Raw genomic sequence first — 61,113 nt, forward strand, 5'->3', positions numbered from 1 at the left:
GGATCCAGCTCTGGGCTCTAGAAGGCGCTTGAAAGTTATTTCCTAATTGACAACTGGTGGCAACAAAGAGATGGGGGGGGGGGGGGGGGAAAGCACTGGGGCAGGGCAAGAGTGATTCAAGAGTTGTTTTGGCCACTACAGGACTGGGAGGCTGGGTGACTTCTGAAGAGCCCACTTCTCAACAACCTTTGTCCCAGGACCCTGCTCCCAACTGATTGCCAGCAGCACTTCTCTTAGGAGAATCCAGCCTCTCATTTCCACTTCCCTCCTGGGCTCCCAGGGAACTTGACTGCAGAAGGGCTGGGGACACAGGAAGAAGGGCCTACCTGCCCACCTGCTTTGTGGGACCAGGGCCTGAAGGTGGTGGGTGGGGGGACTAGATAGCTGAGAGCTCCACCAGGTCCTGGCTGCCTCAGGGAGATGGGAAGGGGATCATCAGGCCAGCAGCTCAGGACTTGCCTGGGACAGATCTAGTCAAGGGAGGGGGGCTCAGGCCCCACTGAGCTCAGGGCTATTCTCGGAGCCTGAGTCAGCGGCAAATCGAGGCAAAGGATTCTTGCCCTGCCTGTCCAGGCAACAGTTAGAAATCAAATAGGAACACTATGCCCCAGGCTATATCCTCCTCCCAGAATCCAGAGTAGACCTATGAAGGAGGCTTCCTCAGGGACAGTCCTTAGCCCTTCCTGGTCCATCCAGGGAACCAGGGACTGCCAGAAGGCGATTGCGCAAGGCCCACATCAAAGCGCTTCCCTCCTGAGCCACCAGAGTTCCCAAGCTGGGACCTCTACCAGGGCAAAAGCATGGGTTCCCACACCCTACTCTTGGGACAGACTAGTCAGGAGCATACCCCATGTGGCTAAGTGGAAACATCTGGCTTCAACTCCTGCAGGCATCAAAGACTTCCGGCTTCTGTGCTGTGGCCCCCACGCTTGCCTCTGGCTGAGGACACATCAGCATGTGGGAAGATGGAAGGATCTGGGGGATACACAACTGGAGGGAAGTCCATGCTCCCCCATCCACTGCCCAGTGGACTCCATGGCAATGTGAAGAGAAGAACAACGCAGTTCTCAACACAGGCTTTTATTGGAGGTAAGGTAATCCGCACACAGGTCTGAAGAGCTGAGGTGGTATGTTAGGGGGCGGGAGGTAGACCATGAACCCCGGCCCCGCCCTCTTGCCAGCACAGCCTTCCAGCCTAGAAACGCAGCCAGAACATGCCGCTACGGATCCGGTTGTAGTCTGGGAGCTGCTCAATGGGGCCTGTGGGGATAGGGTGGGGCGTCAGGGTGGGGTGCCTGGCCTGCACAGGGACACCTGGCCCTGCGCCACACCCGATCCAGGGCTGCCCGGAGCAGCACAAGACAGGCTCTGAGTGGAAAAAAGGAAAAGCACATTCCCCCAGGGGTGCTGAGCCTGTCCCTTCATGCTCCCTGGCTCTTGGAGCCCCACCCCATACATGGAGGTGTCCGTTACCTGGCGGGTGTGGGGTATTGATGGAGGCACCTTGGCAGGGAGTCAGGGAGCTGCTGGGACAGGTTTTCTGAGCAAGAACTCCCTGGCAGCCAGGCTATTGGGCAGAGCCTCTCAGGGGCCTCAGTTTGCTGCTGCCAGGCTAGGCTGGGGGGTGGGGGAGCAGAGGCAGAAGGGGAGCCTAAGAGGAGACCTGAGAAGGATAAAGAACAAGCCCCCTAGGCCACTCACCAAATCCAGCCACTGCTGGACACTGATCATAGAAGTACTTGGAGCAGACCTCACGTACCACACTGGCATCCACTTCCTGCAGGGTGAGACAGAGCACGGCAACTGACAGGCAGGCTCCTGGGACCACCTCAGACAGTCAACACTACCCAGCCGACCAAGATCTTCCATATGAACCATGGCACAGCCCCCTTACCCAAAGGGGAAAGGCGGCAGGGCCCTCCTCCTGTAGACCGCCACAGGCCCCACCCATCTCCTCAGCCATCAGTGCCTCTGCCCTGCCCTCCACTTATGCCACCCCTGCTGGTGACGCGGCCTAGGACATCAGGGAAGCCTACGGGAGCAATCTGCACCGTCAGGCCTCAACTCCCCGCCCTTTGGGGAGCCTGCCAGGTCTAGACTCCAGAACATCTCCCAGGGGCCCTCATTACCGCAATCCGGCTTTCCCACTCGGCCAGGGGAATGCGGCGGCCATAGGTCAGGAGACTACGTCCGATGTCCTCACACACAGGAGTGGTGCCTGCAAGGTCAGGGGAGGCTTCCAGGTCCACCCGGTCCAGTCCCGGACCACAGGCACACAGTGAAGCTCTGGCTCCAGGCTGACACTGGGACTGTGCTCAGACTCCAGATCCCAACCTTCACTTCTACAACCATCTGCTACCGTAGCGATGGGCTGTTGTTGACCTGGCCCACCCACACCTGTATCTGACATGCCAAGCCCCTGGGGGTGGGAGTGGGGTATGGCATGGCCTTCAAAGTTTGCCTTTCCCATCTTGGTTGGGAATGGTGGCTACACTGGGGCTGTCCCTGCCAGGATGCGCTCCACCCCCTCCCCACAGGGCTGCTGCACTCACCGTCCAGATGAGACACCAGGGCATTTCGGAGGATGTTTTTGCCCCGGAGCACCTCACTCTCTGTGGCACTGGTGCACAGGCGCATCCTAAAAGGGCAGGGGATGGGATGGTCATCCCAAGAGACCGTGCTGTCTCCTAGCCCCTCACTGTCCTCAAAGGCCCCTAATGCACCCAGCAGTACTAGGCTGCCACTCACCACTGGCCTTGCAGGAAGAACATCATGTCATCGATTTTCATGCGATCGCAGACAAAGTGTGCACCCAGCAACCCAGTGTCTGCGTAGCAGATATTGAAGGTCTGGAAACTCTGGCACAGCTTGTTGGCCACGGCGACTGCAGCCAGTGGGCTGGACAGGTGCTACCGGGACAAGGACCATCAGCACCCACCCTCCTGCCTGTGGTCCACACCCTGAACCCCAGTACAGGAGCCCACGGCCTGACACCCTCTGTTCCTTGAGGACAAAGTCCTGTGCCCGCCCTGGCACCTACCGTGCCACCACCGTAAGTGCAGTCATAGTGGCCAATGATGGCATTGGCTACTTGGAGGGCCACGTTGTCCGGGTTGGCCCAGCCAGGCCCCTCTACCGCAATAGCCACATGGGCCAACGGCAGAGCATCGTCGCGGTGGCGGATCTGAAACAGTACATGGCGAGACTGAGGGACGGCCACAATGTCCGGACGACGAGAAAAGGTACAGGGTGTGGGTGAAGCATGCCCATGCGCGCGTGAACGTGTGTGCTTGTGAGGCAGCAGCCACAGGACCCGTTCACAATTCCTGAGGCACCTTTGGAGTCATGAAGATAACCTTGTATGCAAGCATCCTTCCAGAGGCCCCAGCTGAGAACACTACCCCTGCCCACAAGGCCACCTACCTCGCTGCCAGTGAAGCGGCATGGAGCGAGAGTGGGCACAGCGTCCTCTGTGTATGTCTCAGAGACGCCGCTGAAGTGCTTCTGGGCGAGATCTACCAGCTGCCGGTGCTCCACCCCTGCCGAGACAGAGAGCATGGTTACCAGTCAGGGGACTCACGCACAGGGGGAGGACCCCACGTCCCATCTTGCTGGGAGACGGCAGAAGGAAAACAGGACATCAGGACAGGGTGAGGGAAGAGAATCCGCCAGACGGACTCCGCCTCACGGGCAGGGCAAGCACCTCAGGATCGAACAGCATCCGTCCCCTCAACCACAGGGAAGCAGCTGCATGCTGCGCCTGAAGGTGGGTCCTCATGTGATGCGTTCTCACCCACATCAAGGACGAGATGGGGGCTCCCTGGGCACAAGGCCACCTGTCCTGCTTTGCCCCTCTGGCCCTTCCTCAAGCCGATGGGGGCTGCTGCCCTGTGGGTGGTGGCAAATGAGAGGACACAAAGAGGTGCTACTGCAGGGCCGTGACCAGCTCCGGGTACGTTTATAAACAACATTGTAATTTCAGGCCCTCAGGACCCCTGCAGACTTCACATCCTCGCCTTGACAAGAGGAGGCCTCTGCTGCTCTAGCATCTCGACCAGTAGGTGCCCGGACCCCACTGGACTCAACACAATCTCACATGTCACTAGCTTACACTGCTCTTGGTTCCCAGGTTCCCAGGCCCTGAAGCCACCAATCATGCTCTTTTCATCAGTCCTTTTCACCCATCCAGCTGCCAAGACCACAAGCTAGAGAAACATCCTTAATCCCACCCTCCCCACCACGGCCAGACCTCCTGCAGATTTCCATCTATAGAACCATCCTGAGTCCATCCACCTCCCTCCCTTGCTCCTGCTGCCTCCCACCAGAAACATGCCACAGCCCCTCCTTGGCTGGCCTGCCTCTGCTTTGGCCCTCCATGTGGCAGCCAAGCGTCAGGCCATGACACCGCCCTGCCCCTCTGCTCGGGCTCCCCACTCCTCACCTGAATGACCCCCCTATTCTTTAGACCTCAGTTCCAACAATAATGTGTTCCAAGAGCACCCCCTAACCTCCAACTCTGGGTCCTCCATTTCAGTCCCCCTGCCACTGGGTGCCTCCCCTTGAAAGCACTTCCCGGTTTGTCACTGAATGTGTGTTGTCACACCCCAGTGTCTGGCCTGCCCACCAGCAAAGCTACAAGGAACAAACCTGGGGCTAGTATCTCCCACCAGCCTGCAAACTGGATCTCCTAACAAAGGTGGGGCTGAGAAAGGCCTGTACTAATGAGGGGGAGCAGCATCCCTATGTGGCAGGTCCCAGTGGTGGTGGTAGGGCAGAATGCCCTCCCACCTCAGAGAGCATGGGAGAGAGATCACTCTCCACAAGAACAAGACAGGAACAGGGTGCCCAGGAGTGGAAGATCCCTTGTGGTCAGAACCAAGAGACCTGGGCTCCAGTAAGCAAGGCTGGTGCCCATGCACCCATTACCACAGGGCTTCAGGGAGCCCATCACTCACCTCCGGCTGCTGCGAGCACCATGCGAGGGGCCTTGTAATGCCTGCTGACATACTCGGTCAGGTCTGCACGAGATAGCTTCCTGCAAGACATATGGCCAATGGCTTAATGCCTCTCCCAAACCACAGCAGTCTGGGCCTCACAAAACAGTGCTGAGGAGACAGACAAGGGAAGACATGGCTTCTCCAGGGAGCAAGCCCTAGCACAGCCCTCAATCCCCTTTCTCATCTCTGTCGCCCAGTCCTCTGGGGCCCCGCTTCACGTCTGCCTTTAGGTCAGGCTCAGTCCTTCCTCTCTGAGGGGGTGAGCTGATGCTGTGAGGTTCTCAAGGGGCGGTATCAGTGCTTATCCCACCCGGGAACAAGGAGCCACACAGATTCCCAACGCTCCCTCCCTCAGGATTTCAGGACACGCACAGAATCATACCCTACAAAGAAGCCCGCAATGTGAGTGAAGACCGTACAGGTATTTAAAAAGCCCTGCAAGGACCACAGGGCACAGAGAAAACATTTCCAGTTGTGCAAATTAAGAACGTATAATAGCAAAGGGCAACTAAAACCAAACTCGTGTGGACGGGGCTTGAACACATTCCAGCACAGGCCCAGCCAACCCTCACCTGACATTCCCGCTGGGCCCCTCCACAGCCTGGGCTAGAGGTGTGCCCTGGAATGCTGTGGCGTGCAGGTAGTCAAAGACCACGTCCCGCATACATGCATCATTCTCCTGCAGCTCCTGTAGGATCACATCACGCTCCTTCTCAATCTGGGAGTCTTCTAGGGCACAGTTCTGCACAATGTCGGCCAGGAGCTCCACAGCTGGACGTGAGAAGGGCAGGTTTGGGAACCAAAGGGCAGGTGGGGCCACTGCAGGCCGGTAACAGCACAAAACCCCCAGGCCTGGCATGCCTGCCTGCCCTGCGGCAAGGATCTGCTGTCATGGTAACCCCACTCTTCAGCCAGGCCAAGTTCCTGGGGGCCTGTCCTCTGTACCCCTGAAGTCCTATCCCCGTCCCTGCCCCATCCTCCAGATGTTACCTTTTGGCAGGTCCTTGGATAGCGCCTTGATGTAGTATGCTGTGTGCTCCCGGGTGCTGTAGGCATTGAGATGGGCCCCCATGCTCTCCACCTCCTTCTCCAAGGCGTTGCCAGGCCGATTTTTTGTTCCCTGGAACCAGATATCAACACGACCATCAGGAGCCACATGGGAACTGAGGACCCCTATCTTCAAAGGCTAAAGTCCCAGCAGGACCAGTGGTCTACAGGCACCTTCCTCATCAAAGACTATGGGGATGTACAGTCTACAGTCTGTCCTCACCAAGTGCCGAGCAGGCCACAGTATCATGGGCTAACAGAATGGAGACAGCCAGGGGCCAGGAGAGAAGGGCACGGTCAGTGCAAGTGCTGCCTGAAATCCAGATCCCCATAGCAGCCTGATCTTACCAATCACCTTACTGACAGTCATAGCCAGATTATGTCACATCAATGTTTAGATGACACTGTCATTACCCACTCTACCCCCATGCCATTCATATGACTGTGTATGTGCTAGTGGACACCTCTGTGGGACTCGACCCCAGTCCCCTATGTATGTGTGGGTGTTGCTGTCCACGGGCACACACACACGCATGTTGAGATCTACATACACATCTGTGATGCTGCTGCTGGCTAAGCTACCTACCCGGTCCTGCTCCACACCCCTACCGATCCATATCTCCTTCTCCATTTTTTCATTCATTCAAAAAACTCAGACTCCATACCAACATGGGCTGGCTTAGGGGCTGAGGGTGGTGACTGTCCCCACCTTCAAGAAAGCTCAGTATTTACTTCTACAAACAAGAGATGTCCGGATATTCTGCCAGAGCAGAACATTTCACAAGAACACAACTTGCCTGTGTCTGTGAATTTGTTAAAATGCCCGTTATCTATCTACGTGTTCGATTCCACACCAGCGTGCGCACATAACAAAGGCCTGGCCTCTCTGTGAGGAGTGGGGTTCCCGCAGCTCCCTGGGTTTTTTTCTGGCTCTAGGAGCCTTGTGCAGGGGCTGACCAGGTAAGTGCTCACTCAGGAGAGGCCAAGCCCTCATGGTTCCTCCCAGAAAGGCCAGCCAGAGATCGCCCCCCTAGCTGAAGCCCATAATTGAAGAGGTTGGCTTTGCTGACCTGCATCCTCAGGAGGGACAACAGGCAGCTGTAAGCCCAGGGGTGATGCAGGACTTCAGGAGCCTCACCTTGAAAGCCAGATGCTCCAGAAAGTAACCTGCCCCGTTGTTCTTCTCAGTCTCGTAACGGCTGCCAACATCAATCCATACCCCGACCTGGACGAGAAGCCACCAACAAAGGTAACACACAAACCACCCCAGACTCCACTCACACCCTACTCTGGGTGACTCAGCAGAAGCCCCAGGATGGGGCTCATGGTCCCAGAGTGGGGGAGAGCTGTCTCAGTAGGCCCCCTGTGCTTGGAGATACAGCTATGCCCTGGGCACAGGCACTGGCTGAAAAAGGACCTACTCCAAGGAAGTTTCTAACTGTGCACATTCACTCGGCTCCATTACCAATATGAACTTTTTATATTCTGTCTTGCTTTTCAGTTGATTTTTTAATTTTTTCTAGGCAAGCAACACATCATTTGCAAACAACAATTTATTTTCTCTTTTCTAAAAATTATACCCTACCTTTGTTCTGGTGATTCTTTCATTTCCCCATTAAGGAAGGAAGCTGTTGGTTTAGACGCTGAATGTTTTATCCTATTAAGCAAGTAGACTTCGCTCACAATTATTTTTTTTTTTTTCAACGTTTTTTTTTTTTTTTTTTTTTTTTATTTTTGGGACAGAGAGAGACAGAGCATGAACGGGGGAGGGGCAGAGAGAGAGGGAGACACAGAATCGGAAACAGGCTCCAGGCTCCGAGCCATCAGCCCAGAGCCTGACGCGGGGCTCGAACCCACGGACCGCGAGATTGTGACCTGGCTGAAGTCGGACGCTTAACCGACTGCGCCACCCAGGCGCCCCTCACTCACAATTATTAAAAAAAAGTTTTAATCAGACCTGGATACCTAACATTGCACAGTGTCTCCTTGGCACCCAATGAGAGAATCCCATAATTAAGAAAAAAAAAATTTTTTGTTAATGCTTATTTATTTTTGAGAGAAAGAGAGACAGGGTGTGAGCGGGGGAGGAGCTGAGAGAGGGAAACACAGAATCCAAAGCAGGCTCCAGGCTCTGCGCTGTGAGCACAGAGTCCGACACGGGGCTCAAATTCGCGAACCTCAAGATCATCACCTGAGCAGAAGTTGGACGCTTATCCGACTGAGCCACCCAGGGGCCCCTCGCATGATTTTCTTAATAGTCTCCTGGTGTGCTATGAAACACACACCACACCATGCACCTCACATAGGTCACATAGTTCTAGTCTTTTAATTTTCCTTCACAGTTGATTTAAAAATTTCACATTTACTTTCCTAAGAGATGCTGATACACATATGTTGTAAATTCTTACACTGACATCTATTTCATAACTAACATCTTAGGAAGTAGAGTTCGCCTAACAACCTGTTATCTTTGGATTATAACTGACAGCGATCTTTCTCTGGCATTTGGAGCACAGTGGTGCCCCTTACAATCTAGAGCGTCTCAGAGTCCATGAAATACAGCATTCTCTCCCAAACTTTTTTTTTTTTTTTTAAGTTTATTTACTTATTTTGAGAGAGGGAGAGAGTGTGAACAGAGGAGGGACAGAGAGAGAGAATCCCAAACAGATTCTGCGTGGTCAGTGCAGGGCCCAATGGCAGGACTTGAATGCCCAAACCTTGAGATCCTGACCTGAGCCAAAAACCAAGAGTCAGACACTTAACCAACTGAGCCATCCAGGTGCCCCATCTCCCAAACTGTCTTAACAGATCAGTTCATAGCAGTGTCATATAAGGAAGCTGCCCATGATCTTTTACTGTATTTAGTAACAACTTATAACAAAAGACATTATCTGTTCCTGAAAAACCAGAAGAATTTACCAATAAAACAACTTAACCCTGGAGTGTGGGGTCCAGAGAAGAGGATTACATCTTGAGAATCTTCTCACCTATTCATATACTGTATCTAGCCAAGATTTCTCTCCTTAAGTCAATTTTGAAAATTTGTATTTTTTGGAAAGTCATCCATTTCTTTGGAATCTTCAAATGCATTCCTTTCGCAAGTGCGTGAGTGGTCTAGCCAGGAGATCATGACTTTGGGCCATGAGTTTAGCAGTCACCTTAGGTCTCTGAAACCCATTTTCCTCACTGTAAAATGAAAACAGGATCACTTCTCTCGTATGCGCTGCTTAAGGAAAGGAAAACGCTGGAAAGGAACTTGGCCTCCTGCTTGGCAGGCATCATCTGCTAAATGAGTGTTATAGTAAGGAATGGCCCAAGAAGTCAAGCCTAGCTGGGGTCGGGATTAAGGTAGCAGAATCAATCCAGCGGCGGAGAGAAGTCTGACCCAAACCACAGAAGCCTCGAGCCCAAGGTCACACCCTGTCCTGAGAAAAGACGCCAGGAGCAGTATGGAGGCGACCTCCCAAGAGGGGGCCCCGCTCACCGTGCAGGTAGGCTGGGAGGACTGCTCGGAGGCCACTCTCAGCCCGTTGTCCAGCAAGCTGACCTGTGTCTCTGGCACGCTCTGGAGAGCTTGAGCGAAGGTGGCGGTGGTCCTCAAGGCAGGCGACCTCAGCAGGGCCGGCTGCTGGAAAGGGACAACCGAGACTTAGGGCTGGGTTGCGGGATCGCTCCTCGGCTCCCAGGCCAGCAGTGGGAACCCCGTCCCCGGACCTCCGGTCAGCCGCGAGACTCCTATCCCCGCTCAGCGCCGTGACCTTCCCATGGCCCTGACCCCGGAACCTCCCCAATCTCGACCCGTCGCCGCTAACAGTCCACTCCCCGTTCGGGTTCCGAAGCCCCGCGCTCCGCGGCCTTGTGCTCTCGCTGTCGCCTCACCGAGCGGTGGGTGCGAAGCAGCACTCGAGTCCCGGCGCTAGCCGCCCGGCAAACTGCGGAAGCCGCCATCTTCGAGCTCCAGTCAGCGCCAGGTCGCGCCACGCTTGCGTAGAGTGGACGCAGCGGCGTCCGAGGCGCAGGCGCACTACCGCAAATATGGCGCTCGGCCGCCTCCTAGCGGAGACCATGGATATTCACAGGCGGCTAGTCGGTGACTCTGTCCGGGTGTCCACCGGTACCTGCACACATCAACCCACCTGGCCTCCGCGGGTCCGTTCGCAGTCCAGTTCCTCTTCCCCTTTCACCCGTGGGAGGCAGGATGCGCGATATTTCTCACGAACCGCGGGCGTCCCGAATCCACTGTGTACTCGGAGTTGCAGCGCTGTGTAGGGCTGCAGCCGCCGCGTGTCTGAGAATGGGAGCCCCCGCCCCGGGTAAAGCACCAGCGAGGGCTCCTGGGACTATGAGATAGCTTCTGATTGCGGTTTTCTCTTTAAAGGGTGAAGCAGATTCAGATGCCTGACATCGAAGGAAGTTAACAAGATGTTGCTAAGGGGCGCATGGGTGGTGGCTCAGTCGGTTGGCCGTCCGACTTTGGCTCAGGTAATGATCTCCTGGTTCACGAATTCGAGCCCCGCGTAGGGCTCTATGCTGACAGCTCAGAGCCTGGAGCGTGAATTGTGTCTCCCCCTTCCTCTGCCCCTCCCCGGCTCTTGCTCTCTCTCTCTCTCTCTCCCAAAAATAAATAAAAAACATTTTTAAAGAATCCCTTCTCTCTAAAAAACAAAACAAAAACCCAATATATTGCTAAGAAAAAGGAACAGTATAGAGACCAATTTGTGAAATAGGATTCCTTGTTTGAAAAAACACACATACGAAGCGATGTGCCTTTTCTAGTAGACCTCATAGAAAAAATTCTGGAGGAACTCCCTCGAAACTTTTAGCCGAATGACTTCTGGAAAATGGATTGAGGGGAAGGAGAATACACTTCTGTTATTTTAATGCAGAATTTTTAGTTTCTACAAAAAAAGTTACTTTTGAAAGAGCATAATTCTGAACTCTACATGATTGATACGTGCTTTATTGTTTTGTCTTTGCGATCTTTCAAAAAATGTCAAATGTAAATTATAACTGTCTTTTACAAAAAGCAGACAAAAGATGCTTCAGTGTGTGAAGCACTGATTTAGACGTGAAAAATAAAATGAAATAGAATCTTCTAATTAGTACATCTTTCCACTTTTTTAAAACTTCAGTTTTAAGTTTTATATTTACAGAAAAGTTGAGCAGATAGTTGAGAATTCCCATATGTATCCCCCTTATACACATGTGCACAGTTTCCTATATTATTAACATCTGACATTATTAAGGTACATTGATTGTGATTAATGAACCAATATCAGTACACTATTACTAACTAAAGTCTATAGTTTATTCAATTTACCTTAGTTTCTACCTCCCACCCCCGCCTCATTCTAGGATTCCATCCAGGATACCACATCACATTTAGTTACCACATCTCCTTAGGCTTCTCTTGCCTATGACAACCTCCTCCAGTGACCACCACATCCTATACCCTTCTGGCAGAGCTCCCCCAAAGAGTTCCCTGCATGCAATTCTTCTCCTCCCATTCTCTCCCAAATCCACTCCAGTCCAATGCCCACATCACTCCTCAAAAACCACATCTGTCCTGGCAACCAGGGAGCTCTAGTGGCCTCCTTCAATGTAATTGGACACTTTTTCCTCATGAGACCCTCATCCTTTCTCCACCTTCAGGTTCCCATACTCCGCTGTTCTTGTCCTACCTCCCTGGACACTCCTCCCTGGACAATCCAAGAACCTTGGCTGGTTCTTCCTCACCTCCCAATCTAACAGAGTGAGAGCCCAGGGCTCAGGTCTGGCTACCTCTTCCCGTCCTGATCAAGACTGCTTTCTGGTCATCTCATCCAGCCTCATGGCTTCAGTGCTGTCTGTACATACAATGGCTCCTATATTCCCATAATTCACTATCTCCCCTAGAGAATTAAACATGGCTAACACTGAACTCTTCACTGTCCCTCCCAAACCTATTCCTCCTATAATTGCTTTCATCTCTGTAAATGACACCTCCATTAACCCAGTTGCTCAGGTTAAAAATCTTGGAGCCACTGGGGTGCCTGGGTGACTCCGTTGGTTGAGCATCTATCTGATTTGGGCTCAGGTCATGATCCAAGGGTCATGGGATCAAGCCCTATATTGGGCTCCATGCTCAGCATGGAGCCTGCTTAAGATTCTCTCTCTCCCAGAGTACCTGGGTGGCTCAGTAGGTTAAGCGTCCAACTTTGGCTCAGGTCATGATCTCACGGTTCACGGATTTGAGCCCCAAGTCAGGCTCTGTGCTGCCAGCTCAGAGCCTGGAGCCTGCTTCAGATTCTGTGTTTCCCTCTCTCTTTGCCCCTCCCCTACTTGCACTCTGCCTCTGTCTCTCAAAAATAAATAAATGTTAAAAAAAAAAAAAGATGCTCTTTCTCCTGCCCCTCTTCCCTGCTGTCTCTCTCTTAAAACAACAACAACAACAACAACAACCAGGAGCCACTGCACTGATAGCACAGAGCCTGCTTGAGATTCTCTCTCCTTTGTTCTCTATCAAAATAAGTAAATAAACTTTTAAAAAAATCTAGGAGCCATCTTGATTCCTCTCTCAAATTTCCCACTTAATCCTTTAGTAAATTCTGTTCCAAATAATTTCTATATCCAGTCTTCTACATCCCCGTCCCCCATCCCCACTGCTACCCTAGCGTGAGAAGGGAAAGGCAATGATACAACCAGGAAGTGTGATGTAGGAGTCTGGGGAAGGATGTGTTTCAAGATGTTGGTCAAAAAGGAAATGTTTACTGAAAAGTCAAGTACAAGCAGCAGCCATTGCAATAACTTGGCAAGAGTCTTTGATGATTCACTGTTCTTTGGAATTTACTTGGTATATGGAATGAGGTGAAGTCAAAATATCCTTTTTCTCCCTAAGTTGCAAACTGAACTTTCTAACAGCATTTCTATTATTACTAAGTGATCTCTATGCTCAACGTGGGGCTTGAACTCATGACCCTGAGATCAAGAGTCACATGCTTTACCAACTGAGCCAACCAGGTGCCCCTCTAACAACATTTCTTGACCAGACCTTCTTTTTCTATCCATCTCTATCCATATCTCCTTTATTACCCACCCCAGAAATTCTCAAACACGTAACCAGGTCTGTGTGGGCTGCCTGAGAAGGCTCTGGCACTCAACTTACTCTTCTCACTCAATATTTGTTTGATATACTCACCAGTTTATTCTGGATTTTTTCCTATTTAAAAAATTTTTTTTAGATTTACATTGTCCTAACATATACATAAAATTTAGTATCTTAACTACTAAGTATACAACTCAGTGGCATTAATTACATCCAAAATGTTGTGCAATCGTCACCACTATTTCCAGAACTTTTTCAGCATCCTAAACAGAAAATAACTGACCATTTCCTTCTTCTTCCAGCCCCTGATAATCTCGATTCTACTTTTTTTCTGTATAAACTTGCCTATTTTAAGTATCTCATATTGGTGGGATTGTACAACATATGTTGTTAAAAACAAGAGATCCAAAATAGTCATTTATGCTAAGCCCCATACCACCAGACCAAACTTTTTGGATGTGCCTTTCATCAGATATGAGGGGAAAGGGGTGGCCATTATTCAAAAATTTTTTTCTGCCCCTTTCTCTCTTTCTACTCTGCCTGAAACTTCCGCAATGCATATATTTTTCTGCTTGATAGTGTCCTACAGGTTCCTCAAGAGCTGCACATTTTTTCTCTATCCTTTTTCTTTCCGATTCTCAGACTGGATAATTTCAGTCATCTTACTTTTAAGCTCACTGACCCTTTCTTCTGTCTGCTCCAATCTGTTGCTGAACCCTTCTCGTGAGTTTTCCATTTTGGTTATTCTAGTCTTCAGCTCCAGAATTTTTAGATCCACTTAAAATTTTGTGGGTTTTTTTCCTATTTAATTTTTTTAATGTTTATTTATTTTTGAAGGAGAGAGAGAGAGACAGAGCATGAGCAGGGGAGGGGCAGAGAGAGAGAGGGAGCCACAGAATCCTAAGCAGCCTCCAGGCTCTGAGCTGTCAGCACAGAACCCGACATGGGGCTCAAACCCACGAGCCATGAGATCATGACCTGAGCTGAAGTTGGACACCCAACCGACTGAGCCACCCAGGTGCCCCTTAAAATTTTCGTTTTTGCTGATATTCTAATTTTAGGCAGATATTATTTTTCTGGTTTTCTTTAGCTATTTGTCTATAGTGTCCTTTCACTAACAATTCCATTGCCTGGGCGTACTTAGGGATGTTTCCTGTCAGGTTTCTTTTTTTTCTCTGCAAATGGGCCTCACTTTCCCATTTCTTAGCATATTTTGTAATGTTTGTTGAGAACTGGACGTTCTGAGTGTTACATATCGAATTCTCTCTTTAGGGATTGCTGATTTCAGCTTGTTGAGGAGTGGAACCATCATGACCATTCCATACTACTTTCACAAAGTGTATATTCCTTGTTGTGTGTAGTAATTGAAGTTTCTAATTTATTATTTCTGCAATCAGCCAGTGACCTGACAAAGATTTCCTTAAACGTCTTGCTCCCAAAGGAAAGGTGGGGATGGGGGTGGGGGGTGAGGTCTACTTAAATTCCCTGCAGCTGGGAAGCTGCTTCAGCCGGTGGGGGTTGAAACAGGGAAATTCATTGAATTCTTCATCAAGTTCTCCCTTGGATGCTGCAAGTGTTCAACTAGACTTCTGAGTTCCAAAAATAGCTGCTGCAGTTTCTGCTAGCTTGATAGTTATTTTGGTGGCGGAAAGGATTCCTGGAGAGTCCTACTCTGCCATCTTTTGTGATGTCACACCCTGTTCTAAATGATTTGTAAAAAGAATATTCCATCTAAAAGAAAAGCCTAATTTGATTAGAATTATATAGGGGTGCCTGGGTGGCTCAGTCGGTTGAGAATCTGACTTTGGCTCAGGTCATGATCTCGCATTTGTGGGTTCGAGCCCCGCATGGGGCTCTGTGCTGATAGCTCAGAGCCTGGAGCCCACTTTAGATTCTATGTCTCCCTCTTTCTCTGCCACTCTCCTGCCCTCACTGTGTCTCTTTCTGTCTCTCAAAAAATAAAACATTAAAAAAAATTTTATTACAAAAAAAGAATTATATCAACTCCAATAATTTGGGGGAAAGTGTTTTTTTGGACAGTTGGCTGAGAATTTCCAGTATCAGGTCCTGGTTCTGTTTTGACCATTTTTCTCTCAATCTTTCTCCCTCCTCTTGCATTTTACCATAAATAGCAAAAAGAGCAGAGGCTGAATTTTCAACAGTTTCCTTGGAAATCTCCTCTACTTAATGTCCACTTTCATCATTCACAAGTTCTGCCTTTCACCAAACTGCTGGACACAACTCCACTAAGCTTTCCTCCTGGAAAGGAGAGAAGGAGGAAAGGAAACCTCCTGGTTTCCAATAACATGTTCCTCATTTCCTTCTGAACCCTCGCTGGCAGCATTCTCAAAGTCAAGATTTCTGCTAACGGTTTAAGGCTGTCTTGGCTTTTTCCATTATGCTCCTTGACATTCTTCCAACTTTTGTTCACTGCTCAATTCCAAAGCCATTTCCATGTTTCTGGACTTTGTTACAGTAGTACCTTGCTCTCGATATCAACATCTGTATTAGTTTTCTATTGCCAGCATGACAAATTACCTCAGACTCAATGGCTCAGAACACAAATTTATTACCTCACCATTCTATAGGCTCAAAGTCCAACATGTATCTCATTTGGCTGAAATTAAGGCATCAGCAGGGCTATGTTCATTTCTGGAGGTTCTAGGAGAGAATTTGTGTCCTTGATCATTTGGGTTGTTGGTAGAATTTAGATCCTAGTGGTTGTAGGTCTGAGGTTCCTGTTTTCTTGCTGGCTGTCACCAGAGAGTTATCTCCAGCTTCCAGAGCTCGCCTGAATTCCTTGGATTTTTAGATGGTGGGAGATCCCTTCCCCCATCTTCAAAACCAGAAACAGAGGATCAAGTACCTCTGACAATTTAAATCTAACCAACTCTCCTGCCCTCTTCATCACTTTTAAGGGCTCATGTGATTCCATTGAGCCTAGCAAAATAATCCAGAAAGATCTTTAATTCCATCTACCAAGTTCTTTTTGCCAGGTACTATAACATATCCACAGATTCCATGGGCATCTTGAGGGGCCACTATTCTGCCCACCATATCCTCACCAGGAGGTACCAAACCCTGTCCCTCCCCAGCCTGCCCCTTCCTCCTCTCCAGGGCTCCTTCTTTCCACTGAAATTCTGACCATCTTATAGTTCCTGGACCAGGCCAAGGTCCACCCCCACACCCTCCACAAGGACCTGTCATTCTGACTGGAGCACTGTCCCCTACTTTAGTCACCTCACTTTTCAAGTGTCAGCAGTCAGCCCACCTTTGCTCCATGCCCCCACCCACCTGCCGCCCACTGCCCTGACTAGGCCAGCACATCTCTGCAGAGTCATGGCTTTTATTGAGTTGGTTTCACCACCGCCACCACCGCCACCACCACCACCACCACCACCCTCCCATTTGAGTAAGAGAGGAGCCGGTTCTGTTCTGTACATCAATGGATCCTGGTATCCACAATAGACTAGCAAATGGTAGGTGCTTACTGAACCTTGTAGAATGTAGAAGTGGGCCTAACAAGAGGCTGATGAATCTCAAGCTTCAATGCCCTTCTCTTCCAGGCCTTGGGAGGAGCCCCAGGAGTGTGTCCATAGAGGCAAGTCTTTTTTAAACTCGCGGAATGAAGATATTCTAACTGCATGTAGTTAGAACCTCTGTCCTTTTCTAGTCAATCCCTCCATACTACCTCACCTCTTACGGGGATACTGGAGAAGTTATAACATTTGGGGGGTTCAGCCAAGAGGAAGGTGGGTTGGGGATTGTCCCAGGTTGGGTTCTCTAGGAAGCGGACTCCCCAGAGGGAGATTAGGACATTTACCAGGGAGTCGAGATCAGCATCTGAGGGAGAGAGAGAAAGGGTTGCGCCAAGGGCAAAAACTAGCTGTGACGAGGCCGCCTGCAGCTGAGACCCTTCTTGATGACTGGCAGCAGCGGGCTTCCCTGAAAGGGGACCACCTCCAAGTCTACTAAGGGGACACACTTGGCCGGGGTTTAGAGGGACCTAATGTGGTTGCTCCACTCGGGTGTGCATTCACCTTGTCATTTCTGTCCTGGTACATGAGGCCTCCAGGAACCTCCTGCCAGGTCAGACAGAGCTTCTGGTCAGGACAGAAATGCAGGATCCTATTGCATTTAGCACGTGCCCCAGAGTGCCCGGTGCTAGAAAAATTGTGAGCCATGGAGAGAAAACAAGTTTTGAAATGTATGTGGAGCCAGAGCCTACCTTTGGGAAATTCTTCCAAAATATAGAGCTTCTGTATGAAAGCAAGTTGATGACAGTTTTCCAAATTTGAAAAACATCCAATTTATGTGACATCATCAATAATAGTTTAGGAGAGGGATTTTCTAAACTATCAATAATTAAAACACAAATTTCAACAATCAACCATGTTAGAAGGAAGACTGAATTCATCTATTTTCTGTGTATAGAGGATATGTCCCCTCTGTACTACAAAATCTTCATCCTATATAGAGGTTATCAGAGTCAGCAGCCAGAAAGTATAGGGGTACAAGTATTAATGTGTTAGGAAGTCGCCACAAACACATTATTGGTCTGGATTTTGCATTGTAGCATCACTTTTTTTTTTCTTAAGTAGGCTTCATGCCCATTGTGGAGCCCAAAGTGGGGCTTGAACTCACAACCCTGAGATCAAGACCTGAGCTGAGATCAAGAGTCGGACGCTTAACAGGATAAGCCACCCAGGAGCCCCTGTAGTGTCAGCTTTTTAACATTTATAATCTCTCACCATTTTTTCCTCATTTTAATGCACTTATTTCTATTTTTGAATTCGTAATTTTATATTCTTTTTCTAAAACAGATAAACATGCATAGGCCTCAGTACCCACTCAACCTGGATTGTCCTCAGTAGAAGGAAGAGAAGGGGTGAAGTTCAGCCCTCACTCCACTTTCAGGGGCCTTAGAGCAAGGACCACTCAGGTGCCAGAGCATGGTTGAGCCCGCCATAAAGATGAAGGTGGCCAAGGCTCACCCTCCACCTCCCGACCCCCCCCATCCCCAACCGGGTGCCCTCACTGACTCATTCAGGTTGTTACCTCCTCTGGGCAGCCCTCCATGGACCAGCCAAGTCTTCCCTGATGGTCAAGTCTTGTCCCACCACACCAGGGCCCCTAAGGAGCCCTGGAGAAGGAGCTGTATTTATGAGTGAGACCTTAAGGAAGAGGGGGCTGTCAGTGGGGGCAATGGAGCAGTGTGAGTCAGCCCCACATGCCCACCCATCCTGGGCACAGAGGCCTCAAATCTGCCGACTGCAAAAATAAAAAGGAGACACAGGGTCCAGGCGAGCTTGGAGACGACACACACACAGGCCTGAGCCTGGCCCAGAGCCTCAGGCCACCCCCACCCCGACTGACCACCAGGCAAAGAGAGGCATATGTTGGGTCACCCACTCTGGGTGGGAGACCCCTTTATTGGGGTTTTCTGTTTGGTGGTTATATGCCGCAGGTGGCAGTCAATATGGACCAGGAGGGCATCCAGCATGTGCAGGACCCCAATGAGCAGGGCGCGGTCTGAGATCGGATTCCGCCGTTTCCAGGGTCCGGAGGGGCTAGTGGTCACCTGCGGGTGCTGAGGATAGGACCAAGAGGCAAGAGTGAGAGCAGAGGGATGGGATCAGGGTGCGGTGAGGGGCAGCGATGGGGCCAGGGAGAAGGGCATAGGAAGGCAGATGGTGGTGGAGGGTCACCGAGGGTCTGCCATGGGCTGGGGTGGTCGTGGGGGCCAAGGGGGCTGGATGAGGAATAAGGATATTAAGGGGCGGAGGGACAGATGGGGACAGAGTACTGGGAGTGGTCAGGGGTTGATGGGTGTGGACAGATGTAGGGACCAGAGAGTGTGAGCGGTGCGGGGGGCGGGGGGGCACAGGCATGGGTAGGTTGACTGGGGGAGGGTTGGGTAGAGGACGTGATCTCACTGGGTCTGAGTGGAGGCAGGAGGCTGGGGGAACAGAGCAGTGCTGTGCTCACCTCAGACTTAGTGCCCTGGGAGCGCCACCGCTGTAGCACCGCACGGCTGACCATCAGCATCATGGTGGTGGTGAGTGTGACCCCAGCCACAGGATAGATGCGGTTCATCCCCAGGCCCATCCAGTGGCCAGGACAGCCCAGACTGCCCCCACAGCCTTCCAAGGTGTTCGGATGACACCCCCAGGGCTGTAGGTCCAGCCCCACCTGGTACCACAGGGGCCGTGACCAGGCATGGGAGGGGGCTGGCATCGCCAGCAGGGGCAGCAGTAGCAGGATGAACGGTGTGGGCAGCATGGCTGTGCCAAGTCCCCGGGTGGAACCTGGGTGCCTGGCAACAGACAAACACCCCTCCCCCAGGGGCAGGCAGCAGGTTCCAGCTGGGTCCGTGGCCTTTCCTGAGGGGCAGACTGGCCAGAAAACACAGCAGGGTGGGGAAGGGGGGCTTCCAGGGCCAAGATAGGCGGTACGCTTGAGGCCTGGGTGCCAATCTCTTAGCCAGCCCAGGACTGAAGAACAACTCCTTCCCCCAGCCTCCTCCCTGCTTCCTTCCTCACCTAACATTCAGTCCCTCAAATTCTAACACCCCATGGTCCCTAAGGCTGCTGTCTGGCACAGAGCCGCTTGCTGGTCCCCAAAGCCCAGCCTACCCCACAGTCCAAATCACAGCAGGGTGAGCGCTCAAAACTGTGGGGCCCCCACAGGCTCTGAACAAAGCCTGAAGGTTCTCTCTGGCCTGTGAGGTCCTGTGTGCTGTGGCCTCCCTCCAGACTCACGCAGGCCTCTCCGGTGTTCCCCAAAACAAGTGCTGTTCCCTATGCCAGGACACGGTCCTCCATTTCTCATGGCTGGTGTTTCAGTCTGTGTCACCTTCTCCCTTAGCTTCCCTCCCATGAGCATACTGGGCAACACAGTCCCTTCTCTGTCGTGTGACCCTGTTTTATTTTCTTCAAAGAAGTTCTAACTCTCTGCAGTTTCTTATTTGAGGTCTGCCCTCCACTCAGACACATAAGCTTCACTCACCCAATATTTGCCAAGCACGCCAGGCACCATTCCTGGTGCTGGGATACGTGTGACAAAGCAGATAAAAAGCTCTGACTTCCTGGGCTGTGATTCTGGGGGCTGGGGCAGGGAGGAGGATTCATGAACACAGAACAGGGTGCTGATGCAGAACATGATAAAAACTGAGCTGGACAAGGGGCGCTTCAGTGACTTGAAGGATAGGTCAGCCTCCGTCCGCTTGTCCAGCACAGAGCTGAGCACCTGGTCAGTACCTGGGGGACAGCAGTGTTCATGTGCTTTTGAGCAGGTGGCTCGAGCCCAGCATTGCTGTCAGCATTTTGTGGCACTGACTCATTTAATATTCACTGAGCAACCCAGGAAGCGGGTATAATCATCATTTCACTATACTGCCGAGACACAGGACCAGAAAGATTTTAGCCGCACCGCCCCGCCATCACTCAGAGCATCAGCTGGCCTAAAGGCCCACTGCTGCCCACTAGGGAACATGCCTAGATGCTGGCATTTTATGGTAGAAATGAGCACATTTCTTGGTTGACCATGACCTGCAGAGCCCAGGTGATGTAATGATTATGAACAGGCATTTTCCCAAGTAGACAATCCTGCACATTCTTCTAAACACAGACCAGCAGCACCTGTGAACACCATGCTTCCTCGCCCCCCCCCCCCCCGGTTCACTCACACCCTCCGGGGGCTGCACCTCATTGGGATCATTCCTGAGAAGAAGCTCTGATTCCAACTATCTTCCAGATGAAGACATAGGTGCCAAGGGTTGAGAGCAGCTGGGTAACTTGGACCTGGGGTACCCCCACCCTGGGCCCCATAACTTTCCCTCTGGTGGCTGTCTGCTGTCTCACCTGACTCTGCCCTCCCCAAACCTTCCCCCCAACTTCTGACTCCAGTCCCCACTTTGGGGCATAAGAAAGGTCAGGAGCCAGGGCTGTAGATGGCTGCCCACCCCACCAAGCCCCCACCAAGCCCCCACCAAGGCACAGCAGAGCCTGGTGTTAGGCAAATAAATCTTTATTTCTGGGGCTAAAATCATACATCTTCCCCCAACCCAGCCAGTGCCAGTCTGACTCCAGTGCCCCATCCCTGGCCTATAGCACTGAACTTGGAGTCCCAGAACCTCCAGCCCTGAGTTGTGTGTATGTGTGTGTGTGTTTATACGGAGGGGACTCCTGGGGGACATCTGGAGGCAGCCCAGGGTTGGGGGGGGGTGTCGTTCTCACAAGTTACAACATTCAGAGGGGAGCAGTCTCAGGCAGGGTGGCAGCATGGTCAGAGTTTGGTCATCTGAGGAGGCAGAGGAGGGGAGGCTCTGGTCAGTTTCCAAAGGACACATATCAGCCCCTTCCCCCAGGACAGCAACCCCTGCTCCCAGGAGCAGCTTCAGCTAAAGGCAGGAAGGGGCAGCAATGGGTCCACCAGGGACAGATCCATCCAGGAAGGGTGAACTTCCTGAAGCTGGGGGTCAGGGTAGGGACAACCAGTAGACAGACAAAGAGCTCAGCAAGACAGAGGCCAGCTCACCAAAACAGGGCTGGCAGGGCTGGACCTCGGGTGTTGGAGGGCAAAGAGGACAGCGTCGTGGACAGAGGCAAAGAGATGCTGCTTAGTGATTGATGCATCGAAGAAGTGCCCAGCCTCAAGCTGGGCAACCACAGGGGCTGTAGGCAAGGAATAGGTCTCCCCTGACTCATAGAACCACCAGGAACCCCAACCCCAGTCCCCCGAATACCCTGACCCATTTCGTCCCTGACCTCTACCCCTGAGGCTACATCTAAACCTCCAGTCACTCTTGATCCTTGACCCCTGCCCCCTCAAGACACCTCTGACCTCCAGTTTCAGAGACCTTAACTCCTTGGCTGGAAGAGCCCACTCCCCTCCCAGACCGCTCATGTCCCCATCCCACGCACTGTGGCAGGCGGCCATGTACACCTCCACCTCGATCTCTCGGAAGTCACGGAAAATCTGCAGCAGAAAAGGGGGCCAGACTCAGAGGGAGCCTTGTGGGTCCCGAAGAGGGAGGCTGGGGTGGGAGGGAGTTTTGAGGGGGAGCTCAGAGGGCTCTTGGATCTAGTTATAGGGTCAGGAGGCTTGAGGGGGCCTTGTCCTCTCCCAGGGCTCTTCTTAGGGGTGTCCCCAGCCCCCAGCCCCTTACATTCTTCAGGCTCTTGAGGCACACAGTGTCCACAAAAGAGAGGGCTCCCAGATCCAGGACGAGGCTGTGGAAGTGCGGCTGAGGCAGGCCCAGGGCTTTCAGTGTGGTCACATCTGGGGCCTTAGCACCTTCTTGACCGCTGGCTGCCATATCTTCTAGCTCATTCCCTGTGCTCACCTGCTGGCAAACCAGACACACTGCAAAGGCTGCCCATGAAGGGGTGATGTCAAGGAGCACACAGACATACAAGGACACATAGGGTCAGATGTGGGAGCATGCACGTAAACACCCACATATATTGGGACATTCAGGGGACACTGGAGAACCAGGATGTGGGGAGTCTCTTGTATGCAAAGGCAAGAGGGACACATGAGGAAACACAGGAGAGGACGCCCAGACTCAGGAGCACATACAGACTTGCATATACTGCTCTGTTACCTCCTGCACCCAGGCTTACTAGGGAGGCTTAAGAAGGGAGGGCGCTGGGCAATTGTAGCCTACCCTCAGTCAGCCAGGGCGGAGCAGGGAGGGGGCCCAGGGACACATGTGCAAACGCAGACACCCTGGCATACCATCTGGGTCTCTAGTTGAGCCTGGCATCCCTTTTGATCCCATATTTCCCCCCCACTCCCAATCCTTTCCCTTTACCCATGAGCACAGACTGTGGGGTCTTGTGAACTCTACAAATTCAAGGTCTTCCGATGGCAGACAAGAGAGCCACAAGCAGAATCTATGGCAGATCACTAGACCTCTCCCCATAGGGCATCTGATCCATCACCCACCCCCCTGCCACTGGCACCACCACTTAAAACCCACAGCTGGTAGGTCCGTGGCCTTCCTCTCAGGACATGCATGGGCACCCCCATCTCTGCAGCTCATGGCTGACCCCTCTCCCTCGGCCTTGGAGTCCTCCATGTTGTTGCTCTCCATGTCTCTGGTGCTGGAGTTGACTTCGATAGAAACAGAAGTGTCCTTGGAGGCGGCAGTCTAGGTCAGGGGAAGAGAGGGGCCGTAAAAAGCTGTCCCAGCTGTCACCTGACAGCCAAGCCAGGCAAGTCTGGTACCACCCCCAGGCTTTGGGCAGGTAGGCAGGCCAGGAACTGAAGCTTGGGACCCAGGGCTGCCAGACTGAAGGTGGTGGGGTTCTGACCAGCTCCAGGAACAGCCAGATTGGAAAAGGATCGTGGTGGTTGTTACTGTGTAACGCTTGTTACTGGCTTAGGATGTGGGAGAAAACAAAACTCCACCCAGAGCACTGACCCACCAGGGGAGCAAAGCAGGGGTCCTGGGGGCATCAGGGAGAAGAGGGGAATGAATGAGGTTAAGAAGTCAGGAGGCCAGGAGTCCCTGGCTCAGAGAGGCCCCTGCCTGTTTCTGGAGCTTCTTCAGTCGCTTCAGCTTTTGCTCCTGCTTCTTGACCAGCTTCTTCTTCCGGGAGATGAGGTGGTCAACATCCACACCGCACTAGAGAGAAATGTCAGAAGGGATGCAGACATTCTGGGGAGGTAAGGGACCCTATGACACTCACCCTGGGGACCCCAGGCCTCACCCTCTGCTTCAGCGCGTCGCTGTAGAGCTCGGCATTAGCAAAGTACATGGTGGCTGAGGAGCGGAAGATCTTCACACCTGGGACCTCCCTGGCCTAGGGATGGGTCAGGGTTGGGGGTGGCTGAGCCCTCTGCTCTCCTGGTTGTATCTTGCTCTCCTGCTTTCCTCTCCTGTATGGCCCAAGGGCCCCCCATCACCAAGCCACTGCCCTCCCAGACCTTGGGCCACAGGTTTGGCTACATAACCCTAACACCTCGTCCTGCTCCCTACCCCTCACCCCCACCACCCAGACCCTCAGCCAAGCCCGTCAAAGCTTCCTCCAGGGCACCCTGAACCTTCCCTTCCCATCTCCCCTCCCTTCTGTTAAAACCCAGGCTAGGCTCTTAGGCCTCCTCTTGGGTCTCCACCCCCCACTCTGTGGTCTGTTTTCTGCATGTACACAGAAACACCCTCCCCAGCTCCCATTCCACCCAGGACACAGTCCAGGTCTCTGCTCAGCACTTGGGCCTGCACAATGTGCCCCCACCTCCCTTTCCATCCAGCTGAGCTGCTCCCCCTCCTGACCACTCCTCCCTCTGCCTGATTATACTGTACTCAGACTCCAAGTCTCCAAGTCAGCAGGAATGGGCTTGTTTTATTCCACTGCCCCTACTATTAAGCATGAAACTTCTCAGGAGGTAAACGAATGATAGAGATGTAGGAACTCTGCTGATCAGATCACAAACAGCCTCTCCTTCACCCTGGTGTCCCAAGCTCCTGCCCCAGAGCTGCTCCACAGGATAAGACAGACCCCTCCCCTCAGGCTCCCATGGCCCCTGTATCCACTCCTCCTCTGTCCCCTCCTAGCTCTGAGGAGGGTGGCAGACTAGAACTCCTCCCCTGAAGCTCCAAGGACCAAAGCACCCTCAATCCCCAGGGTCTTTGCCAGGTGCAGACAAGACTAACAAAGGCCCATTCAGCCTCTGTCCCACCCCCAGGCCTCCTGCTCAGCCCCTGCCACCCACCTCTGAGTACTCAGCCACATCTCGGTAAATATCCGTGTCTGGCACCTGCCCCAAGACAGAGTAGCGGGGCCTGTGAAGGAGACCATGTGAGGAAGGGGCAGCGAGGGGGTACGAGGGAGCCTGGGTGACCCCCGAGATGCAGGAAGGCGGTGGGGAGAAAGTGTGGGCCTCGCTCCCTCACGAGCTGGGATGGGGGGACCCAGAGGGGAGACTCACAGCTGCGTACGGAACACCACAAGCAGCAGGGAGAAGACCACTGCAACGGCCAGGCCAAGGTCCAGGTTCAGCAGGATGGTGGCCACAAAGGTCACCAGCCAGATGAGCTAAAAGCAGAAGGGCAGCGGTCAACAGGCTCTAGAGGGGGCCCTGCTGTAGGTCCCCACCCCCACCCATGGGCTCACAGGCCTCTCACCAGATCCACTCGATTTGCCTTCCAGAGGGAACATATGTCGGTGAACTGCTTCAACATGCCCTTCAGGTTCACGATAATGACGGCTGCCAGGACTGCCTGGGTGAGGGGAGTGTCACCAGGGACTTCCGAGAGGCGCCCAGGTGCTGACAACCCTGACCACCCGGGCATGAGCCCCGCACGACGCTAGCCGCCACCTGCCCCCTGAACTGAACAACTTGGATCTCACTCGGAAGGGTTCCAATCCCTGATCCTTAACTCCAAATCCCACCCCAAAGAGCTCAACCTTGAAAAACAGGGCATGAGCTTGTGTCCCTGCCCCTCACCTAGGACCTGACTGATTTGAGCCCCTGGCCTGGCCAGGTCCCTCAAGCCTGGCTGTGGGGAGGAGGCGGCTCACCTTGGGCAGGTCTTGGAAGAGTTCCCCAAGTTTGACGATGATAATGAGGATGAAGAGGGAGGAGACAGCCCCAGCCACCTGCAGGGTGGGAGTGAGCAGGGGGGTGGGGTGGGGTGGAGGGTAGGGGAGCAGGGTGCAGGGAGGAGCGGGCAGGACCGCCCAGCCAGAGCGGTGTGCGTGCGCACAGATGCACACCCGCACCCGGAGCCCACCTGCGTGTTGCCCCCGGTGCTCTCCTGTACCAGGCTGCGGGACATGGAGCAGCTCACAGGGAAGCACCGGAAGAAGCCCCCGACGAGGTTACTGAGGCCGAGAGCCACCAGCTCCTGGTGGAGGGAAGTGCGGGTGTGTCATGTCTGGTCACCGTACCACTGTATCTAGGCCCAGGTGTCCCCAACCTCCATCCTCATTCAACAGCCTCCAGACTTGGCTACTGTCCCGAATGCCCTGGCTACTGTCCCAGTCCCCTGCGTGGCCCCAGCACATTTGTTTGCTGTTTCTTTTCTTTCTTTTTAACGTTTATTTATTTTTGAGAGACAGAGACAGAGCATGGGCGGGGGAGGGGCAGAGAGAGAAACACAGAATCTGAAGCAGGCTCCAGGCTGTCAGCACAGAGCCCAACATGGGGCTCAAACCCACAAACCGTGTGATCATGACCTGAGCCAAACTCGGATGCTTAACCGACCAACCGATCCACCCAGGCGCCCCTTGTTTGCTATTTCCCCCTGTCCCACCCGCTATACCACACACCGCCCCACCCCCACCCCCCAGGCCCTGGCATCTCTGTTTACCCAGCTGCCCCCATATCCTGCCGCCAGACCTGGTTGCTGTCCACCCGGTAGCCGTGCCTCAGGGCGAAGATCTTCCCCAGTGAGATGGCAATGGCGAAACCAACCACGGCGATGGTGAAGGCGTAGCCCACAAGACTGGCGAACAGCTGGGGGCTGGGGGCCACTGGGGGCACCAGCCTGCAAAGGGCATCTGTGAGGCCAAAGGAGGGTGCTGGTCCTGGCCGCCCACCCCTCCCTAACCCGACAGGGGCCAGAGCTCACCCTGCAGGAATGTTGCCCACGACATCCACCCCAAATCTGTGCTTCAGACCCACGCCATAGGAGATGCCTGTGGCTCCGATGAGCTGGGGGGAGAGGACAGTCAGAGTGTGGAGAAACCACTTTGGCAGGGAAGAAGGGGGCCTGAAGCAAAGCCTTCAGGAGATGGGGAGAAGTGGATGACCGGGTAAGGTGCTGTTTGGGGACTGGAAGGCACCAACATGGGACCTTTCTGCTGTGGTTCCAGCCACTCCCCAGGAACTCTCCCTGGTGCCCACTCTGGCTGGTCTTTAAATCCCCGAGGGTACCTGCTGGCAGGGACATATCCTCCCTTGCCCTTCCCCCCTGCCCCGAAGAATCCGAACCGTGAGCAGTTCCCCAGGGAGCGGCAGGGGCAGATGTCGCTGCAGTTTGTCATTCAGCAGTTTCACCAGCACCAGCACCACTCCTGCCACCAATGCGGTGACCACAGTGCCAACCACGCTCTGGGGCAGCTTCCAGCAGACCTCCAGAACTGTCTGAGGGGAGGCAGGGTCACAGCCAGCACTCCAGATGGTGGAGCACACCCTACACGTCCCTCCTCCCACCCTCACTCACATAGATGAGGGACAGCGGCCCAGAGCGGCTGCTCAGTTGGAGGCCAAACACATACTTGAGCTGCGAGACGAAGACCTGTATGGACGCGGCTGTGGTATAGCCGCGGACCAGAGGCTCTGACAGGTAGGTGACCACGAAGCCGAAGTGGACCAGGCCCAGCCCCACCTGTGGGGTGGCCAAGGACAGTCAGGGAAGACAAAGGCCCTCAGGGCAGTTAGAGCACAGCCCGGGGCAGGTGGGATCCAAGGGGCATGAGTGAACAGCAATAGTGAGAAGGGCAGCGATGGTCAGACAGGGGAACTGGCAGGTGAGGGTGGGGATGGGGTTGGCAGCAGTGGGGGTCGGAAACACATACTCCTGACTGCTCCGCACCTGGAAGAGGCCGACCAGGACACTGAGTGTGGCGGTCAGTTGCACCCGGGCAGCGTCTCTGGCCTCCTCATCGACTGTAGCATTCTCAGCCTGCAGGAAGTCCTCATCCGGGGCCAGGGATTCCGTCACACTGCCCACCATTACAGACATGACAGCAAAGGTACCTGCAGGGACAGGTCAGGGCAGGTCTGAAGGGGAGAGGGCACTGCCCTAACCAGGAGCCCTGTCCTTAAGGCAGAGGCCAGGAGACAGTCAGCTCTAGACAAGTATCTTCAGACTATGCCATACAAACAGAGGCAATGCTGGTGGTCATGTATGAACCCAGAGCTCAGGGGCTCTTGAGGGTGGCTAGAAACGTTGGCCCTGCATCGTCTGCCCTGTTCCACTCATGTCCATCGGCTCAGAATCATTCCCCTCGTGGAAGGTGAAATGAGGAAAGAGGGACGGCCTGTCTCAGGCTAGTCAGGCCTCTGCCAAGTTCTGGGCCCCTTGCAATGCCTCACACACATCCTCCCGGAGCCAGGAGCTATCCTGAATCTGTGGCCCCACAGTCAGAGGCCTAGTCCTGCCTGGGAATGACCTTGGGCCAGTCTCCCAGTAGCCCAACACCAATGCTGTCCCCTTCCCTAAGTTCCCTTGCCCTCCTCAGCCTGCCCTCATCCTGTCCTCCATGGGGGAACGTGGACATCCTCCTGCAAGGCTGAGGCTGGCTCCACTCACCCACGGAGATGTGCCGGGAAGTGCCAAACAGAAAGTAGATGAACACAGGATAGAAAGAGCTGTAGAGGCCAAACACGGGGGGCAGTCCAGCAAGGAGGGCATAGGCCAGGCCTGGAGGCGAAATGGTAGCAATGTAGGCTTGGAAGGCTGGGCCTTGAAAAGGATGAGGGAATCCCAGCCCTAGGTCATGGTCCATAGTTCCAGGGGCAGGGCTCAAAGCTTCAGATGGGGGTGGGGGGGGGTGGGCACAAGACCACAGGGCTTCCGGGCCAGGGCCTTGAAGGGCTGCAGATCACCCCCCAAAGACTGAGGGTACAGCCTCTGGGTCAGGTATGGCTCACCCTGTGGTAGCTGCATAATGGCCACACTCAGGCCAGCCAACAGGTCACCTAGGAGCCAGTCACGCACGGGATACCGGGGTAGCCACGCCAAAACTGGGAGGTGTTGGAGGAGAAGGGCTCGGGCCCGAGTGTAGGAGCACCTGAGGACACAATGGTAGGCATTGGGAACACAGTCTACCTAAGTCCTGTCGGTGCCCCCAGCCCCCAATCTCAGCCTTACTGAAACCAGGCTCGCCACTGGTGGGTCTCGGTGGCTGAGGTCAAGCAGCCCAGTTCCTCCAGCTGTTCCTGATTCAGCAGTGGCCGTTCCACGTAGTAGTTTCGCTTCCTCAGCTCCATGGCCTGCGTCACAGGCAACAGTGCCTCTGTGTCCCTCTGACTGGGGTGGCGAGACCAGAGTCATAGTGAGTTTAACCCTGGTCCAACCTCCCTCACACTTCCACCTGGAGTCAGAGAATCATCCTCAAGATCTAGGTAGGTCCAGCTCCCAGCTGGCCCCACGCCCTGCCAGTGGCAATCCCTGAACTTTGTCTAGCACAAGTCTCTCACTGGGCCAAAGTTCCCTACAAAAACACATCAGGATGAATACAATCCATACCTCCAACCCAGGGACAGCTGTGAGCGCTCTACCAGGTCCAGGTCCCAGGCTGACTGGTCCCAGGTCCCCCCCAGCCCATCCCCCAGCCAATCCCCGTTTAGTCTCTGAGTCCTTATCCAGCTGCTCCATGAGCTCCGTGCTGGCCATCTGAGAGCACACGCAAGGAAGGGATCCAGCAACCAGGGTTCCGGCTCTTCAGGCAGGCTGCTCTTTAGAGGGGCTCCCCTCTAAGGGAAGGAAGGTGCTGAGGCTAAGATTGCCCCTGGGCCTCCAGCCCCAGGGTCCAGGTTGTGGACAAACTCAGGCTTAATCTCACAAAGCCAGGGAATGGTTCTCACCCGGAGAAAGGGGTCTCACCTGGAAAGGCAAGCTCCCACTCAAAGTGGGAAGATCCCCCCCCTCAAGAACTCCTGTTCCCAGGTGAGATCTCACGTAGGGGAAAGCTCTCAACTGACAGGAAAGTTTTCATCAGCCAGGTATGTCCTGTCTTGGGAGAATCTCTTATCTACCCAGGCTCCCACCTGAAGCGGGAGGTGGATCTCCTCTAGGAATAGGAGATCTGGAGGCGAGGGAATTCTTAAGGGGGCGGGGGGGGGGGGTAGCTCATACTGAGAAGGAAGCTTTCTCAGTGGGGAAAGTGTTCACCTACCAGTAAAGTCCTCATGTGGAAGGTACTCTCACCTAAGAGAAGCTCTTACCTGGGGGAGGGTCCCACCTGGAATGGGTGAAAGCTTTCACCTGAGAATAGATCTCCGCTGCGCAGGAATCTTCCCTGAGGGGAAACTCCCCTGCTGGGAAAATTTTCAGGAAAGTTCTGATCTGTGAGCTCTGACCTAGGGGTAGGATCCCACCGAAGGGGTAGGAACTCTCCTGGGAAGAGCCTCTAACCTGGATGTCCTGCTTGGAGAAGGGAGTAGAGTGCGCACAAGGAAGATCCTCAGAGACTCTTGGCACCGCAGTCTCACAGAGATCTTTGAGCCCCCTTGCCCCTCCTCCGTGAGTCACGCAGGTCTTCTTAAAGCGCTCCCCACCACCCATCAGAGCGCGTGTTTGGAGGGCGGGGCCTAGATCATTGGCCCCTCCCTCTGGGAGGGCACCGCAGCCCTTCCAGCCGTATCCCAGTATCCGGGATCAGTTGTACAGCTAGGTGGGTTTAGGACACCGTTATGGACTCGGTGCAACGACCTCCCGCCCCAACGCGCCCATCGGCGCACCTCCTGGGCCGGGTCTCCGCCACACTCAGCCGCCTCCCGCGGCCCGAAGCCAGCTCGCGGGCGGCGTTCGAGTGGCTTCCCGCACAGTCCTCAGGAGAGAGGGTCGCGCCAGTTCCCGCCCCCATCCGTCGCTTCAGGGGATAGCTGCCTGCAGAAAATCGGCAAAGCGGCAAACAGAGGCGTTGCAGGCAGATGCCTGCTCCGGACTTGGCGGTACGCCTTCGGAGCTAACCCAAGCCGGCTTCTGCACCGAGACCACGCGGCGGCTCGCGGACACAGACACGGGGAACCAGGGCCACGCCCTGCACTCACCCCAACGCTTCCGACAGCCCCATGGCCAGCGGGCTGTCAATTGCCGGCTGCTGCAGGAACTGGGGCTGGAGGCCGCTGAGGCTCGGGAGGCGGGGCCGGGATGAGGACCTCCGGCACTCTCCGAGGGGCCAATCCCCGGATAGGACAGGGAAGGCTTGGACGAATCAGAGTGGTCGGGCGGGGCCTAAGTGACACGCTTTAGGCTGGGCGAGCCCCAAGGCGGAAGATTTAACCCCTTCCTCCCCTGCGGCCTGGTTAGTACTGCCGCTCCTGGCTCACTTTTAATCTCCTGTCTAAACCTGATAGAACTGCAGAACTGGGACTAAAGACCTGCGCGGAGCTGGCCATAGCCGCGGCCCCAGGTCCCTGAGTACGACAAAGGCGAATACCAAGTCTTGGCTTCTCGCGGAAGGACCCAACGGGATGGGGCGAGAAACCCGCCAATGGGCTGCCTGCGGGCGCTACTGATGGCCAGAGCCATAGCTCTCCTTGGGGTATCAGGTCTCTGCGGGCGCCACCTTCAGTCTCTCCTCTTAAGATCAGGCAATGTCTGACACCGAAGGTGCCCTAGGCTGCCCTTCAACTCTGGACACCCAGACCCAGAATGAGACTGAGAGTTTCCCTTCCTCTATACAGAGCACAGCCTGGCATCTCGGTTTCTGTCCAAAGATTTCTGCCTGAGCAGAGAAGGAACGCGATGTCCTAGCCAGCTCCAAGTCCTAGAGGCTGGTGGGGGTCAGTGCTGTTAATGGGCTGAGGGGTTAGCAAGGGCAGTTCTTAGGGTTGATTGGGCCCCTAGCCAGGGCAAATTCGAGGTTACAATTGCACACCCTGAAGACCAAGTCATCATGCTGCCACCTTGAGAGAGAGGAGTTTCCCTGGCACTTTACTCCCAGCACCTGTGCTCGTACTTCAGGCCCCAATCACAAGGCGCCAGGCCAGAATTAAGGGTGAAAGAGATGGGAACCTGGTCCAAATGTCAGACGAAATGTGCTAAAAATAACTGAATATTGAGGGGGGTGCAGAGCTCAGATTTCTCCCAAAGGTCAACCTGGCCTGAATCATTCATAGCCTCCTTCCTACCCTACACCCCCACCCCCAAACAGAAAGAGGCAACAACCATTTTCTATAGAAGTTTATTCCCAAAACAGAGCGCGGCTTCACGGAACAATTTACACAGACAGGGAAAGGGCCACTGGGCTGGAGCAGGGGACCCCCACCGAGGGACATCTATAGAACCTAGGACATAGCAAGGACGACCCCCTCTCCCCACAGTGGGCCCCTTAACCCTTCAAGGGCTGGGGTCATTCTGCTGGGTAAGGAGAGCTGGGGTCCTGGCTGGCGGATTTGGCACCAGTCAGTGAAGAAGAACTTTTAATCTCCTTGGAAACTGCCTCCCAAGAGTATGTGCAGGGAAGGGGCAGGGGGGTGTCTGCACAGAACCCCCTACAACCCTGCACAACCCATTGTTCGTAGCGGTAAAAGGATGCCCGCTCTGGAGGATTTCTGGGTCTGCTGTTCAACAGGGGGCTCAGGGCTGGCCTTTGGCCTGGGAGAGGTAGAGGCTAGAAACTCCTCAAGATGGCCAGGTCCAGGGTCCTCAAGCCCCTCTCCCATCTTCTCTATCTTTCACTTGTAAACAAAGGGGGGGGAAAACACATTCTCAACTGTAAACAAAGTGTAAAAGTTCAAAGTTTTCAGTTGTAAACAAACTTGTAAAATGTTTGAAATCTTGACCTGTAAACAAAGTAACAAAATCTAAAAGTCCCCAGTTCTGGACATCAGACAAAGTAATAAAAGAGAGTTTTGTGAACAGGGTCCTAACAGTCATTTTTCCCTATAGGAGAAAATAGAGTAGGATGGAACTAGTTACTGCAGCCCAGGTGCCAAGGGCCAGGGAGGGTCCTGTAAACATGGGAGGCAGTGGCACCTACATTCTGTGTCTTCAATTCCCTTGTTTTTGCTCCCCTTGCCCCCACTCCTACCCTACCCCTCGGAAGAAATTCTAGCACAGGGCAGGGTCAGGGCATCGAATGGCACCATGGACAACTTTTGCTCATAGCAGGGGTAGGGGCTGGCAAATGACCCCCTAGTCCACCCTCTGCAGGAATGTCTGAACAGAGGCCTGAGCCCCTCCCCAGGAGAGAAAGGGAAGCCTTGCTCTGTAAACATGACATCTGCTGCTCCACCAGCACCCCACAGCATCAGTCCTAGGTCATAAGGCAGTAAGTGGCAGGGACTCCACATAATAAACACACACATCCACGGGGAGGGGCAGCGTGAGCAAGCCCTGTGAGGAGATCAGAGGACCCCCGTTTCCAAGACCAACCCCTTGTCCCTGAAGTTTGGCCCTTGGGGCATCCAAGAAAAAGCAAAGATCAGCTCTGTACTTTGGGCCCTAACAATATTCAGATCAATGGGTGGGAGGCTACTTGCCCTCCCTGTCTGAATCCGCCCCAGTAAGATGAGAGGAAAGAGCATATGGTTTGCCAGGGACCCAAATGGGGCCAAACTCTACCCTCTGTCCCCTTCCCCTCCCAGCCCAGCCTCAGAATCCCAGGAGACAGAAAAGCTGAAAAATAACATAAGCATATCTCTCTGGTTACAAAGGTACAAAACGTATAAAAGTCCTCCTTTCAGTTCTTCCCCCTGCACCTGTTACACGCATGGCGGGATTTGCTCACAGAGAGAGCAAGGAGCCTCAGCACTGCAGCAACAGGGAGAGCTGGGGGGTGGGCAGGAGGCTGCCTGGGGATCAGCCCCTGACTCCCGGAGTCTCTTCTGTTAGCTCTAATCTTCCATTGCCCTCAGCCATTCCTGGTCCGTGAGTCTGCCCCTCAGGAGTGCCCCTCGCTTCTGGGAACTCTGCAGAGTTGAATGCGGTAGTCAGAGGTGGTTGCTGAGAGAATTCAGTCAGGGGGCTCTGGGCTTCCACCACAGCCTGGGCCCCCGCCAACTTCCCTCAACCCCATCACCTTTGCCTCTCAGTCCCCGGCCCCCTTACACCCATTTCAGGGCTCTCAAGCCCCTTTACCCCTTCTGCACCCCAAGACTCATCAGCAAGGCCCCGCGGCCTCCTGTCTTCTCTCTAGGCATTCAGCGAGCACCTACTATGTACAAATACTACATTAAGCACTTGACAGATTTTCGTCTCAAAAAATCTCCACATCTCAGAAAGTTTGTCACTACAGACACATTTTACAGATATGGAAACAGAGACTCGGAGAAGTCAAGTGTGATTCCCGAACCCAAACCCCTGCTCAGCCCCCCAGGCCCACCCCCGACCCCCACCAGTCAGACCCCAAAGTTGGGCTGCAGTTGGGTCCAGGCAATACTCATAGCTCTCCCTCAACCCTCCCCCAGCACCCTTCCAGAGTCCCTGGCACCAGGCCCCAAGTTCCCTGCTCCTCCTTCCTTTCTCTTCCTCGGACTCTGCCTGGGTTTTATTGGCCTCCTGTCCCACACCTGGGGTCCCCTTCTCCCCAAAGCCTCCTTTCGCCCTGCGGCCCTCCACAGAGCCTGACCTAGCTGTTCCTCCTTCTCAAAACTCAACTCTCCTCCTCTTGGTTTCCAAAGCCTCGCAGCCCTTGTTTCCTCCCCACTCCTCTGGCTCCTGTGTATCCAGCTGCTTCCCAGGTACGACTGCTTTTCCCTACCCCACAGATGCCCCATTGGCACCTGAAACGCACCAGGTCCCAGCTCAGTTCCTACGTGCTCCACCTCACAGTGCCCACAGGCACGAGGAACCTAACATTGACTAAATCAATCAATCAATCAATGGATAAGTGACTTACTTTCAAAGTTAGCTCTTCAGCCTGGAATATAAGATGCCCATATCCTGGCACCACTTCTGGCCCCTCCTTATCCCATACCACCTCCTAAACAAAGCCTCTCAGGCAATGACTCTTCCTCTCCTCCTTGCCCCTTCCACATACCAGGTTACCTCCTACTGCCAAGCCTTGGCACCTGCTCTCACCCCCTCCTCTTGTTCAAGCCCTTCGGAAGGCACCTATCTCTCTTCCTTCGCCCAGGAGGTACAGGGGAGGGTGGCTGGCACCAATCATACACCCTGCAAGTTCCGGCTAATCACACCACCATTCCCCGCCAGATTTCTGCCCCCAGCCCATGGCACCCTGGCTGTGCTAAGCCAGGGCCAACCCATACTCCATTTTGTGGCAGAACACAGGCCAGGGTACACAGGAGGTTGTCTTAAGCTGATGAGGGTAAGGGCAAGTGGCTAGAGCCTGCTTACTCTGAGTCTGGAGATAGCTCTGAGATGCTGTGGGATGTGGCAGAGCGTGGTGTGGAGGGCCCAAGCGCAGAGGCTGTGGCAGAAGGCGTGGCAGTGGTGTGAGGGCCCGAGGGCGTGCTTGAGGACTGCACAGAGGAGAGAGCCGAGGAGTTGAAGGAGGCAAGGATAGAGGAGAGAATGTCCAGCTGCTCTGTAGAGGGGCCATGGCTAGGGCCACTGGCTGGGTCCTCCCTAACTCTGAGCAGCTGCGGGGGTGGCCCGAGGCCTTCTCGTGAGGGGTGCCGGCTAGGCACACGGTCCAGCTGCTCCCCTGAGTTCGATCTCCTGGACAGAGAATCCAGGGGCCGGGATGGCAAGAGGGGGTCCCTTGAGAGTTGCCGCTGGGGAGACAGGGGCAGAGGCGGGGGCTGTGGGTCAAGGTTCCGGGCACTGTGGGGCAGGGGCAGTGTGCTCAACCACTCGCAAGGCGCCCTTAGGTCCAGAGCATCCCGCGACCCGAAGCGGCCGGCCCTGGCACCAGGGTAGTCCCTCGGTGGCTGCCTCCGTGGTAGGGTGCTGCCCCGGTCCCTGGGCTCCAGGCGGCCTGGTGCGGCATCCAGGCGTTCTTGGGAACCTGGCCGACTCAGGGGATGAAGCATAGGGGCAGGGGCCTCCTCCAGTCGCTCACGGCTGAGTTGCCGCCGGAGGAGCAGGTCCAGCTGTTCCCGAGAGGAGTAGCGGCTGGCTGGCTGTGAAAGGCTGCCTGTGGGCCCTCCAGCATAGATACGACCATAGGAGGCAGCTGGCACAGCACGGTGGCCCAAGGTGGCTGCACGGCACCAGGACAGCTCAGGGGCACCCCGGGTCTGTGGCACCAGTGGGTACTGCAATCGGTTCTTCAGGATGCCTGTGTGAGGAACAAATGGGAGTAAAGTAAGTATGTGGGGCAGGGGGTGGCAGACACTCCCTGGGGCTAGGGATGCAGCTGCCCCTGGGATCCCTGTGACAAAGGGCTGGAGACAGAAACCCCTTGGGGAGGAGCAGAGGCAGCCCCTGGGGATCCCACTGCGACAGCAGGATAGGGCTTAGAGTGGGAAGGCAGTCATCCCCTGGGTCGGGACAGCGTCAGTCTCCAAGGTGCAGGAGTAGAGGCAGACCTCCCCTTGAGATCAGAGGAGGAGCAACCCCCAGGTCCTGGCGATGCAGGTGAGGCTCAAAGGGGCAAGAATCCCCTGGGCTAGGGTAGAAGCAGTCTCTGGGGTCCCTGAAGTACAGGACAAAGTCAGGGGTCGTACCTTTCCTCTGGCGCTGGGCCCGGCCCAGGGAGGTTTCATCTCCACTAGTCAGGGCCAGGTCCGGCTGGTTGTTGTTGGCTGCGTCCTTGCTGGTGTCCAGCCCCAGGCGCCTTTCGGAGCCCCAGGTCTGCAGAGCACAGGGAGTGGCCTCACATTCCCCCAGGGCTGGCCAGTAGGACAGAAGGTCATTGCCATCCACGTCTATGGAGCCAGAGCAGGTTACAGGAGCCTCTGAATTGACCCCATTGATTCATGACCCCTATGATCCAGACTCAGTGACCACCCCCCTAACCCTGACCCTAATGACTCCTGAAACTCTGGCTGTACTGATTGAGCAGAGGTAGGAACAAAAGAGTGTTTCTCAGAAATCAATGGACCCATGGAGAGGGTTACTGGTGAGCCTGCCACTCTGGAGGTGGACAGAGAGTAGGGGTGGAGGGACTTGATGGCTGAGGGGTCAAGAAAAATCCTGGAAGAAGAAACCAGGCTGAACCCCAACCCTCATGGAAGAAGAGGGGCTGGAAGAATGACATGTCACCCTGTAACATCCCTGACTCTGACCTTGACCTTGTTGCCCAGGCTATTCCTGGACCTCTAGCCAGCAGAACCACTAGGAAGATAAGGAGAGGTGTGCAGGGGCCTAATGATGACCCCAGGTTCCCAATAGGCTGGTCCCAGGAATCTTCAGGGGATATCAGCGTCCCTGGGTCACACCCAAGTGGAATATGGGGTGTCCCTTGGTCACCCATGGGGTCAGAGATACCCCCTCACCTTTGGGGTGAGTGAGGAGCCTCTCACTCTGGGCTGCCCGGCGGAGTGGACGCTGGAAACGCCCCCGTGTCCGGCCATTGTCCTCGCTTTCTGAGGATGGAATGGACAGACTTCTCTCCTCCTCCAAGGACAGGTCACTGTCAGAGTCAGAGTCTGCAGCTAGAGTTGGGAAGATCAGAAGGAGGAAGGCACATCAACGGCTCAGGGAGATGAGGAACTTGGGGGTCAAGAAAGAGCCTAGAGCTGAGGGTCTTGGGTTAGCTACAGCAGGGAGCTGGGGCTGGGAACCTAGGTAGAGTCTGGAGTGGGGGTCAGTACAGAAGGGCTGGGACTTGGCAGGAGAACCAGGTGCCTCCTGGGGCAGTGACCTGCGGGGAGCTCACCCCACTGCAGTCAGCTGCTGCTCTCAAGAAAGGGAAATGGTGGGGAGATCCTCTGCCTCCCTTCCCCCGCCCCGGCCCTGGCCCCTACCTCCACCAGCATCTCGATGGAACATGGCCACATCCAGGTCAGTGGGGCCAGCATGAGCCTGGAGGCTGTGGTCAGTGTGGTCAGCAGCTGAGCCATGTCGAACCAGGACATTGTCCCTGGAAATGCAGGAACCGCCCCCTCCCATCAAAGAGGGATGTGATGGGGTGCTTTGGAGGCTGGGGTGGCTGTGAGCACATAGCCAACTGCTGTGGAATGGCTCTGAAAGCACCCCTGGGTATGTGGCAAGAGGCATCTACGGCAGAAGCAGTAGCGGGGGAACCAGGTGCCAAGATGGGTAGAACCATCATCCCAGGACCAGTAATGCCACCCTCTGGTCAAGTGGGACTGGTCTGAGCTATATGTCCTCCTCCCAAGAAGGCTGCTCTGCTCACCTGAGGTAGCCACGGCCCCGCTGGCTGTCTTGGTCCTGGGTCCGGCCAGAGCGAGCACTGCTCACTGAGGAGACAGTGGAGGCACCCAGGGTGATGCGGATAAGGCCACTCTCTTCAAAGAGGGCCGTGTTGTTGTAAGCCCCGTGCCCCTACAGGAGGTGGGTGCAGACAGGAGTGTGAGCCAGCTCTGGAGAGGCCTCCAACCCTGGCCTCTCGGGGCCCCCGGCCTGACTCCCCAGCCCTGAGAGCCCCTCACCGTGCCAGGCGCTGGCCTTGCCTCCTCGGGTGCTGCTTTTCTAGCCAGACAGGCTGGTGTCCAGGCAGCCCGGGCATCTGCATTCAGGACACAGAAGAGCAGCAGCACTGCCAGGCCCTGTGTCAGTAAGGGTCAGCATGGGGTCAACGAGGGGTTACCGAAAGTCAGTGAGAGATCAGAAATGAGTCACAGGTCAGAGGGGGGCCAGCAGGGGGTCAGTCGAGGCTCATATAAGTCACTGTGGGTCAGCAAGGGGGATCAGTCATTGCAAGTCAGTGTGAGGGAGTGAGGGGTCCAGGGGTGATCCAGTAAGGGAGTCAGGGAGAATCTCGGAGGCATCAGAGTGGCCCAAGTGACTAAGTCAGTGGAGGTCTGTGTGGACCAGCAAGTGGCCAGGAGCCACAGTGCTGGGGAAGGAAGTCCAGGACGGGCACCCTACCTGGCATCAGTCATCCAGAGGAGTCAGCTCTAGACTGGGCTCGATGGCCTGCCCAGGGTTTGGGCCACCCTGCTGAAGCCCCACCAGGCCGGAGGTGGGGAGGGGTGCCAGTTACCTGGAGCCCGCAGAGTGCAGCATGGAGGTAGTGGAAGGCCAGGACACTGTGGTTGACTGCCAAGAGGCCGAAGAGCCAGGAGGCACTGACCAGGAGAAGCAGCAGAAAGCAGCTGCGAAGGCTCCTGCTGCGGAACAGGGAAGGACACAAGGGGACAAGCATGCGTCATGCAGGGCTCATGCGGGGGACACACAGGGGTCATGGAAGGACAGGAAATCACAAAGGAACATGGCAGTCTCCAGAGGACACTAGGGGAGACAGGAGGTCACCAAAAGAACCAGGAGGATAGTTAGGGAGCCATGAGGGGACATGGGGAAAATATGTGGCAAGTAGGGGCAGGCTATGAGAGAAACGTGGGAGATAGGTGGGACACGGGGGCAGGGGGCACAGTGAGCCACCCAGGCCGAGGGAGACTCAGGGGAGACAGCAGGGCAGAGCATGTGTGGGGCCAGAGTATGGTGAGGGCACCAGACAGGGGCTGGCCAGGGCAGGTAGGACTTCACCTCCCCACCCAGAATCTGGAGCTCAGCCTGCCAAGGAAGGGACTGCCATTCTAAGAATCCCCCGCTTCCCCCAGCCAGACAACTCACAGCACAGAGGTCTTCTTGGCCTCCCTCTGCCCAGTGGAGCAGGATGTGCGGGCAGTGAGGAGAAGCATGGTCCCATTCATCTGGACCCATGGCCAGACATGTGGAGCAGGGGCAGGACAGAGAGAGAGGCAGTGAGAGAGGGACAGGGACAGAGAGAGACCAAGACACAGAGAGGCAGAAGCAGTGAGAAACACACATGCACACAGGCGCGCGCGCGCACACACACACACACACACACACACACACACACACAACAGGGAGATCAGAAACAGAGAGGCACTTTGGCTCAGAAAATGTCCGAGATAGGGAACCAGAGAGGGACTGAGAAAGGGAAATAGAAATCTGCAGAGAGAGATTGGCAGCCAAGTTTCTGACCCCACACTTCCCATCTCTGTGCCAGTCGAGTGGAGAACAGAAATTGAGGCCGAGGCCTGGAAACCTGCCGACTGCCACCCGGCACCCCTCCACCAACACCGCCGCACCTGCTGCAGAGCACGCAGATGGCACCAGGTACAGCACACTCACCACGATGACCAGGATGACAGGGCCTGCGAAGCTCCACATGAGGGGTTCATGGACCGAGATCCAGCAGAAGTCAGGGTTCCCATAGCCCTCTGGATCCAGGCCGACAGCAAGGCCTGTAGGGGAGGAGAGGAAGGACTGAAGGGGTATGTTCTAGAGCAGCTGACCTTCTCATGCCAGGGGTGGGGGCACAGCGGGCTCCCTGCTGAGCACATGGCGTGGTGGGGGGCAGGGATGGAGGTTGGGGTAATGATCGGGACTGGGGGCGGGGGCAGGAGTCAGGCCACGTGATAGGTACAAGCCAGGGGTCGCAGGCCCGGATGGGCCAGGGAGCAGAGCCCTCACCCAGCAGCACGGCAGGGACGCCCCAGCCCAGGGCGTGGTAGAAGCGCATGGCGCCACGGTCCACGTTGCGGGGCTCAACCTGCATGCGGTAGAGGTGCAGCCCCTGCACGAGGAGCCACGCGAAGGTGCTGAGGAAGAAGTAGTGCAGGAGGATGGCGACCGCAGTGCACACCAGCTGAAGGCAGGGTTGGGGGGCGTCAGCACCACTCCTGCCTCACCCCGCCTCTGACCCCTAAACCACAGCACCTTGACCCAGCATCGTGCCCCAAACCCGGGCCCCAACCTGAGCATCCCTGACCCCTGACCCTGAGCTTTGGCTCCAGGACTTCCTGAGCCAGGTAAGGCCATCGAGACACAGGTCCCCTGGCCCCGACCCTGCACCTGGTTGTGGGTCCTGTGGATCCCCAGCAGGAAGAGGAGCTCTGCCACGCCCAAGGCAGCCGCCACGTTGGCATGGATCGCACGCATGTTGGACTTGAGGCTGCGCAGGCTCAGCAGGACCGCTGCAGTCAGAAGCAGCGCGGCCACAGACACTGCCATGACCACATGTGTGAACACCGCCAGCAGCTCCAGGTCACCCTCCAGCCGCTGTGGAGACAAGGATGGTCACTGGGGGTGTTGGTCACCCCTGTCCTTTGGCCTGTCCACGTCCTCAGGACTCTGAACACAGTCCCACCTCACGGGGCGAAGCATCCATGAGAACTCCAAAGGTGCCTGTCCGGCTGCAGCGACATCGAGCATGAGACCCATTCCTGTGTACCAGCTCACAGTCCCGTGCCGTCCACATGCCATGCTGGTCCGCCCTGCAGCCACAGGGCAGTTAGACCTATCATCCCCCCAGGAAAGTGTCCCGTGGCCTGGCGAGCGGTTGTGACAGACAGTGGGGAGGGGCAGGGGGCCTGAAGCTGAGGAGCCACATTCCTCATTGGCCTGGGTGCCTAGGGACATTGGTAGGGGCCCCAGGGGCAGGCTGGGCTCCCCAGGGGCCAACAGGGGACCAAGGGTTTCCGGAGCGGAGGTTCTCACGGGCCAGGCGGGTCCCACTGCACGCAGATCGCCTTGCTCCGATTCGCTGTCTGTAGCAGGCGGAACTCCAAGCTGATCGGGGACTCTAGGACACCCCTTAGGAAGTTGCGTCCATGGAACACAGCCACGCTGACCACCGGGGAGTTCATAACAGGGTTCTGGGGGAGCCTGAGGAGACACCCCACCTGGGCTCAGACCCTGCTGACCTCCCCAAGCTCTGACTGCCTACATCTTGGGTCTTCATGCCACCGGCATGGCTGACTGAGTCGGGATGCCCCAGAGTGGATGCTATTTTGGGGAACCCCCTCAGCCTCCCACTGGGCTGATTCAAGACCCTGAGTCCAATGGCATAGCTAGGCTGTCATGGTTCTGCAGAAATGGCAGGTTCTCCGCAGCCGAGGGACACTGGGGTCTATGGCCTGAGCAGCTTCAGACTGTCTACCTCAAACTGCCGTCCCTGCCACCCCGATGTGACCTCCATCGATTGGTCAGCCTGTCTTTGCCTGCCTCTGTTAGCCAGTCTGCCTGTCTGTACCCGGCACATGTACCTCTCCTTTATGAGACTGTCCCCACCTGTGGCTCTGTGCCTGTCTGCAACCCTGCACAACCCCACAGAACATGATTCACCTAGAAGCCAGCACGGACAAGGCTCCCTGGAGCTGCACATGGGAGCTGTCTCAGGATGACTGTGAACCTGCTCATTTGCCCATGAAAAAATGGGTGCTAGACTGGGTAGAAGCTTACAGGCAACTCAGGGGTGAGAGGCCTAGAAGTAATGCCCCCCGTGGTACCTGGCGCCCCGGCGCTCGGCCTGGAACTGGGCAGGGAGCAGCCCCCCCAAGGTGCGGTAAACAAGGAGGATGACAATGGAGATCCCAGGCTCAGGCTCGGGCTCCGGGGGGGCCAGAGGGGGGCCCACACTTGAGGAGGTGTAGTTTTCCGTGCTGCTGCTGCTTGTGGACAGAACTGCCAGGGGAGGGGGAGGAACCACTGTCAGTGACCTCTGACCCCAAGCACCCACAAACCCAGCTCTGAACCAACCCATCGCAGCATCAAGCATGGGAATCTCTTCCCTGAAGGTCCAGGTCTGGGAGATGGAGAAAGCAGGAACCCATGAAGGGGATCTGGGCTCTCCAGGGCTGGATCCTGAATATCAAGGTGTGGGAGAGATCATCTGTGGTGAGGGAGAGAGTCCGGCGAGGCGAGAGCAGTGTGGGGGGCTGACATGGGAGGGTCTCACACAGAGGTCTGACATGGCGTGGGTCTGACAAGGGGAGAACTGGCAGGAGGGCAATATGCTATCTGGTGAAAGAGGTGGGATAGGAAAACAGGACCCGGGCCAGGGGTCACCCAAGGGATCTCACCTTCAGGTGGGGATGGCCGTGGGGACTGGGGAGGCAGCAGCACGTGTGTGTGAGGATCCCAGGCATCCTGGCCCCGGAAAAGGTTGCTGTGGTAACGAGGGTAGCGACGGGTTCCCCGGGTGGGACTGGGGTGCTCCATGCGGTCGATGCTGAGCACTGCCCAGGAGGAAGAGGGATGAGACTCAACAAGGATCTCCTCCCCATGCAGAAGGCCCCACACCCTCCTATCTGCATCTTACACCCAAGTCCCACAATCCCTCACTTCATTGCTACCAGCACAAAGCCCGTCCCTGCAAAGCCCTGAGGGAGGTGGCACAGCCTCCCGCTACTAATGTTGACATCAATAGCCCCCAGCCCCTCAGATTTCCAGGTCCTTGCCCTTTCACAGCCCCCTTCCTGCCTCCCCCCCATGCCACTCGCCACATACTGATGTTGGGTGTCACCAGCCCCACGGGATTCAGATATGTGAGCTCCATATTCCTTGCAAGCGTGGCTGCATACTCCTCCAGATGCTGCACCAGCCCTGCGCTGCCTGGGGAGCCCCCAGGGGCCCGCTGCCCCAGCGCTGCCCACAGGTCCCCGGTCTCTGGGGCAAGCAGTGCAGAGCCGGCCCACAGCAGATTCTAGAATCAGGGAGATGAAAGTGGGCTCAGCCAGGTGAGGACATGTGAGGGGAGACAAGGCAGGTCTGAGGGTTATGGCTGGGTGCTCAGACACACCCCAGCCGGCAAGGGGTGGGTTGGGAGAGGACAAGGGAAGAGGGAGAGCCCAGGGCCTTTACTTCCTCAGGGTCAGGAGGGGCCTGAGCAGGGGTCCAGGAGATGGGGAGCACAGGAGATAGCCCCACCTCATTGAAGTGGGCATCCTGTGTGGCTGTCAGCCCAAAGCCCTGCTGGTGACTCTCAAAGGCCAGCAGGTGGGCCAGCAGTCGGGCAGTGACTCGGACATCTTGACTAAAGTAGTGGTCGGTGTGGCCGGTCACCTCCCGCAGCCTTTGGGCCAGCTTCTTGGCCTCCACAGTATCCAGTGCTGTCTTATTCAGCTCTAGGCCGTCCAGCTGCCAGGACAAAGATGGGGATGGTCGCTCTGTGGTCCCTTAGGCCTTTCTCAAAAGCTTCACAGGAAGAAGGGTTTGGCCAGATTAAAGGGCAACCAGGAAAAGCCCAGGAGGTCAAAGGCTGGGGTATGATGTCTGGGCCCCAGCCCAGGCCTGGGGAAGCTGAGGCCAGGGCCAGGGCCAGCGCAGGTCTTGAGTGCAGGGTCAGGTCTGGGCAGTCTCACCAGCAGGTTGAGTTCTCGAAAGGCAGGGGAGGTACAGTTGAAGAGGTCAGGCTCCAGCCAACCCTGGTCCTCATCACACAGCCTCACAGCAGCACCTAGGGACAGGTGAACCATGGTCAGGACTGGGGCCGGAACACCTTCACTGATCTGATGAGCACAGCACCCTCCCCCAACCCAGGGGGAGCTCTGAAGCAGAGACCAGAATAGTAGGCATCTGTGGCTGGACAAGCTCCCAGCCCAAGCAGGTCCCAGCTGCCTATCAGTCTCAGGGGGCCTGTGGGCCATTCAGAACCACTGATTACATAAAGCAGAGCAGAAAGGTGCGCACGCTCTCTCTCTGTCTCTCTCTCTCTCTTACACACATAAACACACACACACACACACACACACACACACACACGGGCCAGAGCAGATTCACAGACATGTGGCCCAGGGCAAGCAAACACATAGACCAGTGCCCACGTCTGCACATACACGGACGTGTGGATCAGGACAAACACACAGACACACATGCTCTCTCCATGTATGCACACACAGACCAAGGTTTCCAGGAGTACTGTGTGACCAAAGTGAGGGTGGGGTGAAAGTTCTCACACCAGCTTCAACTGTCCCAGTGGTGGACTCTGCTGCCCTCTCGCCCTTGTCTGTGAGATGGGGATGGGGGTTGAATGAGAATTGACCCGGGTCTTAAGAGAGCTCGTAGCCACCAGCAAGAGGGACCCTAACTTGAACACAGAACCCCCCCAAGACAGACACACAGACACGTGCACAGGCACAGAAAGACACACACATGAGCATGCATACAGAGATGATCTCTGTCCAGCCACTGTGGAGACCTCAAGCAGCAGGGAGGGTTCTGCAAGGACCTCAGGCAGTGGGGAGGGGCCCTCAGGCAGCAGGGAGGAGTCTATAGGGTCCTCAAACAGAGAGGAGGGCATTTTTTGTGACTTTCGACATAGGAAAAGGCCTGAAGAGACCTCAGGAACTGAGGAGGGGGTCTGCAAGGATCTTAGGAAGTGGGGAGGGGTCTGCAGGGTCCTCAGGCAGTGGGGAGGGGCCTCTGAGGACCTCAAGCATCAGAAAAGGGCCTCCAGCATCCTCAGACAGTGGGAAGGGGCCTCCAGGGACTTCAAGCAGCTGAGAGTAGCTTTTAGAGACCTCAGGCAGCGGGGATGGGTCCGCAGGGATTTCAGGCAGCGGGAGGGGTCTGCAAAAGCTCTGGCAGTGGGGTGGGGGGGCGCAGCACACCTGAGCAAACACGTACCCCTTACCTGCACCCCGCAATCCTGCCCAGAAGCCAAGAGAAACAGATGGAGGCTCAATGAGGGGGTGGGGAGGGACCCAGACCCCCTAGGAGGTATTGAGGAGCCCACATGGACCCCTACCCCACTCCCACTTCTTTGCAGGAGCAATGCCACCCAACTCAGGAAAAGAAGTGGCTCCAGCAGTCGGAGGACAGACCTACTCCCACCCTCAATGATGCCCCTGCTCCCCAGGTACTCACCCAGGGCCCCTCGAGGACAGGGCACTGAAGCCATCATGCCAAACTTGGTCTGGGGCCACCACACGCCAGATCTCAGGGACTTGGGGCAGGCATCATAGAGCACTAAAGAGAGAGGAAGCACTGAACCAGGCAGCCAGGGACTGGGGAAAATGATAGCCACACCCACTACTCCTTTACCACCCACATCAGACCCACTACCCAGCACTCCCTCTCTGGCCTTACAGGAGCTGGCCTGTCAGGTTCTGTAACAAGTCATCAAAGTATCTGGGACAAATGTGGGGGGTGTCTAGGTATCAGTGGTCTCCTTCAGGAAACACTTCCCAGAGCCCTACCCAAGGAGTCAAACACGCCAGAAAGCTTGGTGGCAGCATGCCAGAGCCAGCCCTCTATATGTGGAGCTGCGTGGAGCCTGCTCACCTCGGCAGCCACTGGCTGTCACCTCCGCAAAAGGACTGTCACAGCTGTTGCACTGGCGGCCAAGGGCTCCTGGGCGACAGGGGCACTGCCCGCTGTGGGGTGCACATGAACGCGAGGTGGAGCCCACAGGGTAGCAGTCACATGGGAGGCATGAGTCGCTGCCCCGTGGTCGGTAGTGGAACTCCTATTCGAGAATGGATCAGGGGACTGAGGTCAGAGATCGGGGCTTAAGGTAGGGGTCTCAGGTCAGGGCTTGAGGAATGAGTGGAATCAAGGGCAAAGGGTCAAGAGAACAGTACTCACAGGCCAGAAGGAAGATTGGGCTTCAAATGAAATGTAAGGGAGGAATCAGACATGAAGGACTAGAGGTGGCAGTTAGATGACAGGACAGGGGTAAGAGGCTAGGGCCTAAATCAGGTGGCAGAGATCAGCAAGCTCGATAAGAATCACAAATCATGGCTAGAGAAAAGTTAAAAGGTCAGGGGTCAGGGGCCAGCATACCTTGCAGTGACACTGCCCATTTGTCTTGTTACAGTTGGGGTCAAAGCCCTTGTGAATGTCACAGTTGCAAGGGCCACAGGTTGGGCTCCCCCACCAGCCCCGTGGGCACTGCTGGTCCATCCTGGAGGTAGACAGCCAGGTGAGATGTGAGATGCCTCCAAGATATCTCAGTGATAACTCCCTCCCCCCACCCCAGGTCTTTCCATCATCTCAGTCTCCAGCCCCTCACCTGTGCTCACAGTGGTGCCCGAAATAGCCACCTGCACAATCACAGGTATAGCCATGGGGAGCTCCTGGAAGGTGGCGGCATGACCCCTGGTTCTGACAGGGATTCAAGAGGCAGGCGTCCACACACCCTGGGCCATAGTAACCTGCAGGTTGGGTCAGCGAGCTCAGGACACTGGCCACAGAGCATGGGAGTAAGCAGGTACCTGTCCTTCCAGTGATCCCAGTCTTTACCATGAGCCCCCAGTTCCTACCCAAATCCACCCTGCCCTACCCCCAATTCACACCTGGCCAGCAGGTACAAGAAAAGGTCTGCCAGAGGTCTCGGCAGTCAGCGTGGGGTGGGCAGGGTCCAGATGCACAGGCGTTGGTCACTATACAACCAGGTTCCACGTTCACTCGGTGGCTAGGAGGAAGCAGGGCTGGGGATCCCGAGGGCGTGGGGCCGAGCCATACCCCCTATGGACACAGCCAGCAAGGTGTGAGCCCCATGTCAAAGCATCTCAGCCCCTACAGAGCCAGCCAACTGACATGCAGTCTCCCTCAAACCCCCCAAAAAGCCCAGACCCTGACCCCAATATCCCCAACTCAGCCCCCCATGGGACCCCTAATCGTGCTGTCCCTGACACAGACCTCTAATGACCCTTGATAATGTAAGCTAGACCCTCACCGCCAACAGCACAGAAAGGCCTATCTCTGATGGCTCTGGGTCACATCCCCTCCCCATGCCAACCCCTATGTGAATGCAGCTTTTCAAGTCCCAAGGTGCTCCTGACCACTGACCACGCACCCTAATGGCCCAAATCATGTTCCCGTGCTGACCCCCACCTGGATACAGCCAACCAGACCCTGAGGAACCTCCTCTTCACTGCTGGGGGGCAGGCCTCCCACATGGAGTCGCTTTACCTTCAGGCCCTGCAGTTCACTCCCCACTGCCATGGTGTCCTGGGGGAGGGGTACAGTCAGCACTGGGGGTGTGGGGGCACCTGATGGATCCCTGCCCCACCCTAGAGTCAGTCTTGGCCTTGTCCTAGCCCTGCATGACCATCCTCTGTCTCTCTGGACCAGGAGAATGGTCTGGGCATGCGCTGCCCCTGAGTGCGGAGGACCTGCTGGAGTGTGAGGGATGGATAATAGCAAGGTTTCAGTAAAGAGCTGGGTTCAGACAGGCCTCTCTTTCCTGGACCCAGAATAGACCCTGAAATTTCAGAGCTTTGAGACAGGGAGATCAGGGCAGAGGCCAGAAGGGGTTCCCAAGAGTTAGAGAATGTACTGGCTGCAGAGGTACCCCAAGACCAGGCCAGAAATCTGGATAGCCTCTCTAACCTGAGCAGGCCTGGCTGGCAGGGTGGGCTCAAAGCAAGGGCATGAGGAAGGGACTGCAGGGAGAGTGATGTACAGTGGAGACAGTTGAGGGGATCTGGACTAGAGAGGGGTCAAATGAGGTGGGTCTGGTTGGGAGACTAACGGACTACCCAAGAGTCAGAGATCAGACCTGGAAGAGGCTATAGTCCAGTGAGACCATGAGGACATGGTGGCCCCGCCGGCCACCTGGCTCCTCCTGCAATTCCAACCGCAGATCGTGCCACCGGCCATCACTGACAGTCACCTGGTCCAGAAGGAGGTGGGCAGCACGGCCCGAGCCCCTGGTCACTGTCACCGACAGCAACCCCCGATCCAGCTGCAGATAGAGAAGCACAGCCCTGGGTCAGGGCCCCAAGTTGGGCTGGGGCTTGGAGAGTCAAGAGGTGAGATCAGGGGGTTCAGACATCAGAACTGCAGGGCTAAGGCTATATCTGGCACACAGGGCATTGTGCCATAGGATCACCATGTCCCTGAGAGTGAAGTTAGGGGACTCAGAGGTCAAGATCAGGGATTATGGATTGGTGCAGCTAGCACAAAAAAGATATGCTGGGGCCCTGCACCTGCAGAGGATATTATGGTGGGGAAGAGGATCAAGGGCCAGGGTCCAGAGTAGGGTCAAGTATGGTCAGTACACCTGGCAGGACTAGGTTGTAACAGACCAGGAATGTTGCTGGTGGCATTAGAGGTTGAGAGTTGAGGGTCTAGGGAGGGGCCAGGAGGACAGACACACCTGACAGAGGAGTGTGCTGTGTGGCCCAGCCTGCACTTGCATCAGGACCCCCTGAGTCGCCCGTGTCCGAAATGCCAGCCCCAGGTACCACGGCACAGACACAGTCATGTCATTTCCAAAGTCCCAGCTCAGCGTCCCATTGCCACGGAAATGATGGGGATGGGCCATGGCTGGGGGGATAAAAGGAAGAGGATCACAGGTCCCACCTGAGGAAAAGACCTTACCCTGCAGGCCCCTCTTGCCCCATGATGCCCACTCACTGAGCCTACAGTCTTTGCCACCGAAGCCCACAGGGCAGTCGCAGCTGAAGCCACCCCAGCGTTCTGAGCAGAAGCCGCTGTTCTTACAGGGACCCGAGTCGCAAAAGTGCAGCTTGGCCTGGCAGCCTGGGAGAGGAAGGCACATGGCAGATGTGAGAACGTGGGGGGCAGGGGGCACAAGTATTATCAGGACACAGGGGTCCAGAGGGGCCAAAAGTGGCCATGATTTTAGCCCCAGATTCTCTCAAGATGGAGTTGGAAGGAGACAGGCCCTAAGGGTTAAGCTATGGCACAATGCTTGCCAGCAAAGGAAACAAGGATGAGGTCAGATTTGGAATCACTCCACATAGCCCTCTTCCCCCTCCCTAATGTGGGGACATGGCCTACCTGCCATGGTGCCATTGTTTGCAACGAAGGCTGCCATGTCCATTCGGCGGCCATCAATGTACAGATCTCGCATGCATCCAATGAATTCCTTGTGCGACACGGGGAAGTTCTCGGGGAGGTTGGGGACACCCCCCAGGAGCAGAGGGCCCGTCAGGTCCAGGGACCTGAGGATCAGGGGTCCTCATCATTGTTGGGACAGAGGCCAAGGTAGGGTTGCTCCTGAGGGCCACAGAAGTGGGGGTGGGGTGGGAGTAGGACTCAGAGGGTAAAGGTGATTTAGGGGGGAGGGTAAGGCCAGGGAAGAAGCTGGGGCCTAACTTTAGTTGTGGGGGTGCAAAGGAGAGTTCATGATGGGCAGATGGTCTAGGGAAAGGTGAAGGGGAGGGGCTGAAGGCTAGGATGAAACAGTGAGGCATTTGGGTGGTTGGCGAAGAATCTAAGGGGATGTGGGGCATTAGGAAGGGGGCAGTGGATACTGGAGGACTGGGTGCTTGGGGACTGTGTATGGGAGCAGGGAGGCAGGGGTAGAATAAAGAGATGGGGCTACGGTGAGGTAGGGGAGAGGATTTGTGTCATAGTGGAGAGAGGATTTGTGATTTGGGGAAGGATGGGGTGGCAGGTTGGAGACGGGCATGGGGTCAGGGTTGGAGTGGGCTTTGGCAGGCAGAAGGCATGGGAATCAGGGGCTGGGGTCTCACTTCTTGGAGCTTGTTTGCATGCCAGCAGCTGCACATGAGTAGTTGCCAATCTCAGCACCAAACTGCAGAGCCACAGCCACGTCGCAGTCATCCACGCTCAGCACAGCCACTTTATCCTTGGAGGGGCCCTGAGCACCCCCCAGGGCATCTGTCCGGGGCTAGAAACCCAGGCACACCACTCAACAGGACCTCCAGGATTGACCCCTAAGGGGCAGAACCTGGCATCCCAGCTCCCCTCATACTGCCATGCCAAGGGTGGTGCCCACCTTGTTGTAGTATCTCAGATGCACTGTGTGCCACTGCCCATCACTCAGGCCCCCTGGAACTGTAGGGCTGACCACTGTATTGGACTCACCTGTGCAGGGGATACATGTGGAAGGTTGTCTGGAGCTGCCTAGTTACCTTTCCCTCCCCATCCCTACTCAGGTACAGTTACTCCCAGGATGGTCAGGGATACATCAGATCAGTCCCATCCACTGGTGACCATACTGGCTGGACCAGAGTACCTTGGAAGATAGGAGAAGCACACACCACTTGGAGAGATGGACTCTCTCCCAGGGAATGGCTAAGGGGGTAAGATCCTCACTGATGTCTGTTTGACATGGAGGTACATGTTTAGGTGTACAGTGAGGCAAACCTGAGGGGACTCGAGGCTTATACCCCCCAGCCATCTCACCTACTCATGTACCCGCTCCCCCACATATACATCCACGGGAGCACCCACCCGTGGAATATGTAAGCCGCACTTGCCCGGCCACAAGCTCCAGGGCCAGGAAGTCGTGCTTCTCGTTCAGGCGCCCGTTGTAGAAGAGTAGTCCACTGGGCTGCACTGTTGCGAACCTGGATGGGGTGGACAGGGCAAGTCACGAGCGGGACACCTCCTCACACCCACCATCCCTGCGACAAGAAGTTTCACGGGGCGTCAGCCAGGCTAGGGTGAAGCAGGAAAGGAGGAGAGCGGGTGCGGTGACGTCAGGGACAATGCAGTGATGTCAGGGACAGTGATGCTCCGAGACATCCGGGGAGGGGCGATGTCCTGTGGGACGTCAGGATGGGGCAGCCGGGAATCTGACTCAGGGTCACAGAGGGAGTGGGGACGGCGTGGAGGCGCGCAGAGATACCGGGCGGGCACCTACGAGAGGGACAGCGTGAGGTGGAAGCGCTGCCGCAGACCGCGGAACATGACGAACGAACTGGGAGGGAAGGAGCGCGCCGCCACCTCGCAGCGCGGGCCCTCGAAGGCGCCGCCCGCCGGGCACTGGCAGCGGAAGCCGCCGTCGGGCCCGTCGGCACACGTGCCTCCGTTGCGGCAGACGCCGGGGACGCAGCGTCCGGCCTCCGTGTCCAGCTCGCAGTCTTCTCCTAGGAGTCAAACCAAGGTTGGAGGAGGTCAGCCGCGGCTCCAGGGGGCCCCGCGCCGCCCCTCCAAAGCCTCCCAGCCCACAGAAAGGGCGAGCTCCCTGGGGGCGGACACGCCTCCTATCGGTCTGGCCCCGCCCCACGTTCCCTGCAGCTCCGGTCACGCCCCCACGCCCCAGGCCACGCCCCCGCCGCAGTCTCAGCCCGCCTAAGGCCTCTATTTCTTCGGGGCTTTAGGTTCTCCCAGGGCCGGGTTCTACGGCTTCGCGCTCCGCGGCGCCGCACCCGACCCCGGCAGACTCAAGACAGATTCCCCATCCTCGCTTTCACTGTAGTTCCGCCCTCACGCTCTGCCCGTGGCGCCTCCAGGCCCGCGGCCCGCCCACCTGTGAAGCGCGGGCGGCACACGCAGGTATAGCCACCCTCACGCCGCGCGCAGGCGCCGCCGTTCCGGCACGGGTTGGAGTAGCAGAGGTCGAGCTCGGTCTCGCAGAAGTCTCCCGTGAAGCCGGGCGGGCAGCGGCAGCGCAGGCCTGCGATGGGCTGGATGGGTCTGAAGAGCGTGGAGGCCGAGGCCAGGAAGGGAGCAGACGAGTCGAAGCGCAGCACGGACACGCACTTCATGTAGTTCTCACAGGGCTCGCGTAAGCACACGTTGTCGTCGAAGGGCAACACGTCTAGGAGCGAGCGCGCGGCAAGGGCAGAGCGGCGCACGTACAACTGCTCTTGCAGTTCCTCGGAGCTGAACCAGGGACCCGCAGCGCCTGCCCCGGCCCCGCGCGGCGCCAGCGCCGAGAAGCTCACATTGAGCACGGTGCCCCCCACGTCCGTGTCATTCTGGATGTTGAAGATGAAGACGTCCTCGGCGGGTGTGGCAAGCACCGCGGCCACGCCTTCCAGAAAGTGGCCCAGAAGCGGTGACAGGAAACGCTCCTGCCACATGTTCTCAAGGCGCACGGTCAAGCTGTTGGCCAGCAACTCCTCCGTGATGATGACCACGCGTAGCACACACTGCGCCGTCACGCTATGCAGCCCATCTGCGGGTGGGGGTAGAGGCAGTGGTCAGTCTGGGGTCAGCGGCTGCCCTTCCCCGGGACTCAGAGAGCTGGGGCCAGTGAATGCCTAGACTCCCAGCACCTGTGAGTCAGCAGGCTGACCCTGCCAGACACAAGGGGGTCTGGGGCTTGTGACCACCAACTCCTTCAGCATCAGGGTACCAAGTTGCTGCTTCCTCTCCCCTCCCTCCAACGCCAGGAGAAACCTGAGTCAGCCCTTGGGTCAGTAAGCCATTCCTCTAACAGCACACAAGAGAGTCCCTAAATAGTAACTCACCTTCCCCCAGGTTATGGCCAGCAGCCACCCTCACTCAGAACATAAAAAGGAGCCAGGGCCACTGACCACCCACCCCTACCCCCCAGCATTGCATAACCAGCACAACATCCCCTCAAAGAAACAAACAGACTTCTAGATTAATACTTACCCATCCCCTATCTCTGGTCAGCAAACTGCTTTTCCATGGCACTAGAAGGGCCCCTGGCCCTGTGACCACTCAACCCCATCCCCCAGAATCCTGGCTCAGCAAACTCTCTCTCTCCAGGAAGGTCTTGAACCCTGACCACCACCCACCTGCCCCCTCAGAATTCTTGGATCAGAAAGCTGCCTGTCATCCCAGACCTGGGTCCTGTGATCTCAGTGGTCACCTCTCAAAATGAGAATGAGGTGCTTATATACCTTGTCCCCAGACCCTAGTACACACTGGATGGCCAATAAGGATTGGTTGTTGAGTGAACTTAGGGATAAATGAAGTCTGTGCCTTCTTTGGCAGTGTGAGGAGTCCATGCTCCAGAATTGGGAAGTGAACAGCAGTGGAAGCCTCTCTCCCAACCTCTGCAGCAGCAGGCACGATTGCAAGAGCCTCTCCCACCTGCACCCTCCTATGAGGGAGTGTTTGTGAAAATCTGGGGCTGTAGAGGTAGAAAAGAGGCACGTGGGCCTCTGGACATTTTCCCAAAGGGCAGGTCCTCAGTCAGTCCCTTGGATAGCCGTCAGGCCAGTATGGGCCCACTCTCTGTCTGAAGCTGCCAGAGTAAGCTGCTATTCATGACCATTAAACTATTGGCCCACCTTCCCTGTACATATGGGGTAAAGGTCAAGCTGGACCCAAAGTAATGCTTCATCTGAACAGGTGTGAGCTGATTGGCCCATGCTGGCTTTTCCTGTGGCCTCCAGAGCATTAAGCCAGGACCTGCAGGCTTTTGGGGATGGGGGCACTATCCCTAGCGTAGTAGACAGTTCATACGGTCTTTATGGGATTTGCTATATGCCGTAGAATCTTTGAGGTTCTGTGGAGACTGTCCAAGACCCTAAGCAGGCTATGAACCTAACCTGTAAAGCCTATGGCAGATCCTGTGGGGGTGCAGGAACCCAGCATTTAAGGGATTCTTGGAAGGCTTGGAAATCCTTCTTTGGTTTCAGGTGCCCTGTGGAGCCCCTGAGGCCCTGAGGGTTGGGGTCACTGGGTCACTTGCTTGCCCCCCACCCCTCACCTGTGACAGTCACCAACATGGAGGCCACCAGTGGGCGGTTGTTGTCTAGCTTGCGGCTGAGTCGAAGCTCCCCACTGGTCTGGTTGACCACCAGCAGCTGCAACTCATTGCCCCGCTCAAAAGAGTAGAAGAGGTGGTCAGAGACATCAGGGTCATAAGCTGGGATGCGCCCAATAATGCCTGAAGGAAAGGTGTCTGAGCGGTTGGATACATAGTTGTTGAAGAGGATCTGGAAGTTGTTGAGCACAGGGCTGTTGTCATTCTGGTCAACCAGGCGGACATGCACAGTGGCTCGACTGACCAGAGGGGCAGACGTGGCCTGCACCACAATCACATATTCCTGGCGGGCCTCATAGTCCAGGTCAATGAGTGCCGTCAACTCTCCAGAGAAGATGTCCATTTGGAACAGCTCAGGGATGTTCCCCTCCACAATCTGGTACATTATATGTGCATTGGGGCCTTCATCAGGGTCTACCGCAGTGATCTGAGCCACCACTGAGCCCACAATGCTGTTCTCCTTCACTCGCACCTCAAACTCCTCAGCTGGGAAGACAGGGGCATTGTCATTTACATCCTGCACCGTCACCTGGATGCTGACCGGAGTCCTCAGTGGGGGTACACCTCGGTCCACTGCATAGGCAGTAAGTTCATACACTGGTACTGCCTCCCGATCCAGCCGCCTCACTGTGCGGACAATGCCAGAGGTTGGCTCAATGGTAAAATCTCCATCACCATCTTCCCCATTCTGGAAAGTGTACTGGACCCTGCCATTGGCATGAGCATCTCGGTCAGTGGCTGAGATCTGCAGGACACTGGTGAAAGGTGGGGCATCCTCAGATACCAATCCCGTGTAGTGGGAAGCCACAAACTGTGGAGCATTATCATTGACATCATTGACCATCACCTCCACATAAGTGGTGTCTGCCTTCTGTGGGATGCCATTGTCCCGAGCTGTAATAGCCAGTGTGTAGGTCACCTGGTCCTCATAGTCCAGTGGAGCCTGTAGTGTAATGGCCCCTGAATCTGCATCGATGCGGAACTGGGGCAGGTTGTCCTCCAGGAGATAGGTGATGCGAGCATTCTCACCCACATCATCATCAGAGGCACTGATAACCACCACAGTGCTACCCACTGGCCGATCCTCATTCACGCTCACTGAGTAGTGGGCACTTTGAAATACAGGCCGGTGAGTGTTGGCATCTGTGATATTGATGTGCACATAGCAGTGATCATGAAGCGCACGGTCAGAAGCAGTTAGCACCAGCTTGAAGTAGCGTTCCTGCTTGTAGTCCAATGGCAGAGCCAGTGTCACCAGACCTACACCCCCCTGGGTGCTGATAGCAAACCGATTCCGGGTGTTGCCACCTGTGATCTGGTAGCTGATGGCACTGTTGGCATCACGATCTACAGCGGTCACACTGACCACAGTAGTGCCCACAGCTGCATCTTCATTCAGCCGTAGGTGGTACTCCTTCATCGTAAACTCAGGCCGATTGTCATTAACATCTAGCACAGTCACCGTGACACTGGCTGAGGCTGAGAGTGGAGGTGTGCCATGGTCTCGCGCCTCCACACCAAAGAAATAATGCTCCACAGACTCACGATCCAGGGGACCACTCACAGAGACCCAGCCAGTGGCACTGTTTATCACAAAGGGCATATCAGGTGCCACACCAGTTAGGGAGTACTCTAATCTGGCATTCTCCCCATGGTCCGCATCCACTGCCTGAATGTGGATGACCGAATGGCCCAGGGGTGCGTTTTCCAGTACAGAGACCTGGAAAGGTGTGCTGACAAAGATAGGAGTATGGTCATTGATGTCCACTACCTGGATGCTGGCCAGGCCTGTGTTGTTGGACAGTGGTGGCCGGCCTGCATCCTGCGCCCGGATGCGCAAGGCATACTCTCGCTCTGCCTCAAAGTCCAGAGGTGCCACCACCTGGATCTCGCCCGTGAGGCTGTCGATCGCAAAATGGCCACGACTGTTGCCGCTGATGATGTTGTAGTGCACCAGTCCATTGGCATCCTTGTCCCGGTCGGTGGCTGTGACGCGTAGTACCACCGTGTGGGGGCGCACGTCCTCGCGCACTTGAGCCACGTAGCGCTTCTCGCTGAATTGGGGCGCGTTGTCGTTCTCGTCCAGCACAGTTATGTGCACACGCACAGTGGCAGAGCGCGGCCCAGGTTCCTGGCCCTGGTCGCTGGCCTCCACCACCAGCTCGTAGCTTTCCATGTGTTCCCGGTCTACGCGACCGCTGGTGCTTATGAGGCCAGACCGCGGATCAATCTCGAAGGCGGCGGCAGCAGCGGCGCGCGCAGCTGGCGGCCCCACGAAGCGGTAACGCAAGTTGGCGTTGGGGGGCGCGTCGCCGTCTGTGGCACGCAACTGAAGAATGGGGTAGCCCTCCTCCACGTTCTCGCGAAGAGTCTCCCGGTATTGCGCCTGCTCAAACACTGGCGCGTGGTCGTTGCGATCGGTCACTGTAACGGCCACCATGGTAGTGGCCGAGAGGCGCGGCGAGCCGTGGTCCTGCGCCGTCACGCGCAGGTAGTGCCGCTCCATGCTCTCGCGGTCCAGAGCAGCCTCTGTGCGAATGAGGCCGCTTAGTGGGTCAATGCTGAACAGCTCCAGAGAGCGGCTGTTCATAAGCGCAGCCAGCGAGTAAACTAGGCGCCCGGCCTCGCCTGCGTCCGGGTCCTGCGCCACTACGCGTAGCACCGCGGTGCCAGCCGCCTCGTTCTCGGGCACTAGCGCCTGATAGTTGTACTGCGGAAACTGCGGGTGGCGGTTCGCGGCGCGACGGGGGCGGATCCTGCTCGCTGTGGGTATTCTCCAGGTTCCCGACTGAGCCCGGATCCCCGGAGGGCGCGGCCCGGGGCGCTGCGGGAGGAAGCGGCGGCGGAAGAGACCACTCGAGCGCATGCGCTCGGGCGTCGGCTCGGGAGCTGTCCGAGACTCGCGCAGTGCTGAAACAGACTCGGGAGCTGTCCTCTCTATGAGCGGTGCTGAATCCAGCCCAGGGCCACATCCTATAGCCCTGGGGGGACAGTCCGGCTGGGGGGCTGTCCTCGCCGCTCGAGATGTCGCAGTTCTCTCGCTCTGACCCCTACGCCTCGGTGCCCACAATTCCCCGCAGCAGCGCGTGGTTCCCACTTTTTTGGGGGTGCCTCTTCCAGGATTCCTCTGGGAGAACACTGGCTTGTAACCACGGGGCCGAACCAGAAGGTCCAAAGGGAAGGGAGAGCTGTTCCTCAGGCTCGGGACCCCTGGGGGCAGAGCCTCTGGAGACTGACTATCTTTTCGCAAGGGTCCTGTCCGCCCGCAAGAGGAGACCTCTGGGCGCCAGCATAATAGAGCCCCTGGTCCCTGTCCTGTTCCTTGCCCGCGTCTGTCTAAAGCCTGGACCCCATATTTCGCTCCCAACCCCGCGTCCGGCTGCTCAGGGAGCCCTCTACCACTCTGGGCGCTTTGCCTTCCCCCTCGGAGCCCCAAGAAGACAGGCTCCCTGACTCCCAGGCCAGGCTCTTCATCCTCTTGGACCCCGGGCGTCTCGGGACAAAGAGCTAAGGCTCCGCCGCCGGTCCGCGCCCCTGGCCCCGTAGCGGCAGCTACCCCTGGGTCCCAGCCTTGGCCCCCGTCGACCCCCAGCTCCTCTCGGCTGAGAGGGAACAAAGAGAGGAGGAGAAGGAGCAGGAGTAGTGGGGTTGTCGGCCCCCTGAGACCCCACCAAGGCGGCCGCCTCGCCATCACCCCCCGCCTCCCCACACGGCCTCCACCGCCCCTCGCCCCGGTCCGGGCCTTGGGCCCGCCCCGCCGCTCGGGCCCCCTCCCGGGCCCCTGCCGCCGCCCCGGTCCCCCGCCTCTCGGCCTGTCGCTCCGCACCGCCTTCGCCCTCTGGGCACCATCTACTCCGCAGCCAGAGCCCCTTTGGCGTGAGGCCCCGGCTTTTGCCGCCCCCACCACAGCATCCCCGACGCGGCTGCCGCCTCCCGCCGCTCCAACATGGCTCCCGGCTTCAGCGATGGTTCGTTCCACCTCAGCCCCGAAGCCCCAAATCCTGTGGTACAGCCCGTTGCGCATGGCAAATCTGACTGCTGAAGCTGTTGTCGCCATCTTTATTAAGGGCAAAGCATAAGTGCTGCCCTCGGTGCTGAATAAGGGTTGGAAGGTTCGCCGCCCCTGGATCCACCCTCCTTGCTTTGGGACACCCCCCTCACCCGCCTTCCTTCTTCTAGGCGCGGTCTCAGCTCCATCTCTTATTCTTCTGTTTGCAGGTCTTTTGTTCCCCTTCCTGAGCACTAGTTCCGGACCCTGTCCTGGAGTTTGGTATGAAAATTGGTGCCAATGTTGCGCAGAGAGCGTTCTCATGACTCTTGGCAGGGGTACCATGTGGAATCCCGGGGACGCAGGGGAGGTTGACTGGATGGGGACCTGGGACGCCAGACCTAAGGTTGATAGCTTGAACTGTTCGACCACTGAGTTTTAACTCGTGAAACATGTCGCGACCATCTGTTTGGAGTGTCTCTGCAGAGCAAGGACTGGAGATGACCCGCCCAGGCGTGAATAGAGAACAAACTCTTCCCTGCCTTGCTGGAACCCAGCAGTCTCCTGCGCTGGGGGCCCCTCCACTGGAGGAAACACCATCCTCCAGGCCGCGGGTCTCGAAAGCTCTGGGATGCCACGTGGAGCCCGGCGTTGCCTTGTATAACTGCAGCCACGGCTTCCTCGGATCCCCGCCCCTCGCCCTCCACGACCGCGCCCCTTAACCCCTTGAAGGGACTAACGGAAGCTCAATCCTCCTCCCACAGTTCAATACAGTTCTCCCAGAGCTGAGCAATTCCAGGAGCAAGTCGGTTCCGGATGGCCAATGGGCAGATAAGGCGGAATAGACGTCACAGAAGACGACACCGGGTTGGGAGAGAACTATTGGCACAATGGGAGGCTCCGCCCCCCGACGGCGGACTTATTGTCTTAGGGGAGGGCTCTGTGGATTCCAAGGTAGCCGGGAGAGATAATCCCGGAGGCTCTCTGCCCCCTGGCCCGCAAAGGCAGCAGCGGCAACGCCCTGCAGCGTCATGGATAAAGGGCGCGGGCGTCCCCAGACCAAGGAGGGGTTTAGGGTGGGATCCCAGAACGTTCCAAGGGGCGCGGCTCCAGTTAGGAACTAAAGCAAAACTCCTGGCTCAGGCCTGCAGCCCACTCCAACGGTACATATGACATCACCATCGACCAATCAGGCGGCACATTCTTCGGCCCCTCGACTTCTTCGCTTCCGGGAGGGGGGGTTCCCGTGGGTCCCACCTCCTGAGCGCCCTACCTAGCTGTGGAAAGCTGGCAGGTGGGCTCCAGAATCTGAGGACGCCCTAAGGTCGGAACCTCATGCCGGATATACGGTCTCGGTTCCTATGGGCGTGAGGATGGAGCACTGCTGAGCTGCTGAGGTGGAACTGGGTTGGATCGGGGTCCAGTCGGTGGAGGGCCTGGAGGGGCGGGGCCAGGGACGAGGATTTGGCTGTACAGTAGCCCTCCGGGTCCACAATCTAGCGAGTGCAGGGCACGAAACTTTACACCAGCAAAGGAGGGAAGCAGGAGGCACGCTAGGGGGAAGAGTACTAGGGTCCCTGGGGAGCTGCCTCAGGCAACTTAGCGATCTGGGACGGCTTCCTGCTGGAGAAAATGCCTGAGCAGAGCCTCGAATAACCAAGAGGAAGTCTGCACCTACAGGGGAAGCAGGAGCCATCCTAGGTCTTGGAGGCTAAGTGGGCGCTGTGCAGAGGGGTAAAGGAACCATGGCAGAGGGAAATCGAGCTCTGCTGTCTTCATTAGGGCTAGCAGTGGCTTCAGCTGATGCTCCTGTAAAGAGCAAGACCTAGACCTCTCCTTAATACACTTGACTTGCGGTGTAACTGCGGTGGCCAGCCCTGTCACTCCCTAATGTTCCTGCCTCCACTGTTATCCTCTCTTTGTGGCTCCTCTTCCCCATGTGCACTCACCTCTGTGTCCCATCCCCCACCCGCACCCCAGCCCCGCTCCAGCGGCAGCTTCTAATGTCCCCTGTAAAGACAGAAACTAAGTATTGATGATAGATCCTCCCTTCCAACAATGTTCTGGAGGAGCAGAACATTACTGGAGGAAAACATTTTACATTCATGACCACAAGTCTCAATATTATATCGGAGGGGAGGGCCTAGCCAGTGCTGTAAGGCAGGAAAAATAAAAAGGTATGAGGATTGGAAAGGAAAAAATAAAACAAGCACAGGCAATAGGATTGGGTATGTAAAAAATTTTAAAGAACCATAGGTAAGTTATTAGAGTGAGTTTAGTTAGCAAAGACATTGAATACAAGGTCAATACATAAAAATCAATTGTTGGAGCACATGGCTGGCTCAGTTGGTGGAGCATGCAACTCTTGGTCTTGAGGTTGTAAGCTTGAGCACCATGTTAGGTGTAGAGATTACTTAAAAATTAAATCTCTATATAAGTAAATAAGCTGTAATTTCTACATATCAGCAACAGTTTAAAAAAAAATGATATGCCGGGCGCCTGGGTGGCTCAGTTGGTTGGGCGTCCGACTTCGGCTCAGGTCACGATCTCGCAGTCCGTGAGTTCGAGCCCCGCGTTGGGCTCTGTGCTGACAGCTCAGAGCCTGGAGCCTGTTTCAGATTCTATGTCTCCCTCTTCCTATGACCCTCCCCTGTTCATGCTCTCTCTCTCTGTCTCAAAAATAAATAAATGTTAAAAAAACATTTTTTTTTAAATTTGATATGCCATTTACAAAAGCATCAAGTAACAAAATGCCAGGAATAAAGCTAATGAAAATTGTGCAACAGGGCATCAGGGTGGCTCATTCAGTTGAGTGGCCTACTCTTCCACTCATGTCATGATCTCACCGTTTGTGAAATGGAGCCCTGCATCAAGCTCCATGCTGTCAGCAAAGGATTCTCTTTCATTTCTCTGTGCCCCTCCTCCCTCCGCTTGCTCTCCAAATAAATGAATATTTAAAAAAAAAAATGTGCGAGGCACCTGGGTGGCTCAGTCGGTTGAGCGTCCGACCAGTTCAGGTCATGATCTCATGGTTCGTGAGCTCGAGCCCTGCGTCGGGCTCTGTGCTGATGGCTCAGAGCCTGGAGCCTGCTTCCAATTCTGTGTCTCCCTCTCTCT

At 56.0% G+C, this 61,113-nt stretch overlaps 3 protein-coding genes across 5 annotated transcripts; all 3 read right to left on the reverse strand.

The window, feature by feature from the left end:
- Positions 1-1,064: 1,064 nt before the first annotated feature.
- On the reverse strand, positions 1,065-10,030 carry LOC125929310 (cytochrome b-c1 complex subunit 1, mitochondrial). Of its 3 annotated transcripts, none has more exons than XM_049640368.1 (13): positions 9,924-10,030; positions 9,529-9,669; positions 7,183-7,269; positions 5,988-6,117; positions 5,570-5,768; positions 4,956-5,035; positions 3,424-3,539; positions 3,041-3,184; positions 2,749-2,909; positions 2,553-2,638; positions 2,130-2,218; positions 1,702-1,777; positions 1,065-1,260 (listed from the first exon to the last, which is right to left on the reverse strand). In XM_049640368.1, exons 1-13 carry the CDS (start codon positions 9,990-9,992, stop codon positions 1,196-1,198), a joined length of 1,443 nt encoding a protein of 480 aa, XP_049496325.1. In that variant the 5' UTR covers positions 9,993-10,030; the 3' UTR covers positions 1,065-1,195. The 3 variants fall into 3 exon arrangements, with proteins under 3 accessions (XP_049496325.1, XP_049496324.1, XP_049496326.1); XM_049640367.1 differs by having other exon boundaries at positions 9,529-9,672; positions 9,924-10,029; XM_049640369.1 differs by lacking the exon at positions 7,183-7,269 and having other exon boundaries at positions 9,529-9,672; positions 9,924-10,029.
- An 8,489-nt stretch (positions 10,031-18,519) lies between these two features.
- Positions 18,520-19,539, reverse strand: TMEM89 (transmembrane protein 89). The gene is made up of 2 exons (XM_049640370.1): positions 19,117-19,539; positions 18,520-18,718 (listed from the first exon to the last, which is right to left on the reverse strand). Exons 1-2 carry the CDS (start codon positions 19,408-19,410, stop codon positions 18,533-18,535), a joined length of 480 nt encoding a protein of 159 aa, XP_049496327.1. The 5' UTR covers positions 19,411-19,539; the 3' UTR covers positions 18,520-18,532.
- Positions 19,540-21,116: 1,577 nt separating this feature from the next.
- On the reverse strand, positions 21,117-57,714 carry CELSR3 (cadherin EGF LAG seven-pass G-type receptor 3). The gene is given in 55 exon segments (XM_049640371.1): positions 21,117-21,429; positions 21,667-21,803; positions 22,053-22,107; positions 22,298-22,474; positions 23,114-23,284; positions 23,666-23,761; positions 23,847-23,939; positions 24,850-24,919; positions 25,066-25,172; positions 25,262-25,357; positions 25,659-25,736; positions 25,871-25,984; positions 26,479-26,626; positions 26,711-26,793; positions 27,073-27,225; positions 27,305-27,469; positions 27,677-27,840; positions 28,397-28,507; positions 28,738-28,877; positions 28,958-29,116; positions 35,114-35,999; positions 36,388-36,588; positions 37,159-37,317; positions 37,630-37,745; positions 38,022-38,170; positions 38,278-38,394; positions 38,832-38,958; positions 39,422-39,501; positions 39,947-40,059; positions 40,289-40,463; positions 40,587-40,625; positions 40,628-40,876; positions 40,965-41,091; positions 41,315-41,482; positions 42,106-42,280; positions 42,679-42,834; positions 43,106-43,301; positions 43,526-43,735; positions 43,960-44,054; positions 45,464-45,565; positions 45,881-46,064; positions 46,382-46,502; positions 46,611-46,752; positions 46,894-47,065; positions 47,435-47,551; positions 48,102-48,287; positions 48,702-48,871; positions 48,962-49,087; positions 49,349-49,512; positions 50,047-50,204; positions 50,313-50,401; positions 50,771-50,886; positions 51,183-51,408; positions 51,792-52,442; positions 53,952-57,714. Coding segments are annotated over 55 exon segments (12,342 nt in total). The 5' UTR covers positions 57,700-57,714; the 3' UTR covers positions 21,117-21,414.
- Between the last annotated feature and the right edge of the window lie 3,399 nt (positions 57,715-61,113).

This window comes from Panthera uncia, chromosome A2 (genome assembly GCF_023721935.1).
Source record: "Panthera uncia isolate 11264 chromosome A2, Puncia_PCG_1.0, whole genome shotgun sequence".
Classification (NCBI taxonomy): Eukaryota; Metazoa; Chordata; class Mammalia; order Carnivora; family Felidae; genus Panthera; species Panthera uncia.

Coding starts and splice junctions, on each gene's coding strand:
- LOC125929310 (XM_049640367.1), bottom strand. CDS start 9,992: ATGGCGGCTTCCGCAGTTTGCCGGGCGGCTAGCGCCGGGACTCGAGTG. Junction 5,036..5,569: donor GGGCCCAGCGGGAATGTCAG/GTGAGGGTTGGC, acceptor TATGTCTTGCAG/GAAGCTATCTCGTGCAGACC. Junction 2,219..2,552: donor CCTGGTGTCTCATCTGGACG/GTGAGTGCAGCA, acceptor CTGACCTTGCAG/GCACCACTCCTGTGTGTGAG.
- TMEM89 (XM_049640370.1), bottom strand. CDS start 19,410: ATGCTGCCCACACCGTTCATCCTGCTACTGCTGCCCCTGCTGGCGATG. Junction 18,719..19,116: donor CCCAGGGCACTAAGTCTGAG/GTGAGCACAGCA, acceptor TCCTATCCTCAG/CACCCGCAGGTGACCACTAG.